This window comes from Oncorhynchus tshawytscha, linkage group LG09 (genome assembly GCF_018296145.1).
Source record: "Oncorhynchus tshawytscha isolate Ot180627B linkage group LG09, Otsh_v2.0, whole genome shotgun sequence".
NCBI lineage: Eukaryota > Metazoa > Chordata > Actinopteri > Salmoniformes > Salmonidae > Oncorhynchus > Oncorhynchus tshawytscha.
Window position 1 is genome coordinate 65,861,309 of NC_056437.1, and position 60,948 is coordinate 65,922,256.

General features: G+C 41.1%; 3 protein-coding genes, 1 long non-coding RNA gene and 1 pseudogene across 5 annotated transcripts; 4 read left to right on the forward strand and 1 right to left on the reverse strand.

Annotated features, from left to right (window-relative positions):
* The first annotated feature begins 7,668 nt into the window (after window positions 1–7,668).
* LOC112217749 (ferritin, middle subunit-like) lies at window positions 7,669–9,709 on the forward strand. The gene is made up of 4 exons (XM_042327256.1): window positions 7,669–8,012; window positions 8,396–8,542; window positions 8,776–8,901; window positions 9,365–9,709. The coding sequence occupies exons 1-4, from the start codon at window positions 7,911–7,913 to the stop codon at window positions 9,518–9,520; spliced, it is 531 nt and encodes a 176-aa protein (XP_042183190.1). The 5' UTR covers window positions 7,669–7,910; the 3' UTR covers window positions 9,521–9,709.
* A 12,702-nt stretch (window positions 9,710–22,411) lies between these two features.
* On the reverse strand, window positions 22,412–36,002 carry LOC121847196. Its single transcript, XR_006084139.1, has 3 exons — window positions 35,324–36,002; window positions 23,112–23,115; window positions 22,412–22,422 (listed from the first exon to the last, which is right to left on the reverse strand). It is a non-coding gene; the product is annotated as an uncharacterized LOC121847196 (long non-coding RNA).
* On the forward strand, window positions 32,298–34,761 carry LOC112258417 (ferritin, middle subunit). The gene is made up of 4 exons (XM_024432775.2): window positions 32,298–32,651; window positions 33,035–33,181; window positions 33,952–34,077; window positions 34,335–34,761. The coding sequence occupies exons 1-4, from the start codon at window positions 32,550–32,552 to the stop codon at window positions 34,488–34,490; spliced, it is 531 nt and encodes a 176-aa protein (XP_024288543.2). The 5' UTR covers window positions 32,298–32,549; the 3' UTR covers window positions 34,491–34,761.
* An 8,576-nt stretch (window positions 36,003–44,578) lies between the features above and the next one.
* Window positions 44,579–45,196, forward strand: LOC112258419 (annotated as a pseudogene).
* Window positions 45,197–46,073: 877 nt separating this feature from the next.
* syt5a (synaptotagmin Va) lies at window positions 46,074–59,374 on the forward strand. 2 transcript variants are annotated; one of them, XM_024432776.2, is made up of 10 exons: window positions 46,079–46,292; window positions 54,459–54,622; window positions 54,842–54,856; window positions 55,781–55,959; window positions 56,159–56,248; window positions 56,821–56,988; window positions 57,151–57,318; window positions 57,666–57,783; window positions 58,429–58,562; window positions 58,710–59,374. In XM_024432776.2, the coding sequence occupies exons 2-10, from the start codon at window positions 54,469–54,471 to the stop codon at window positions 58,917–58,919; spliced, it is 1,236 nt and encodes a 411-aa protein (XP_024288544.2). In that variant the 5' UTR covers window positions 46,079–46,292; window positions 54,459–54,468; the 3' UTR covers window positions 58,920–59,374. The 2 variants fall into 2 exon arrangements, with proteins under 2 accessions (XP_024288545.2, XP_024288544.2); XM_024432777.2 differs by lacking the exon at window positions 54,842–54,856 and having other exon boundaries at window positions 46,074–46,292.
* Window positions 59,375–60,948: the final 1,574 nt, after the last annotated feature.

Sequence of the window (60,948 nt, forward strand, 5' to 3'; positions counted from 1 at the left end):
TATACAGTATATAAGAATATATCACTATGTTTCCAAAAACATTCAAGACTATTATTATTTCCCTTCAATAAAATACATTCAAAACGACTTTCTGCACATTTCTGCTACTTTCTTAGGCTATACAAGTGCTATCTCTTGCAAAAAAATGTACACCTACGCAGTACCTTTAGCAATAATGATAATAATAATAATAATAATACTCTACTTTATTAAAGAAAACAATTATGACAGTTGTGGTGTAATAAGAACAAGTGGTGTCAACTAATTAAATGCAGTCTTTCTGCTGTGTGAGAGGGAAACACCAGATATTCACAAAGTTTGTGACACATGATAGGTTGTTACTTCATGCAAAATAGATTTGGGGTTTAAAATACAATTAGCCTGCTTTATTTTAGGGGTTTAGTGAAGGCAGGGCATTGTTTACCCTTAGGACTAGGGGAGTATACAGAATGTTAAGACTACACAAGGGTTAAGTGTATTTAAAACAAAATACTTTTTGACTTTTACTCAAGTAGGATTTTACTGGGTGAGTTTCACTTTTACTTGAGTCATTTTCTATTACGGTATGTTTACTTTTACTAAAGTATAACAATTGGGTACTTTTTCAACCACTGGTATTCAAAGCCTTTACTTAATACTTTGTTGAAGCACCTTTGGCAGCGATTACAGTCTCAAGTCTTCTTGGATGTAACGCTACAAGCTTTGCAAACCTGTATTTGGGGAAGTTTGCTTAGGTTCGTTGTCCTGTTGGAAGGTGAACCATCGCCCAATCTGAGGTCTTGAGCAGGTTTTCATCAAGGATCTCTCTGTAATTCTGCTCTGTTCAGCTTTCCCTCGACCCTGACTAGTGTCCCAATCCCTGCCACTGAAAACCATCCCCACAGCATGATGCTGCCACCACCATGCTTCTCCGTAGGGATGGTGCCAGGTTTCCTCCAGATGTGACGCTTGGCATTCAGGCCAGAGTTCATTCTTGGTTTCATCAGACCAGATAATCTTGCCTCTCATGGTCTAAGAGTCCTTGAGGTGCCTTTTGGCAAACTCAAGTGGGCTGTCAAGTGCCTTTTACTTAGATAGCTGATACTTTCGTCTGTCAAAATATAAACTTCACATTTTGTTAATATTAAGACAAATATTTGTAGAAAAAAAGTTGATTGTCCCATCTTTTAAGAATCACTGAGCTCTAAAACAGCAACATTTTTCTATCTGCCCCATGGCAAAAAACATCCATAGATTTTAGCTACACTAAATATGATATGATCAAAGAATGTTGTTATCCATCATTTCTGGATATTACAGGCTTTGCCTAATCAAAACACTGCAATAGATTCTACAACTAACCTGGTATTGGCTGTACTCTCTTCGTTCCCAATTCTGGAAACCAGTTATCTTATACATGTCGAGTTGCAGGTGGTTCTAGAAATACCAGAGAAAATGCAGGTAGATAGCAAATAAAAAAACATTTTTTAGTTTTCTCTAGTGTTTGTGCATTTGCCTGTTGCCTTTTCTTTGCAGGTTTTGCCTTACACAATCTAATGCAGGACTATTCAATTTACCCTACGAGATCCGGAGTCTGCTGGTTTTCTGTTCTATCTGATAATTAATTGCACACACCTGGTGTCCCAGGTCTAAATCAGTCCCTGACAAGAGGGGAACAATGGAACTGGCTTCTAGGTCCAGAGTTGAGTTTGAGGGGTATAGTGCATTTTAGAGTTGAAGAGCACCAACCACAAATACACATGCTCGCTAGACCATCTCGAAGACTAATTTCAATATAGAATCAGTGTGACGAGTTGACAAAGAGATTGTTTTACTATTGTAACATGCAGTGAATATAATTCTGTTGTCCTCTGGTTTAGAAATCAAACTCTGGTTCTCTTATTGCAGACCAAATTGTATACAAATTGTATTTTTCCCAGTTGTTTTACAGAGGACATTGTAATGCAAGGTATGCTACAGTATATGTGTAGGATATGCTGTGTTGGCTAATTTGCATATTCAGCTTTGTTTTTAAACCTCCATTCTAGCATACATGACACACACATCTTTCAATCTACACGCCTTTATTTGACTTTCTAATGGCAGAATGGCAGAATATGAAGAAACTGTGCAGTATGTGATTGAATGTTTCTTTAAGCCTGCAGCTAGGCCAAAACATGATTTTTTTTAAATGTCACATTTTCTTATTTCAGTCTTTGGGAGTTCATCAAACACCTACAGCAAGCAATTTGAGTTTTCAAACCTCGTTTGAGGCTGTGTTTACAATGTAGATAGAAGCAGTGTTAAACTACACCTTTTATGAGAAAATGTGCAAGAATTGAAGGTGCCAACAAATGTTATAGTTATTATAAGAATGTTTTACTGTCATATACAAAAAAATCTGCTCCTCCCTCGATGGGGATCGATCAACTTCACGTTTTCCCGGCTTCCGCCCACAACCTATAGTTGCATATTTGCATTTTTGAATTAATACTTGAGAGAGTAGCCCACCATTCACATTCTATTCCATATTCTGAGCCATAGGCCTATCCAAGCCTTTACACTTAATGTAGTTGGTCATTGGCATTGCATCACTCACTTTAATTGGATTGATAATGTATTTCTATCCCAGTTCATTTTAACTACAACAAAGTAATCAGCCTCTCTGTTTTCAGCTAGACTAACACAATACTTGTTTAATTTGATTCATTATAGAATCTTCAGCTTATTAGGACTGGACATGATTTCCTTTACAACCATGTATGTATGTATTTACGTATGTATGTATGTATGAATACTTTTAAATTAATTGATAGTGCAATTAAAGTGTGTAATCAAGTCAGCAGCTTCTTGACATTGAGTGCCTCGACTCCTATTAAGTTAATTGAATATTAGACATTAGACATTTTGTGACATATTCTGTTCTAGTGGTAATGCTGCTGACTCTGGACCACACATGTCCCTTTGCAGCATGGATTCAAACCCTGCCTACGCTTCCTATCTGTATTCTTCTACCTTTCTGTCACCCCCTCTCATTCATAACTTGATATCTCAATAAAGAGAGAGAAAATACTGATATATATAAAGAAATTAGTAATCTCCAGACCATGTACGACCCAAACGTGGTGAAGGGAACATATATATAATAATGGGTTTTGACATTGGTGGTGACTTTCTGAACTGTTATATAGTTAGACCAACAGTTTAAAGTAATACAGAAATATATTGCTATTTGAGTTCTGATTGACTTAATTGACAACATTTTCTGGAAATTTGTTGTATTTTCCCTTAATTTCACCAAAAACAACCATTCACGGCTATTTGTTTTAAAATGCCTTAGTACGTTACAAAGTATATGTAAATTGCATAGTATAGTGTTTGTTCATGCTGTTCTCTCCTTCTTCCCTTTTTCCTTTTCTTCAAATCTGGTATCAGTCGGTCTTCGCCCATTCATCACCCCTCATGTCTGTTTCTACAGTCACAAAACTACGCCTTCTTCCACCATTGTCACTGTGATAACAGAACACCTCGAGACCAATGATGGTTGATAAATGAAGATAGTTAAACTCAGGTCATTTACCACTGTCTGCTTTAGGAAGTGGCTCCTTAAGCAGACAACAATGCAATAGTGGTCTGCTTAGTTAATTGACTTCCATTGGGGGAAAAGAAGGAGTGGGCTGTCTTGCTTCCCCGTCCATCTCTGCTTGAGACTCCAGAATGCTGAGTCACAATGACAAGGCAGAAATACATTCAGGGCAGAGCCTGAGTCAGTCCATACTGTAGTAGAACCAAAAGGAGGTTATGCCAGGAATAAGAAGTGGCGCACATTTCCCTGGGGACAGAGGGGACATGCATTTTTGTCCCCTCCCCAGTTTTATCATTGGAATGTGATACAAAACGAGGCAACGGTGTGCTTTTGGACCATGCGGATCTCTCCGAGCAGTCGGGAAGGCTGTTTGCAGTGTTTATTCAACCCATCCAAAATATAAATATATATATGTCCCCCCCACAACTAAAACCAATGTTGCGCCCCTGGTAAAAAATAGTGGGAGGGAGAGAGGGTGAGGGGGAAAGAATACAGACTGAAAACACTGTGTCACCCTTCAGAACTTCAATAGAAATAGTTATGTAATGGTTAACCATTTACGGTATAACTTACTGTTTATAACTTTGTGTGGCTGGTCACATGATGGACCCGGTCATGACTTTAACAACTTAACAAAGGTTCTCGGGGTTGAACATTACAGAAGAGATTTGCATAGAGAAATTAAGACAATTATTTGACTATTTCAATTTTAATCCTGTTTGCTCTTCTGCTAAAATTTGGTCACTTAGAACAAACTGGAAGAGTAGACGTAACAAAGTAAAAGTACATTCGGGAATACTCCAATTAGTATGATATGTTTTGTATGGTATGTATTAATTTGTGGATGTCCCATCATCAAATTGGTATTATAATAAACTAATGGTAATTCGTACAATATGTTACGAATTGCAATTTTTATAATATGTTACGATTTGCTAAACATATGATATGTTACGAATTTCAATTTGTTGTGGCTAACTTTAGCTCGGTGGCTAGGTGCTAACGTTAGCTAGGTGGCTAAAGTTAGTTAGGCTAGGGGATAAGGTTACTTTAGGGTTAAGATAAGGTTAGGCGTTAGGTTAAAGGGTTACGGTTAGGGTCAGGGGAAGGGTTAGCTAACATGCTAAGTAGTTGTAAAGTAGCTAAAAAGTAGTAAATAGTTGCAAAGTTGATAATTAGCTAAAAAGCTGCAGTTGTCCGTGACGAGTTGCAAGCAACTTTTGGGATGCTAGACGTTCACGTTATATGCTCACCCAAACTTATACTTTAGGCATGACACATAATTTAGTCAAAAAGTGATGTCCCTTTTCGCAAAAAAAAAGAAGGAATGCCAAGTATGACACAGCCCTTCTTGTAACACCGGTTTAAGCATGAGTCTACTGCCACTTCCAACAGTCTGAAGAGGCTTCGTCTCATTGTCTCCAAAACTTTGTTTGCACTCATAATGAACGCATTACGCTATAAAGTGAGGTTCAGCCTAGAACAGTTGATCAAAGTAGCAGAAAGCAGGGCACATACTTCAAGGATTATCTATGTTGAAGACCCTTACCCACATTTGAAGCAGCTTCATAATTTTTCAACAAACAATGAACCTAGATAGTAGCTATGACAAACTTATTGATAGAGCCTGTTTTGGCTTACATTTTAGGAAAAAGGGGTCCCTGTTCTAAAACAATTGGAGTAGAGGCACTACCTTACATACTAGGCCAGGAAAGACCAGGGTCTGTATAAATCAGTGGAGGCGGGGGGGAGGAGCTTCCCCATCCATGTAATGTTATTCAATGTGATCTAAAAGGCAAAACTGATCCTAAATCGGCACTCTTGCTCTGAGAGGCTTGATGCAAACTGCCCCAGAAGACCTCAGCTGTGTTCGAATACCCATACTAACATGCTGTATACTACATACTTAATGAGTACATACTGCATACTGTATACTATTAGTTCACAGGGCTCTCGAATGGCTCAGCGGTCTAAGGCACTGCATCTCAGTGCAAGCGGCGTCACTATAGTACTGCTGTAATTGAGGTATGATTGGGCCCAGTGTCGTCCTGGTTTGGCTGGAGTAGGCCGTCATTGAAAATAAGAATTTGTTCTTAAATGACTTGCCTAGTTAAATAAAGGTTACATTTGAATATACTGTAAAAGAACTGTAAACTTTTAGTTGAGCGTACTAGCGCTTCGACGGTCTACCGGAAGCTGATGCTGTTGCTATGCAACCTCTTGTTAGCTTGTTAGCATAACTAATTACTAGCTAGACATCATACGATTTCGGATGTGTCTGTAAATTTTATCTGGAGTGCCAGAGTACGCTCTGGGACTTCTTAATTTCATAGCGTTGTCAGATTGTCCGTTCGTAAATTCAAAGCGTTTTGCTCTCTGACCGAGGAGTTGGGTTGACTCGAGCGTTCTGACCTCACAACGGCAGTCAAGCACCCAAGCTAACTGGTTAACTTTGGCTAGCTTGCTAGCTACTTCCAGACACAAATGAGAGAACACCTCACTCTGACCATTTTACTCGCCCTAGCAGAGCTGGTTAGGCTGTTTTCATGTTATCCAGAGCATTGGTGACTGTAACTGTGGTGCTGGCAACAATTTAATTACAATTCAATTTCATTTAATTATTATTTTCCGCCATTTTCTTAAAATCTGAAAACATTGTGTGGCCATGCCCGTTTTCTGAAGAATTGAATTATGGGCCCTGAATGCTAAAGAATTGAACGTAACTTATTTGAAAATTCATTACATTGCACAGAAATAATGTCCAAAGCTTATATACTTTGTATTTTGGCTAATTTAGTATGACATCCGGGAACTTTTGGCATACTAACTATATCCATACTATGACCAATAACCATACTACATACTCCACTTCCATCACAAATAGTATGGTTAGTGCAGTTAGTATAGTATTCGAAACACAGCTCTAGTTCTTATGAATACCAATGACGTTTCAACTACATGGCTGTATTGAGCAATAACCCAGCACCCTGAAAGCACCCTGTCAACAGTTGTGGAAGATCAGGTCATGTGAACTGAAGTTGTTAGGAAGGTTACTTTATTACTGTCGTCTTTGATTTTCATTGGCTGGAAAAAGATTTCCACTTCACAGTTTTAGCTTAATAACCTATGTATGTTTAGATGTATGTAGCTACTGATTTTGTGTAGTTATTTCTAGGCTAATGTAATCAACTGACATACCATTTGTCAACCTCATTATGTAATTTAAACCGAAAGGTGTATCATCAAATACCTTTTCTACAAAAGCCAGCCTTTCTTTGTCTGTCCACTACTATATTCCCATACCTCATACTGAAAATTGAGCTGATATTAAAAAGTGTGATAAACCATACAGTTTTTCTTTTGGCTCTATTCTGGAAAAGGTAAACAATTAAGCTAGGTATGCTATTGAAACATGTGCTCTTAGAGAATGAAACAGAAGTTTACAGAACTGCGTCTCAAAGTTCAATTCCTTTTATATCCTAAATCAAATGTAGACGTAGACTATTTCTAAATTAGCCTAATATTAGAATTCTTTCTATTTTCTTCTAAGGATATAACACACACACATTTTTCAACAATAACTTCTGTAGTTAGACCTGCACTGTAGCATTGCTTTTGGCTGATACTACTGCTTTAGATGTTTCCAATAGAATGTTACTTTGTAATAAACAAAGTTTAAAAAAAAATAATAACAGTCCGAGATGAAGGGGTCAAGGCTAGAGCATTTACTCTGCCCAAAATCTTTCTTTCAAATTACTTGAGGATTATGATCGAATAGACGTTTCGTAATGTTTAAGCTTTTACAAATGTACTGATATATGTGGATGCATGTGGTATTCCGGAAACTTTGAGAAAAATTCTGTTTATTTGTGCGTGGTGTTCACACGCGTACCTGCCCTCTCATTGGCTAGAATGGTCCCACCTGATCTTGCCTGTCTTCATTCGTTGAGCACATGTATTTCCATTGATAGAGTGGTCACTCGGCTCTCTTGTCAATATTATAAATTATCTTCGCTTTAGGTCATGTGTATGAGTGGGCTCGTCTTTAAATGACCCGCCTAGTTCCTGTTGAAATTCTAAATGTGATTGGCTACGCTCTGTGAGGGTGGATTTTTTGGAACAATAAATAGAGCGAACAAGGCTCCTTCCAGTTCACAAGTCTGAGAAGACGCATGAAGAAGTTCTTGCTTCAACAGTGATTGAACGGAACTCCTCTGCCTTCGTCCCGCATTACAGAACATTACGGATTGATGACCGAACACTTTCTTGAATTGTAAATGCAAAATAGTATAAGAACTATATTTTTGTACTTTTCATTTTGATATAAAATAAAAAATCTGCCAAGATGGAGTCTCAGATCCGCCAGAACTATCACCACGATTGCGAAGCTGCCATCAACCGGATGATCAACTTGGAGATGTTTGCCTCCTACACCTACACCTCAATGGTATCAATGATGACCGTTTTGTTGATCTACCTGTGTATTATTATGCCTGGGCCTAAATGGCGTTTTTTCACTTGACTTTTTTGTTGTCCTAGACAATTAATAGCCAAGGATGTCAACTCCGTGAAGTACATTTGAGTTTTACTTGGCAAGGCTATTAAGACCCTCCAGTTAGATATAGCATTCAAATGAAGCCGTGAATCTATCCTACCTTGGACAGAGCCCATAACTCCTTGACAGGGTAATTGTCAGGTTACCAAGTAGACTACAGACTAGACTGATTCATCCCTATTATCAAGCTTAGTTGCCACAACATGAACAGAATGCCGAGTCATGTTTGGCATTTTTTTTCTTCTAACTACAATGTTTTATGTTTATCCACCCAGGCTTTCTATTTCTCCCGTGACGATGTGGCTCTGCCTGGCTTCGCGCATTTCTTCAAGGAGAACAGCGACGAGGAGCGGGAGCACGCGGAGAAGCTACTCTCCTTCCAGAACAAGAGAGGTGGACGCATTTTACTCCAGGACATCAAGGTGAGCCCCTGAGCATCAAACACATTTAGATTGTAGACTGATAGAATGTCTTTACTCCATGGAGGATAGTGTCTCCAGCATTAAGTTGATATAGAGAACTTGGAGTAGTCCAAAACATACTGCCTCTAACCACTGAACTGAAACTGTGAGGGGTGTAACTTTGTTCACTTTATCCTGACCTTAACATCTGCTAGTAGTCATTAACATTTCTGTGTTCACTCTGTCCTGTGTAGAAGCCAGAACGTGATGAGTGGGGCAATGGGCTGGAGGCCATGCAGTGTGCTCTGCAGCTGGAGAAGAATGTGAACCAGGCCCTGCTGGACCTGCACAAGATTGCCTCTGACAAGGTTGACCCCCATGTAAGTTATGGTGGAACCACATGTATGTATCACATAGAATACAGGTACTGTCCCAGGAGATGATCAGGTTGTATCTCTGCTAATTAATGACATGATTGTGACCTGCTTAACATGCACACAATAGTCCACAGATGCACACTATGCCGTTAATGCATACGTTTGCAAAAGGTGCAGCAGGTTGTCTAGTGGTTAGAGCTTTGGGCCAGTAACTAAGGTTGCTGGTTTGAATCCCGGAGCTGAGAAGGTAAAAATATGTTCCGCCCCTGAACAAGGCAGTTTGACCCACTGTTCCACATTAGGATGGAAATAAGGAGGTATTCTTAACTGACTTGCCTAGTTAAATAATAAACTGCAGACACCTCATTATCTTCCCTTAGTCCATTACCACCAGGCTGTTGTGTGTTACTGTATCTACAATGGTCTGTATTCATTCTCTTGTCTGACCTGTGTTTTCCCTCTTTAGCTGTGTGACTTCCTGGAGACCCATTACCTGAATGAGCAGGTGGAGGCCATTAAGAAGCTGGGAGACTACATCACCAACCTCACCAAGATGGATGCTGTCAAAAACAAGATGGCAGAGTACCTGTTTGACAAGCACACCCTGGGAGGCCAGAGCTAAACCACTTCCATCCCCAGGCTACGGCCTCCAGCCTCAGACCAGGAGTCCTGGCTTCTGTGATAGATGGCTTTGCATTTATAGGGAGGGGAGTGTTAAAATGGTGCAGTGCAACACAGCTGTAACATTGATGTTTCTGTTGACAACACTACTGTATTTTGGAGGCAAGGCTTCTTGTAAAACAATTTTTAAAGATTTCACTTTGTTTTTGTTTTCTAAGTGTTGACCTGTAGTAATGGATGTTGTATCAGTCTATTGAGGTTCTTTGCTCTTTTACTGAGCATCTTCATACCAGTGAATACTGACAATTGTAGACCTACTAGTGGCTGAGGGTCATAACAATAGAAAGTTGAACATGAGTTTTATAAAGGATGTTACCTCTGACCACAGAGGGTGTCCTTTACTGTATCTTGTAATAGTGCCATGTCAATTTAGGGACCAACTGTCAACTCTAGGTCCATAGGATTGAAATGGTTAACTACAGTTGATGTAGACCTTTACTCTGTGCATCACAAGTTTATTAGACAGCCTAGAGGTCAATCAAACCTGTTAGCCAGCTGTTATGGTGCATTTCGCTAGTGATGTGAAGTTCGGCTTTTACTGACACCTAATAAATCTGTACTCATTTTATTTCAGTTGATAATGCCCAATTGTTCCCCTACAAATTATGAACTGTATGCTCCAAATAGTAAATCTTCAAGCCTCTTGTTCACCATAAGGGGCTTATTGGAGCTGTCATATGGTTGCAAAGCTACTGGTCATTTACTGAAGTCGTTCATTTTGGTAATTGACAGGCAAGCTTAACTTTAATACTTTTAACTGAAAATATTGCTAGACAATTTTAAGGTGTCCATATATTAAATGAGTTTCTAGCGGGTAGACCATTTCGTTCAAGGGGAAAATGGCCTAATGAGAAGTGTCTAATCAGCAATGGCATTTTGAATAACTTAACTATGTCCTTTTCACAACTGCCGCCAACATTAACAACCTAGAAGTATTGACATGGTAAAATAGAGTACATTTAATTAAAATATGGTAATGAGTTGGTTTATATTTAGGTCAATCTATTTGAAAATATATTTCACATGTGAAATCCACACAGGGCCAGATATTTGTGATAATCTGACGTACCCAAGAAGGCTACTAGATGCCATCTGATTCATTTGCATTTTCCAACATTTGAATTTATGGATCCCTATTAGCTGCTGTCAGGGTAGCAGTTACTCTTTATGGGGTCTAGCAAAATAAAGGCAGTTCTATACAACAACACTAACATTACATTGGATTTCACAACACATTAAGGGCTTGCCCTCAGGCCGCTACTCTTCTACAACACAAAATCCATGTGTGTGTGTCTATAGTGCATATGTTATCGTGTCTCTTCTCAGTCCCTGCTGTCCCATAAGTTGTATTTTTTATCTATTTAAAAATCTTAGTTCACTGCTTGCATGATTTACTTGATGTGGAATAGTAGACATGTCATGGCTCTCTGTAGTACTGTGCACCTCCCATAGTCTGTCCTGGACTTGGGGACTGTGAAGAGACCTGGTGGCATGTCTTGTGGGGTATGCATTGGTGTCTGAGTTGTGTTCTAGTAGTTTAAACTGACAGCTCGGTGCATTCAATATGTCAATACTTCTCACAAATACAAGTAGTGATGAAGTAAATCTCTCCTCTACTTTGAGCCATGAGAGATTGACATGCATAATATTGTTAGCTTTCTGTGTACACTTAAGGGTGAACCGTGCTGCCCAGTTCTGGGCCAATTGTAAAAAAAAAAAAAAAAAAGTCCCTTTTTTGTGGCACCTGACCACATGACTGGACAGTAGTCTAGGTGCGACAAAACAAGGGCCTGTAGGACCTAACTTGTTGATAGCGTTGTTAAGAAGGCAGAGCAGTGCTTTATTATGGACAGATCTATCCCCATCTTAGCTACTGTTGTATCAATATGTTTAGTTTAGTCTCGACTTGATACTTATCCACATTATTCATTACAAGTTCATTAAAATAAAATATAGGACAAAACACACATCAAGACAAGAGAGACAACACTACATAAAGAGAGACCTAAGACAACAACATAGCATGGTAAGCAGTAACAGGAGTCCGTTGTAACAGATAGGCCTACATTATTCAGTGTATATACATCCTTGGCTGAGTACCAGTGGAACGTTTGGGACAGTCAAGTCAGCAATAGTCTATGTTGCTAGCAACAAGATAATGTTTTGAGTTTATGATCTATCTTATTGCTAAATCACACACCTGTCTGATAATATGAACCGATATGGTATTGGGCTCATTTCTTAGAATGGAACATTTTATTTTTGTTGGTGTCAGCATGATTTTATATTAATTCAGTTTGGAGAATTAAATCAGTCTGAAAAGTCCAAAGTAATTATTCTCTCTGCTTCCAGCTAGACCAACGCAATACTTTTATTCTGGGGCAGAGCTGAAGCTGAAGCGCAGCTTGGTCATGCAGCAAGACAATGATCCAAAACACACAATCAAGTCTACATAAAAATGGTTAAAAAAAACAATACATTTTACGTTTTTGGAATGGCCCAGTCAAAGTCCAGACCTAATCCCAATTTAGATGGAGTGGCCGGACTTGGAATGAGCTTGAAATCCAAACAAATTGAGTTAAAGAAGTTCTGCATGCAAGAGTGGGACAGAATTCCTCCACAGCAATGTGAGAAACTGATCAATAACTACAGGAAGCATTTGGTTGCAGTCATTGCAGCTGAAGGTGGCAATACCAATTATTTAGTGTAAGAGGGCAATTACTTTTTCACACAGAGGAATTGGGCGTTGTGTAACTTGGCTAATTAAATAAATAAATTAGTATCCATTTTTTGTTATTTGTAAACTCATGTTCCCTTTATCTAATATTAGGTTTTGGTTGAAGATCTGATCAAATTCAGTTACAAAACATGGAAAAATAGAGAAAATCAGAAAACTTTATTTTTACTTTTTTAACGGTACTGTATATATACACTGAGTGTATAAAACATTAAGAACAACTTCCTAATATTGAATTGCAAACTCCCCTTTTTCCCTCAGAACAGCCTCAATTCGTTGGGGCAAGGACTCTACGGGGATGCTGGTTCATGTTGACTCCAATGCTCCCCACAGTTGTTTTAAATTGGCTGGATGTCCCTATATGAGGTGGATCATTCTTGATACACACAGGAAATTATTGAGTGTGAAAAACCAAGGGGTTTGGTGGTGATATTCTAAACTGTTAGGTAGACCTACAGTTTAAAGTAATATTGGAAAATATTGTTACTTGAGTTGTGATTGGGGTATATTGGCCAAATGATCAGGAAAGTTGTTGGTGTATTTTCACTCCAACATTAATCAGAAACAACCATATTACAGCTATTTGTTTAAAATGCCTTAGTAAGTTACATAGTATGTTACTGCTGTTCTCTCCTTCTTCCCTTTTTTCTAGTCTCAGGACGTTTTCGCCCACTCATCACCGCTCAAGTCTGTTTCCATGGTCATGAGACCTAGTCTCCTTCCACCATTGTCACGGTGATAGTGGGGTTCTCCATAGACACCAATACGATAGCGGTCTGTTTAGTCCTTGACTTTCATTGAAACAGAACCATTGAGGGAGTGGAACATTTCACTTCCTCTTCCGTCTTTCGCTTCCTCTTCCGTTTTTGCTGCCTAACCAATGCCGTGCTGTGTAGGCCTACAGTGGCAGGAGGAGAGTCAAATAATTCCTCAGAAAATTATTTTTGATTAGGCATTGTCCAAAAATTGCAATATCTTGCCCGTAGACTAGCCTATGTTCTGTTCAGTTTGAGAAGGAGAGCGTGAAGTGGAGGACTGGAGGTAAACTTTGATAGCTTGCTACTACTATAAATGATTTTAAGAAAAACAATATGTTTCTTGCCCGTTATGTATTTATCCAAGTTATTGACATCACATTAAGTCAGATTTGAGTTACTTACATTGTGGTGCTGAAACTTGAAGCAGCAGTCACGGCACAATCAATTGGAAATGGACAGCTGATAGTGCTGCAAATAGGCAAATTAGAGAAGGAATAATCCATTTCAACCGTCTTCATTTTAATTAGACTTTACTAACAACAAGAGGGCTTTGTGTTGGAGCCTATTTCTTCCTTTTTAAGAAATAAGAGGTAGCTCTACCCATTTGACAGACATAGTTACACTGCTATATCCAAAGATTTGTGGTTTGTTGAGGTAGGTTCCTTATCAATCATATGCTTATTTGCGAAATCAGCAATCAGACAATATCTTTAAGTTAATCAATCATTCATTTATTAATACAATTGCAGACAGAAGTTGACAACGGGAACATGTATCCGAGGAAGTTCTGCAAAATAGGAAAGGGTCTAAGTTGCTTTAATATGCTTGCAGTCAACCCCTACTGATGTAACTGCCTACATCAACACCTTCTACTCACGAGACCAATCCCATGCATCAGGAGAGACATAGTTCCAGTGTTTTCTAAGGGCTCAGCAGTAATTTTCCACTTCCCAAGTTGCTTTATAGTGGTATGTCTGACTAGTCTCTTATCTCTTTCACTTCCCTGCAGGGTTCTGTGTCTACGAATCTCTTTTAGCCTTGAGGCGCTTTCTCACAGACACCCTGTTTTTACTGCAATAACTCACACATCTCTCAGACTGTTTCTTATAAGAAGCAGAGACTAGAAAAATACTGTGGAACAATATTAAACCTTATATATATATAATATATATATATATATATATATATATATATATACAGTGGGGAGAACAAGTATTTGATACACTGCCGATTTTGCAGGTTTTCCTACTGACAAAGCATGTAGAGCTCTGTAATTTTTATCATAGGTACACTTCAACTGTGAGAGACGGAATCTAAAACAAAAATCCAGAAATCACATTGTATAATTAGCAAGTAATTAATTAGCATTTTATTGCATGACATAAGTATTTGATACATCAGAAAAGCAGAACTTAATATTTGGTACAGAAACCTTTGTTTGCAATTACAGAGATCATACGTTTCCTGTAGTTCTTGACCAGGTTTGCACACACTGCAGCAGGGATTTTGGCCCACTCCTCCATACAGACCTTCTCCAGATCCTTCAGGTTTCGGGGCTGTCGCTGGGCAATACGGACTTTCAGCTCCCTCCAAAGATTTTCTATTGGGTTCAGGTCTGGAGACTGGGTAGGCTACTCCAGGACCTTGAGATGCTTCTTAACTTGAGCCACTCCTTAGTTGCCCTGATTGTGTGTTTCGGGTCGTTGTCATGCTGGAAGACCCAGCCACGACCCATCTTCAATGCTCTTACTGAGGGAAGGAGGTTATTGGCCAAGATCTCGCAATACATGGCCCCATCCATCCTCCCCTCAAAACGGTGCAGTCGTCCTGTCCCCTTTGCAGAAAAGCATCCCCAATGAATGATGTTTCCACCTCCATGCTTCACGGTTGGGATGGTGTTCTTGGGGTTGTACTCATCCTTCTTCTTTCTCCAAACACGGCGAGTGGAGTTTAGACCAAAAAGCTCTATTTTTGTTTCATCAGACCACATGACCTTCTCCCATGCTTCCTCTGGATCATCCAGATGGTCATTGGCAAACTTCAGACGGGCCTGAACATGCTCTGGCTTGAGCAGGGGGACCTTGCGTTCACTGCAGGATTTTAATCCATGATGGCGTAGTGGGTTACTAATGGTTTTCTTTGAGACTGTGGTCCCAGCTCTCTTCAGGTCATTGACCAGGTCCTGTCGTGTAGTTCTGGGCTGATCCCTCACCTTCCTCATGATCATTGATGCCCCACGAGGTGAGATCTTGCATGGAGCCCCAGACCGAGGTTGATTGACCGTCATCTTGAACTTCTTCCATTTTCTAATAATTGCGCCAACAGTTGTTGCCTTCTCACCAAGCTACTTGTCTATTGTCCTGTAGCCCATCCCAGCCTTTTATCCCTGATGTCCTTACACAGCTCTCTAGTCTTGGCCATTGTGGAGAAGTTGGAGTCTGTTTGATTGAGTGTGTGGACAGGTGTCTTTTATACAGGTAACGAGTTCAGACAGGTGCAGTTAATACAGGTAAGGAGTGGAGAACAGGAGAGCTTCTTAAAGAAAAACTAACAGGTCTGTGAGAGCCGGAATTCTTACTGTTTGGTAGGTGATCAAATACTAATGTCATGCAATAAAATGCAAATTAATTACTTAAAAATCATACAATGTGATTTGCTGGATTGTTGTTTTAGATTCCGTCTCTCACAGTTGGAGTGTACCTATGATAAAAATTACAGACCTCTACATGCTTTGTAAGTAGGAAAACCTGCAAAATTGGTAGTGTATCAAATACTTGTTCTCACCACTGTGTATATATATATATATATATGTATATATTTATATATAGCTAATCTGTAGTCCAGGACCCTATAAATGTAGTTGGGTAGGGGTCTTATAGCCCTTCCCCTTCTTTTAATACAACATAAACGTAATCAATTATTATAATACATCAATCATTTGGTGCAGCCCTTATCATGACCCCAAGGTGAACCCCATCAGGTTCAATTCATTCACTTACCATGCACAACAGGCTGAAAATAACCTGGAGAGACATGACTTTCGATGCATATGGGAATATCATCGTTTAGTTTCTTTGACATTCAGAGTCTGAGCTACAATCTTCTATAGTGGAGAAGGCAAAACATGGTATTTGCTTTGGAAGTAATCTAATTCTGTCACTTTCCATTGATTAAACTATTCACTTTCTGTACAAAGATGTTTAAACCTAGACAGCTTTTAGGGAAACCCTTGTGACCTTCTGTTGTTAAAGAAGAATAGAAATCTGTTAAATCTTACATTTTGTCTGCGTCGGTAGGCCTACTGTCTGGGGTGGAAAGGTAGGCCTAACTTTTGAAAGTACCATGCTTAGATTCCTAACAGGGACAGTTTCGCTGTAAACAAGACTCACTGATTTGGCATTATGATAAGAAATATGAAATATGATAAGATCAGTGGCGATTTTAGCATGTAAATCTTGGTTTGGGCAAACTCACCCCCAAAAATGTAGATGCATGCCAGCAAAGCACTAAACAATACATCAATTGCACTATAACGGTGCCCAAACTGTTAGGGCCTACATAAAGCTGCTCCAACAACGGTCCCAACATCCTTATGTAATACATGTATCACTAGCCACTTTAACTATGCCACTTGGTTTACATACTTATCTCATATGTATATACTGTACTCGATATCATCTACTGTATCTTGCCTATGCTGCTCTGTACCATCACTCATTCATATATCCTTATGTACATATTCTTTATCCCCTTACACTGTGTATAAGACAGTAGTTTTTTTGGAATTGTTAGTTAGATTACTTGCTCGTTATTACTGCACTGTCGGAACTAGAAGCACAAGCATTTCGCTACACTCGCATTAACATCTGCTAACCATGTGTATGTGACAAATAAAATTTGATTTGATTTGATTTGATTTGAACATCTTACCACTACTACACCTGGCAGCAATACAGTTCATTCAGCCTCAATTACTGCCTTTAAAAAAACACATATTTGATATGGCTGACTTGCCATATCAGCCGTTTCTACTGACAATTGAGAAGTACAAATTATGGCATAAGGGGATGACGAGCGGATAAGAGGCAATCCGTAATTTCGATTAAGACATTAATGTGTGAGGTAGGACGAACGTAGTTAATGTAACTTTTTGTTCAGCACTTTTGAAATGTACAGCAACAGAATTCAGAACATGGGCCGTTCTTACAGTATTCTCCCTGTGCACCAAGTTAGAACCGTAGGATAAATAAAGTGGGCATATAACCAGACAATGAAAGCTCTGACAATATTTGATGATGACATTTCTCTAAAACAGGCAATAGGCTACATGTGCAACACCAAGTCAGAATAGTAGGCCAAGTTATGAGGGGGAAAAGGATCCAATTATTAGCGTAAGGGACATGGGCTTCTAACAGCTTACTACACAACATACACTTGGTTTTACTTTCTTAGCTACAGTATGCATATCTTCCTGGCATATTACATCATTTAAGCAGCAGCATAAAAGGCCTTTCTGGACTCACATGTTTGTGCTGTGTTCACATGAACAGGAAGGTGGTGCGTCAGTCCTTCGTGGGCAAATTTTGTCATCAAAGTCTGGCATCCTCTGGATTTATGGTGCTTTCAAGACAACTGGGAACTACAAAAAAACAAGGTCAAATCATGAAGTCAGTGATCTTCAGGTTGGAGCTCTAGAAAGAAGCCTGAGTTCCCGACTTGGAATTCCAAGTTGGATGACCGTTCAAAACGTATTTTCCCAGTCTGAGCTTATTGAGTTCCTAGTTGCCTTGAACGCTAACTAAGATTTTGATAGTTTGATGTTGACATGATCAGTCCAATCAAAGCTACGGTAGATATGTGATTTTACGTCATTTTATCTGTGGCCAATGACCTTGAGCCTTCTTAGATGGGCACTTCTAATGTAACTATATGGCAGCACCCAAGGGGCTTAAATTTCCAAGCTATCTCCGTAGATTTTACTGTGACATAGAGTCCACATGAGAAACAGAACACTAAGCCAATCACAGCGTAAGTAGAGAACACTACCAATCCCTACACTTTGTATTTCCTGGCTGCCCCACCACCACCACCACCACCACCACAGAAAGCACTGAATTAGGCTGAAACACCTGCGTTTTGGAGCTGCCTTTCTCAAGAAAGCAAAAAAGAGACCATGTTTGTATGCGGCTTTATTAACTTAACGATTTTTCTTTTTTGTACATTGTTTGCAAACTGATTTGTCACAGTATTAATGCCAAAATAACATGCAAAACAGGTGAGGCTCAGACAAAGCTAAACCTGAAAAACAAAGCTGCTCAGAATGACAGGTCATCACTGGATATGATGAACACATTGGCCTATCTCGATGTCCATTCTTAGCCTGTAATTTTAGTCATTTGTGTAGTATTAAAAAATATACTGCTAATATGTAAACATAGAGTTGCATGATATGTTTATAAAGGCACATTTTTCTCTGACCTGCAAATACGATGATAGATTCATGCCATGCTTTTACTAGAAATGCGCTATCAAAATTCCTGCGTTGCCATGTAATGCTGACAGGATGAAGGACAGTTTCTAAAACAACATGTCTAAAGCTCTGGTGTCTCCAAGAGGTGACGGTAACCTGTAAGGATGTTCTCTGGTATCCACTTTGTTTTAATCATTTTTGGGGGGTATATTGGAGTGTCACTTGTTTTTTTTCTCAAGCGTTCAGGGAAGGTTTAGGTCAAATATAATTTGTTGAAGGTAGACATCCATTTTCATTTCAGAGATGTCCGATTTTCTCTGTGTGTAACCCTTATTATAAATAACGTTTACTCCTGAAGTTGACCCTTCTGCTAAAACAAGGTCACGTTGAATGAGTGAGGGTTGCAGCTGACTAACAACAGTTGAGATGACAGCAATTACTGGAACATTTGTCCTTTTGTGATAATATGAAAATGACTCAAAATCTCAATCCTCCTGATCTGAATCATGGAATATATCTCTCCTAAGCATGACGCATACTTTAGTCAAAAAGTGATGTCACTTATCACAAAGAAAAGGAACGCTAGGTATGTCACAGGCCTTTTGCAACACCGGTTTAAGCATACAGTAAGACTGTCACTCCCAAAAGTTTGAAGGGGCTTCGTCTCATTGTCGCCAAAACTTTGTTTGCACTCATAATGAAAACATTAGTCAAAGTAACAGAGAGAAGAGCACACACTTCAATGGCTTTCTATGTTCAAAAACCCTTTCCCCCATTTGAAGCATCACTATCATTTTTTTAACAAACAATAAACCTAGTTAGTAGCTATGACTTATAGAGACGGTTTTGGGTTACATACTTGAAAAAAGGGGATTGTGTTCTCAAACAACTGGATTACCATACTAGGCTATGACAAACTAGGGGTCGTTTAAATGTTTCAAGTCTGTTGTCAGAATAGGAATGCTGATATAGGATCAGGTCCTCCCGGTCTATGTAATCGTATATATTATAGGTATTTATTTTTTGAATAAAAAAACATATACAAAAAACTTAACATTTACATACTGTCATGTATATGCAGGGAGTCAGGAAGCAGGTGCAGAAGGAGAGTTTAATAACAATGATGCAAGGCAAATTAACAAAACAGGGGATGCGTACTGAACATGAAGACAAACCAATACTGCCTAATGACTGAGGCTACTGAGGGCTAAATAAAGGGAAGGTAATCAAGGTGATGATGAAGTCCAGGTATGCGTAATGATGGGGAGAAAGTGTGCGTAATGATGGGAAATAGGTGTGCACAATAATGGTTGCCAGGGCTCATGGTTAGTAGACCAGCAAAGTTGAGCGGAGGAGAGAGGGAGCAGGAGTAGGTGTGACAATAACCCCTCCCGACAGTACCGGCCAGGAGGGCGGCCCTAGGACAAAGAGCGGGCCGGTCCAGACGGCGGAGATGGAAATCCTGGACAATGTTGGGGTCCAAGATGTCGGCCCCCCGGAGGACCGTGACAGGCCCCACAATCTCAGGGCTCAGCTTCCGGGAGGGAAGGCGGAGCGCGAAGTTCCTTGTGGAGAGCCAGATGGGATCACCAGGATGGAACACAGGAGCCACACACTGCAGTGGCGGTCTGCCTGATCCTTCTGACAGCGGACTGCGTGCCGGAACCACTCGTCAACTGCAGGGGCCTCGGTCTGGCTCAGAGTCCACGGAGTCAGGGCCGACTGGTTTCTCAGGATGCAATCGAAGGGAGTCAGCCTAGTGTAGGAGTGACAAAGTGAGTTCTGGCTGTACTCCTCCTAGGGAAAGAACCGGACCCACTCCCCCTGTTGGTCCTGGCAGTAACTCCCTAGGAACCACCCGAGCTCCTGGTTGGTCCTTTCCACCTGCCCGTTGGACTGAGGCTGGTACCCGGATGTGAGATTGGCTGTGGCCCCCAGCTTCTCCATGAAGGTTCTCCATACCCTCTACATTAATTGGGGGCCACGGTCAGAGACAATGTCCTCTGGAAGGCCATAGTGCCAAAAGACCTGCTTGAACAGTGCCTCAGCGACCTGGAGATGGTAGGGAGACCAGAGAGATGGATAAAATGGCAGGATTTGGAGAATCTGTACACAACAACCATAACATTGAGTGGCTGCTGCCAACACAGTGACTCAACTCCAGCCACTTGAATAATGGGAATTGATGGAAATGTATGTAAAATATATCACTAGCCACTTTAAACAATGCTACTTAATATAATGTTTACATACCCTATCCCAAATCACACTATTAATCTCATATGTATATGTATATACAGTACTCTATCTACTGCATCTTTATGTAATACATGTATCACTAGCCACTTTAAACTATGCCACTTTGTTTACATACCCTACATTACTCATCTCATATGTATATACTGTACACGATACCATCTGCTGCATCTTGCCTATGCCGTTCTGTACCATCACTCATTCATATATCTTTATGTACATATTCTTTATCCCTTTACGCTTGTGTGTATAAGGTAGTAGTTTTGGAATTGTTAGGTTAGATTACTCGTTGGTTATTACTGCATTGTTGGAACTAGAAGCACAAGCATTTCGCGAACACTCGCATTAACATCTGCTAACCATGTGTATGTGACAAAGAAATTTGATTTGATAACAGTGGTGAAACCATCAGACTGGGGGATATCTGTAACAAAGTCTATGGACAGATGGGACAAAGGCCGCTGAGGCACGGGAAGGGGAAGTAGTTTCCCTGCTGGAGCGTGCCCGGGGGATTTGGATCGGGCACATATGGAGCAGGAGTTGACATAGCAGGCAACGTCCTGCACTAAGCTGAGCCACCAGTACTTTTCAGAGAAGGATTGGATAGCATGGGTGATACCTGGGTTTCCAGCGGCGAAGAATGTGTGTGCCCAGGTCAACAGCCGATCTCTTACCCCCGTGGTGACGTAGATGCGTTCTAGAGTGCAGGTAGCAAAAGCGGGTTTCTTCTCCAGAGCCTGGCGGATGTCCACATCTACGTCCCAAATCACAGGGCCAATGATACGGGAGGACCGACTGATGGGCTGGAGGGCACTTTCAGGACTCTCAACTGGTGTGGAACCACAGGTTACAGGAAAGAAGGTCTTCCGGCATGCTGGTACCCAGGCATTGATTTTTATCCTCGACCAGGAGATGGTGGGGTTATGACATTGGAGCCTCGGGGGGTGGCAAGGATGACTTTGTGATGATGACTTTGTGCAGTGCTGATAAGGAAGGGAAGGCTTTCCTGGTGCATGGGTCCTATGGTGAAGGTAAGTAGTGCTCTAATGTGTGTGATTGTGCCAGATCCCAATGGTTACTTTTCCAGGGCTTGGACGGGAAAAGGAGAGGAGATCGGGTGCGAAGTTATGGTCAGGGAGGAAGCGAGGGCCTGGTCAATGAAGTTCCCTGCGGCCCTGGAGTCCATTAGAGCTGTAGACAACACCAGAGGGAGAGCCAGACAGTAAAATGGAAACCAGAAAAGGTTTGGTGGAAAACGATGATGATGGAATACTGCTGTTCTGCCGTGGAGAGGTGTGTGGCCCGTACCTCCATGGGTTCAGGCTCTCTGGAAAAGAATGGAGAGCCATGCTAGTGGTATCGAGGTGGTGGAGAATGTGGAGGGCCTCCTCCATGGCCGTACCCAGTTGCGCCAGCTGGTCGTGGTGTTCCAGTGGAGTAGATGACCCGGTTCTTGGACCGTCTGGATGATGGTTTTCTCTGCTGCTTCCATATTGAGAGGCAGTATCCTGCCACGAATACGCAGCGAGTCAAGAAGCAGGTGCAGAAAGAGAGTGCAAGGCAAAAATAACAAAACAGGGGATATGTACTGAACAGGAAAACAAACTAATACTGCCTGAAGTCTGGGGCTACTGATGGCTAAATGAAGGAAAGGTGATCAAGGTGATGATGAAGTCCCGGTGTGCGTAACGATGGAGGTGTGACGTACATATATTTCCCCAAAAATATATGACATCATACTTCCTCAGACCCAATGTATCCACACCCAATGTTGTTTCTAAATCTTATGAAACTCTACCCCATATGACTTCAAATTGTGTTATGTTGTTTCTGTTTATAGTCAACACACTCTCCATCTTGTGCCAATATCAGTTAATTTTAAGTCTTAGTTCCAATAGTTCATATTTTTTTCTCCTTAGATTGTGAGTCGGATAGGCTCTCTGCAAGGTTTTGTAAATCTTACGTATCACTTGCGTATCTTTTTCTGACTCAAATAGGATTCCCTCAACATTGCTTTGATGTCCAAAAGCTTTTAGGTTGCATATAGTGTATTCAGATCCCTTGACTTTTTCCACTTTTACGTTACAGCGTTATTCTAAAATGTATTAAATTGTTTTTTTTTTCCCTCACCAATCTACACACAATGTCCCATAATGACAAAGAAAAAACAGGTTTAGAAATGTTAGCAAATGTATTAAAAATGTAAAAACTAAAATATGACATTTACATAAGTATTCAGCAGTGATGTAAAGTACTTAAGCATAAATACTTGAAAGTATGACTTAAGTAGTTTTTTGGAGGGTATCTGTACTTTACTTTATTATTTATTTTTTGGACAACTTTATACTTTTACTTCACTACAGTCCTTTACCCGTACTTTTTACTCCATACATGTTCCCTGACACCCAAAAGTACTTGTTACATTTTGAATGCTTAGCAGGACAGGAAAATGGTTTAATTCACACAATTATCAAGATAACATCACTGGTCATCCCTGCTTCCTCTGATCTGATGACGCACTAAATACATGCTTCGTTTGTAAATTATGTCTGAGGGTTGCAGCATCCATAAATTAAAAAAAACAAGAAAATGGTGCCATCTGGTTTGCTTTATATAAGGAATGTATATATACTTTTACTTTTGATACTTAAGTATATTTTAGCAATGACATTTACTTTTGATACTTAAGCCTTGTGTTGTCTTAAGGGTATAACTGACCCGCCACTATGATTAAGAGCAGAGAAAACCCCCTAAATGCTATTTTTTCAACTTTAAATTTGAGGACTTTTCCTAGAGTGACCCCAACATTAGATAAAGTGAAACATTGCCTTTGTTCATATTTCCATGACGCTGTACACCACCAGGGTACAAAGATTGTCTTAGGGTCATTTTTGACCCGGCAGTTTTAAAATCATTTACACACCACATAAACCACAAAGACACACACACAATGAGAAATTGAGATTGTGTGCTACTGACTGAACTCAAGACAAAACTAAAACTTTCTTGTGCATGTGCAGCATCTCTCCTCCACGACCCCACACATGACTCAAGTTCACAGACAAAATAAACATTTCTTGACAGCATTGTTTACTAATGGGGAACACAGCCAGAGGCTATAAAGGTGCTGCAGATGACAGTCCTTCCAGGTCTCTCTTTGCTGAAGCCACGAGTGCACGTTTCAGCGCCCAACAGGTTGTAGATCAGATTTTTTCCGATGTCCAGGAGGAACAAGAGAACAATGATTTAGAAGAGGAGGAGGTATCTGAAGAAGAAGATGGGGGAAGAATTACAACCCAGAGAATGATGCATCATCTTCAGATGAAGAAGAAATCCCCCAAGCTGAAAGAGACATTTTTATCAAAGAACAGCAAAATAACATGGTCCTTGTCACCATATGACAACCAGGGCAGGATGGCAGCACAAAATGTCATAAGGACGACCCCAGGGCCCACTAGACATGCAGTTGCCCATGCCCAGGACATCGCCTCAACATTCTACATGTTCATCACACAAGCCATCGAAAAAAATCATCCTGGAAATGACAAATTTGCAGGGTTTCCGTAAATACAACTGGAAAAGGATGGATGAGATTGACCTGCGTGCCTAAATAGGGCTGCTAGTCTTAGCTGGTGTGTATAGGTCCCGAGATGAAGCTACATATAGTCTCTGGGATGCAGAGAGTGGAAGGGCGATTGTCAATGCCACGAAGAATGCTACGATTTGATATCCGCGAGAAAAGACCAGCAAAACGTGTGAGAGACAAACTGGCGGCCATTACAGAGGTCTTGGAGAAGTGGGTGGAGTGTCTGCCATACCTCTACAACCCTGGGCCTGAAGTAACAGTGGATGAACAACTGGATCCATTCAGTAGTAATTATTCTCATATCTGTAATGTAAATGGTTTTCACTGTCAATTTTATTTTATATTGCTGTAATATCATTGATTTATGTGATTGTTTTCTATGACACTGATACTAATTACTGATAGTAATCTCTTTTGTCACAAGGTTGCTGTCATTTCTTGCAGTATATGCCCAGCAAGCCAGCAAAGTATGGCATCAAGACATGGGTGGCCTGTGACACACAATCCAGCTACGCTTGGAAGATGCAAGTCTACACAGGAAGCCGACCGGTGGAGGCCCAGAGAAGAACTAGGGGATGGGGGTTGTGCTTGATGTGACATATCGACTGATGGGACACAATGTCACGTGTGACAATTTCTTCACCTCTTATGAACTCCTCCAGCAGCTCCTGAAAAGGAAGAGCACCATGGTTGGCACAGTTATAAAGAACAAGCCTGAGCTCCCCCCTGCATTCCTCGCTACAAGGGGGAGAGAGGCCTTCTCATCAAAGTTTGCCTTCACCCCCACCACCACTCTAGTTTCTTACCTACCAAGGAGGAACAAGAATGTGGTCCTCCTGGGCACACTGCACAAAATGGCTGAGATCAGTGATAGTAAGGACAGGAAGCCAGCCAACATCCTGGACTACAACCACAACAAAGGAGGCGTTGACAAACTGAACAAGGTAATTGGAACTTACAGCTGCAGGAGGATGACTGCCTGCTGGCCCCTGGTCATCTTACACAACATCATTGATGTGTCCTCATACAATGCCTTAGTGATATGGAACAAGATAAGCCCTACCTGGATGCCTGATAAGCAGAGCAGCTGGGAAAGGCACTTGTAACCCCACACATTCAAAGAAGGGAGCGCTTGTGAAAGCTGTTCAGGGGGCTGAATCCACCTGAGGCTAAAGCTGGGCCAGGCAAGAGGAGGAGATGCCAATTATGCCCCCCAAAGAAGGACTGTAAAACAAATACTATATGCGGCACATGTGAGAAATACATCAGCAAAGTCCATGCACACACACTTGCATACTGTCCCACATGTGCTAATTAGTGATGATTGATTTATGTTCTTCACATTTGTTTTGTATCTATTATCTTATTTTTTTTGTATTAATTGTTGTTGTTTATACACCTTGTGGGTGGGGGAAAAAGTTTTTAAAAAATGGTAGAAGACTAGTATTTTGTAGTTGAATTCCTAATTGTACAGTATATAAGAATGTATCACTATGTTACCAAAAACGTTCAAGACTATTATTCTTTCCCTTCAATAAAATGCATTCAAAACTACTTTATGCAAATTTCTGCTACTTTCTTAGGCTATACAAGTGCTATCTCTTTCAAAAATATATATGTTAACACCTATGTAGTTCCTTTAGCAACAATAATAATAATACACCTCAACTTTAGTAAAGAAAACAATTATGACAGCTATGTTGTAATAAAACGAGTGGTGTCCACTGAATAAATGCAGTCTTTCTGCATTGTGAAGAGGGAAAACCCAGATATTCAAAGTTTGTGATGCATGACAGGTTGTTTCTTCATGCAAAACAGATTTGGGGTTTAAAATACAATTAACCTGCTTTATTTTAGGGGTTTAGTGAAGCTGAACCTTCACCCAGTCTGAGGTCTTGAGCGCTCTAGAGCAGGTTTTCAACAAGGATCTCTCTGTACGTTGCTTCGTTCAACTTTCCCTCAATCCTGACTAGTGTCCCAATCCCTACCTCTGAAAAACACCCCCACAGCATGATGCTGCCACCACCATGCTTCACCGTAGGGATGATGCCAGGTTTCCTCCAGATGTGACGCTTGGCATTCAGGCCAAAGAGTTCAATCTTAGTTTCATCAGACCAGATGATCTTGCTTCTCGTGGTCTAAGAGTCCATTAGGTGCCTTTTGGCAAACGCCAAGCGGGTTGTCATGTGCCTTTTACTGAGAAGTGGCTTCCGTCTGGCCACTCTACCATAAATGCCTGATTGGTGCTGCAGAGATGGTTGTCCTTCTGGAAGGTTCTCCCATCTCTACAGAGGAACTAACCCCCTTAAGATTGATTTTGGTGTTGTTGTCAATATTCTGAACAAATAATGTAATCACTGTTCTGCAACATATGCTTCAACAATTAATGTATTTGCTGTGCTAGACCTAATGGATAATGTTAGCTTTATAATTGTTATTTTATGTTCAAAATCTAGAAAACCATGCCAGGTTGTAGCTAAATTAGCCCTGGAGCATTTAATATAGCTTTAAAACAAACAAACATGTTTGGAGATTTGTATAACACTTTTATGAGTAATCTAATGTTAGCATTAAACAATCAAGGCCTTAAACACTTGTTGGACAATAATTGTACAAATGAAATGCCTTTTATGGTGTCTGACAGAGTTGACATGAATCCACTTGCATTTAATGAAAACATTGGTTGTTCCTTTACATGGTGTTAATAGCTGATACTTTGGTCTGTCAAAATATAAACGTCACATTTTGTTAATATTAAGACAAAAAATTTGTGGAAGAAAGTTGATTGTCCCATCTTTTACGAATCCCTGAGCTCTAAAACTGCAACATTTTTCTCTCTGCCCCATGGCAAAAAAAATCCATAGATTGTAGCTACACTAGATATGATATAACCAAAGAATGTTGTTATCCAGCATTTCTGGACATTACAGGTTTGCCTAATCAAAACACTGGAATAGATTCTACATCTTAACCTGGTATTGGCTATACTCTCTTTGTTCCCAAATCTGGAAACCAGTTATCTTATACATGCCGGTGTCCTGTTGCAGGTGGTTCTAGAAATACCAGAGAAAATGCAGGTAGATAGCAAATAAAAAAATATTTTTTAGTTTTCTCTAGTGTTTGTGCATTTGCCTGTTGCCTTTCTTTGCAGGTTTTGCCTTACACAATCTAATGCAGGAGTATTCAATTTACCCTACGAGATCCGGAGTCTGCTGGTTTTCTGTTCTATCTGATAATTAATTGCACACACCTGGTGTCCCAGGTCTAAATCAGTCCCTGACAAGAGGGGAACAATGGAACTGGATTCTTGGTCCAGAGTTGAGTTTGAGGGGTATAATGCATTTTAGAGTTGAAGAGCACCAACCACAGATACATGTGCTCGCTAGACCATCTCGAAGATTAAATTCAATATAGAATCAGTGTGACGAGGTGACAAAGATATTGTTTTACTATTGTAACGTGCAGTGAATAGAATTCTGTTGTCATCTGGTTTAGAAATCAAACTCTAGTTATGTTATTGCAGACCAAATTTTATACATTTCTCCCAGTTGTTTTTTAGAGAACATTGTATTGCAAGGTGTGCTACAGTATATGTGTAGAATATGCTGTGTTGGATAATTTGCATATGCATCTTAGATTTTGAACCTCCATTCTAGCATACGGCAGGGTAGCCTAGTGGTTAGTGTTGTACTAGTAACCGGAAGGTTGCAAGTTCAAACCCCCAAGCTGACAAGGTACAAATCTGTTGTTCTGCCCCTGAACAGGCAGTTAACCCACTGTTCCTAGGCCATCATTGAAAATAAGAATGAGTTCCTAACTGACTAGTAAAATAAAAAAATAAAATACATGACACACACATCTTTCTATCTATATGCTTTTATTTGGCTTTCTCATCAAAGTATATGATTGAATGTTTCTTTAAACCTGCAGCTTCTTAATTGAAAAGAGACATATAATCAGGCCAAAACGTGATTTAAAAAATGACAGATAGCTAATGAAACACTAGCCTCATGAGCAGGCAAATTGACAGTTACAGTAGCAGGCTAAGCTAGTCAAACTAACATTGGCTAGCTTTAAAAAATAATTTGGTCTAAATGCTCAACGGAGTTACCTCTTCATGGGACAATTTGTATTGCATGATGAATATTTCAAGTGCACTCAAAAACAGATGTTTATCTTATTTCAGTCTTTGGGAGTTCATCAAACACATACAGCAAACAGTTTGAGTTTTCAGATCTCACCTGAGGCTGTGTTTACATCCTAGATAGAAGCAGTCTTAAACTATACTTTTATGAGAAAATGTGCAAGAATTGAAGGTGCCAACAAATGTTATAGTTATTATAATAATGTTTTACTGTCATATACAAAAAATCTGCTCCTCCCTCAATGGGGATCGATCAACTTCACATTTTTTTGGCTTCTGCCCACAACCTACAGGCTACTGCATATTTTAATTAATACTTGAGTGAGTAGCCCACTATTCACATTATATTCCATATTCTGAGCCATAGGCCTATCCAAGCCTTTACACTTAATGTAGTTGGTCCAAAGGTGGCATCGCGACACTCACTTTAATTGGATTGATAATGTATTTCTATCCCAGTTCACTTTCACTACAACAAAGTAATCAGCCTCTGTTTTCAGCTAGACTAACACAATACTCGTTTAATTTGATTCATTATAGAATCTTCAGCTCATTAGGACTGGACATGATTTCCTTTACAACCATGTATGTATGTATGTATGTATGTACGTATGTATGTATACTTTTTAATGAATTCATACTGCAATTAAAGTGTGTAATCAAGTCAGCAGTTTCTTGACATTGAGTGCCTCGACTCCTATTAAGTTAATTGAGTATTAGACATTAGACATTTTGTGCCATATTCTGGTCTAGTGGTAATGCTGCTGACTCTGGACCACACATGGCCCTTTGCGACATGGATTCATATCTGTATTCCTCTACCTTTCTGTCCCCCCCTCTCATTCATAACTTGATATCTCAATAAAGAGAGAGAAAATACTAATATATATAAAGAAATTAGTAATCTCCAGACCATGTACGACCCAAACGTGGTGAAGGGAACATATATAGAATAATGGGTTTTGACATTGGTGGTGACTTTCTGAACTGTTATAGTTAGACCAACAGTTTACAGAAATATATTGCATTTGAGTTCTGATTGACGACATTGACAACATTTTCAGGAAAGTTGTTGTATTTGACCTTAATTCACCAGAAACAGCTATTTGTTTAAAAATGCCTAAGTATGTTACACAGTACATGTAAGGTGCATATAGTATATAGTACATATAGTATATGTTCCTGCTGTTCTCTCCTTCTTCCCTTTTTCCTGTTCTTCAAATCTGGTATCAGCCGGTCTTCGCCTATCCATCACCCCTCATGTCTGTTTCTGCAGTCACAAAACTGCGCCTCCTTCCACATTGTCACAGTGATAACAGAACAGAACTACCTCGAGACCAATGATGGTGGATAAATGAAGATAGTTCAACTCAGGCCATTTACCACTGTCTGCTTTAGGAAGTGGCTCCTTAAGCAGACAACAATGTGACAGTGGTCTGCTTAGTTACTTGACTTCCATTGGGGGAAAATTAAGGAGTGGGCTGTCTCGCTTCCTCTTCCATCTCTGCTTGAGACTCCAGAATGCTGAGTCACAATGACAAGGCAGAAATACAGCCAGGGCAGAGCCTGAGTCATTCCATACTGTAGTAGAACCAACAGGAGGTTATGACAGGAATAAACAGGGATGCAAATTTCACTGGGGACAGGGGGGACATGCATTTTTGTCCCCTCCACAGTTTTATCATTGGAATGTGATACAAAACGAGGCAAAAGTGTGCTTTAGGACCATGTAGATGCCTCCGAACCGTCGGGTAGGCTGTTTGGACTGTTTATTAGACAAAAAAATATGTATACACTACCGGTCAAAAGTTTAAGAACACCTACTCCTACATCAAAACTATGAAATAACACATTTGGAATCATGCAGTATCCAAAAAAGCATATTTTATACTTGAGATTCTTCAAAAGACACCCTTTGCCTTGATGACAGCTTTGCACACTCTTGGCTTTCTCTCAACCAGCTTCATGAGGTAGTCACCTGGAATGCATTTCAATTAACAGGTGTGCCTTCTTATTAAAAGTTAATTTGGGGAATTTCCTTCCTTCTTAATGCGTTTCAGCCAATCAGTTGTGTTGTGACAAGATATACAGAAGATAGCATTATTTGGTAAAACACTATATTATGGTAAGAACAGCTCATATAAAAAAAGAGAAATGACAGTCCATCATTACTTTAAGACATGAAGGTCAGTCAATCCGGAAAATTTAAAGAACTTTGAAAGTTTCTTCAAGTGCAGACACAGAAAACATAATGTGCTATGATGAAACTGGCTCTCATGAGGACCTCCACAGGAATGGAAGACCCAGAGTTACCTCTGCTGCAGAGGATGAGTTCATTAGTTACCAGCCTCAAAAATTGCAGCCCAAGTAAATTGCTTCAGAGTTCACGTACCAGACACATCTCAACATCAACTGTTCAGAGGATACTGTGTGAATCAGGCCTTCATGGTTGAATTGTTGCAAAGAAACCACTACTAAAAGACACCAATAATAATAATAAGAGATTTGCTTGGGCCAAGAATCATGAGCAATGGACATTGGACCGGTGGAAATTTGTCCTTTGGTCTGGTGAGTCGAAATTTGAGATGTTTGGTTCCAGCAGCCGTATCTTTGTGAGACGGGGTGTGAGTGAACAGATCTCTGCATGTGTATTTCCCACCATAAAGCATGCAGGAGGAGGTGTTATGGTGTGGGGGTACTTTGCTGGTGACACTTAACCAGAATGGCTACCACAGCATTATGCAGCAATACACCATCCCATCTGGTTTGGGCTTAGTGGGTTGATCATTTGTTTTTCAAAAGGACAATTACCCAACACACCTCCAGGCTGTGTAAGGCCTATTTTACCAAGAAGGAGTGATGGAGTGCTGCATCAGATGACCTGGCTTCTACAATCCCCCGACCTCAACAAAATTGAGATGGTTTGGAATGAGTCGGACCGCAGAGTGAAGGAAAAGCAGCCAACAAGTGCTCAGCATATATGAAAACTCCTTCAAGATGTTTGGAAAAGCATTCCAGGTGAAGGTGGTTGAGAGAATGCCAAGCGTTTGCAAAGCTGTCATCAAGGCAAATGGTGGTTATTTGAAGAATCTCAAAATTAAAATAGATTAGCTAGGTGGCTAAAGTTAGCTAGGCTAGGGGTTAAGAGTTAAGGTTAGGTCTAAGGTTAAGGTCAGGAGTTAGGTTAAAGGGTTATGGTTAGGGGAAGGTTTAGCTAACATGCTAAGTAGTGGCAAAGTAACAGAAAAGTTGCAAAGTTGCTAATTAGCAAAAATGCAAAAGTTGTCTGTGACAAGTTTCAAACAAGCAACCTTTGGAACGCTAGAAGATCGAGTTACATGCTCACCCAAACGTATCCTTTAAGCATGACACTTCATTTAGTCAAAAATAAATGCCAAGCATGTCATGGAACAAAGTACATTTTTTTAAACAAGATGAACTCGGCCAAAATCTGTCCACGTGAGTACTTGAGGATGCACGTGTGGATACACGTGGCACGTGTGGCAACTTGGAGCAAAACGACGTTTCGTTCTGTGTGTTGTTCACACGCGTACCTGCACTCTCATTGGCTAGAATGGTCCCACCTGATCTTGCCTGGCTTCAATCGTTGAGCACATGTATTTCCATTGTTAGAGTGGTTACTCGGCTCTCTTGTCAATATAATAAATAATCTTTGCTTCAGGTCATGTGTTTGAGTGGGATTGTCATCAAATGAGCTGCCTAGTTCCTGTTGCTATTCTAAAGGTGATTGGCTACGCTCTGTGAGCGTGGATTTCACTGACGCATTCCGTTTGGAACAATAAATAGAGCGAACAAGGCTCCTTCCAGTTCACAAGTCTGAGAAGACGCATGAAGAAGTTCTTGCTTCAACAGTGATTGAACGGAACTCCTCTGCATTCGTCCCGCATTATTGAACATTCCGGATAGATAACGTAACACTTACTTGAACTGTAATAGCCAAATAGTCGAAGAAACTCTATTTTTGTACCGTTAATTTTGATATAAAAGAATCTGCCAAGATGGAGTCTCAGATCCGCCAGAACTATCACCACGATTGCGAAGCTGCCATCAACCGGATGATCAACTTGGAGATGTTTGCCTCCTACACCTACACCTCAATGGTAAGGAGTCTACCAAGATGACCGTTTTGTTGATTTACCTGTGTTATTATTCCTCGGCCTAAATGGCTTTTTTTCACCAGACCTTTTTTTCTGTTGGCCTAGACAATTAATAGCCAAAACTCCGTGAAGTACATATTAGAGTTATACTTGGCTTGGCTATTAATTGCCTTCAGGTAGGTATAACATCCAAATGAAGCCGGGAATCTATCCTACCTTGGACAGAGCACGTAACAATTCATTGACAGGTTACCAAGTCGATTACGGACTAGACTGATTCATGCCTATGTCATCAAGTTTTTGTTCCCACAACAAGAACAGAGTGCCGAGTCACGTTTGGCATGCCCCTTTTTTTCTTCTAACCACAGGTTTGTTTGTCCACCCAGGCTTTCTATTTCTCCCGTGACGATGTGGCTCTGCGTGGCTTCGCGCATTTCTTCAAGGAGAACAGCGACGAGGAGCGGGAGCACGCCGACAAGCTACTCTCCTTCCAGAACAAGCGAGGTGGACGCATTTTCCTCCAGGACATCAAGGTGAGCCCCTGAGCGTCAAACACATTTGCATTGTAGACTGATAGCAAAAAGGTATTGTCTACATAGACCAGAGTTCTCAGTTAAAGGTTCTTCATGGTCCCAAATGGTTCGTCTATAGGGACAAATGAATAACGCTTTATGGTTCTAGGTGGGTTCTTTCATCTCTAAACTGGTTACTTCAAGTATAGGAGTTATTTTGAATGAGTAGTCATTAATGCTGAGTTCATTGAGGCGTGCCTTAAGTGACTGCCCTGGTATTAGAGCAAGGTGGCTAAAGATGTGGCCTGACTGCTTACGGTAGGCCTATGAGTACAGGTTTTTGAAGTAACTGGAATGGCGGCCTAAGCATTTCTTTTCAAAGGAAGGCCAAACAGTAGGGGGAAGTGTCTTTATTTTAAAATGTCTATTTCTAGGATGGCAAAGCCCTTAGTTTATACTACAACTACATTGTGTCTGTGCTGCATGGCAAAATTGACTTGGCCATGTGTGCATACATTTTATGTATAGGTGTCCCCAGCAGGAAGTGAACCATGCCCATTGGCGTTGCAAACGTCATGCTCTACCGCCACACAACCGGTGTGCTTCATAAACTAAAGCATGTGGTTGTTTGTAGTGTCACATTGACCCCATCTTTCTGTTAACTTGTTTCCAGTTCGTAGATCCCTTTATGTGCCAGATATACTGGCTAACTGTGGTGGCTGTTGGTAGGTATGCATTGAAACATCTGCTAGTAGTCCCTAACCCTCCGGTGATCTCTCTGTCCTGTGTAGAAGCCAGAACGTGATGAGTGGGGCAATGGGCTGGAGGCCATGCAGTGTGCTCTGCAGCTGGAGAAGAATGTGAACCAGGCCCTGCTGGACCTGCACAAGATTGCCTCTGACAAGGTTGACCCCCATGTAAGTAATATCATTACATAGAATACAGGTACTGTCTCAGGAGATGATCAGGTTGTTTTAGCGCTGCTAACTAATGACAAAGGATTGTGACCTGCCACTTCACACGCACAATACACACACAATGCAGTAGACATCTGCGAACACCTCATTGAGTTGTCTGTCTGCCCTTATGCCATTACCACCAGGCTCTTGTGTGTTACTGTATTTACAGTAGTATGTAGTCATTCTCTTGTCTGACCTGTGTTTACCTCCTTTAGCTGTGTGACTTCCTGGAGACCCATTATCTGAATGAGCAGGTGGAGGCCATTAAGAAGCTGGGAGACTACATCACCAACCTCACCAAGATGGGTGCTGTCAAAAACAAGATGGCAGAGTACCTGTTTGACAAGCACACCCTGGGAGGCCAGAGCTAAACCACTTCCATCCCCAGGCTACGGCCTCCAGCCTCAGACCAGGACTCCTGGTCTTTCTGCTCTATTCTACTGGCTTTGCATTTATAAGGAGGGGAGACCATAACTGCTGAAATGTTGACAAATTTGTTATTGGAAGGGAGGTGTATTGTAAAAGTTTATACTATTCCGTTGCGCTGTCTTACTGAGCATTTCAATACTTAAAAACATGATATTTTTCACTAGGTGTGACTTCTCATATTCAAGCTGAGGAATAAACCTTTTTTGAGCTGGATTGTTCGTTACTGTGTATGAATGGGACTGACGATACTTGTTGCATAATATATTTTGTCCAATTACCATGAGCCCAGTCTACCATCTGGGCATTCATTTCTCTATAGAAATTATTAATACTGATAATTGTATTCCTACCACAGTGAATGAGGGTCATATTAGGTTGACAAGGGCTATTACATAACTTGTGCTGCCATGGTCTATTCAGGTACCATAAAACAGCTAGGTCATTAACTGGGATATGGTAACTGAATTCACTACAATCGTTATCGCCTTTAACCTGAGCATTTTAAAAGTCAGGTCATTCGACCCTGTGCGCAAAGCTACTAGCACTCTGTAATAACCCACATGTCGTCCCAGGGTTTAGGGTTGAAGGACAGCATTTGCAATCAGTATATTAGCTTTGACACATACTGCTCATTCAAATGAATACTTGAGTAGCCTTCAATTCACTTCCATATTTTGAGCTATAAGGCACTTGGACTGTAGAGGGAAACCTGGGAAAATTTGACACCCTTACTCAAATTCACCCAACTTAATGCGTGACGTGTGTAGATAGCTACCTGAAGTTAAACAATTAAAAGGCATTGCTACAAAATACTATTTGTGTATGAACTTCAGACCAACGGAATGAGCTGAAATCACTATTCTGACATTTCACATTAAAATAGTGGTGACCTAAGACCGGTAATTTTTACTTGGATTAAATGGCAGGAATTGGGAAACTGATTAAAAGTATTTAGCTAAAATGTAGGTAAACTTCTGACTTGTATATATTTTTTTGTTGTTGGATAAAGTCTAAACATGTTCCTATATCTCTCCCTCCTTCCCACTTATTCCTGTCATAACCTCAAGTTTGTTCTATGTGGACCGACTCAGGCTATGCACTGGCTGTATTTCTGGCTTGTCGTTGTGACTCAGCAATCTGGAGTCTCAAGCAGAGACGGAAGAGGAAGTGAAACATCCCACCCGCTAATGTTTTCTGGCTCAATGGAAGTCAAGAACAACGGATTACCTATGGGACAGGCTGTATCACAACCGGCCGTGATTGGGAGTCCCATAGACCGTCGCACAATTAGCCCAGTGTCGTCCGGGTTTGGCAGTCATTGTAAAATTAGTGTTTGTTCTTAACTGACTTGCGTAGTTAAATAAAGGTTCAACAAAACATTTAAAAAATGGCCTGAGTGAACTACCTTCATTTTCCAACATATTTGGTCTCAAGGACATTCTATTCTGTTATCACAGTGATAATGGTGGAAGGAGGCGGGGTCTCGTGACTGTGGTGGTGGTGAGGGTGAAGACCGGCTGAGACCAGATTTGAAGAAAGGGAAAAAGGGAAGGAGAGAACAGCAGGAACATATACAATGTAACTTACTAAGGCATTTTTAAACTAATAGCTCTTAAATGATTGTTTCTGTTTAATTTTGGAGGGGAAACACAACTTTACTGATAATTTGGTCAATATACTGCAATCACAACTCAAATACCAATATTTTCTGTATTTTAAACTGTTGATCTAAATATAACAGTTCAGAAAGTCACCACCAAACCTCTCATATAACATTTAAATGTAAAAACCCATTATTCTATTTGTGTCCCCGTCACCACATATACATATACCTAGTACATAGTCTTGAAATGAAATGTTTTTAAAAATATATATTTATTAGTATTTTCTCTCTTTATTGAAATAGCAAGTTATAAATGAGTGGGGGAGACAGAAAGGTGGAGAAATGTTTGGTGTTTCAGCCTAGCTCAGTGCTTTCTGTGGTGGTGGGGCATCCACGAAGGATCGCTACGCCACCTTCCTGTTCAAGTGAGCACAACGAATCCAAAAATGTCTTGTATGCTGCTGCATTAATGATGTAATATGCCGGGGAGATACAGTTAAAGTCAGAAGTTTACATACACCTTAGCCAAATACATTTAAACTCAGTTTTTCACCATTCCTGACATTTAATCCTAGAAAGAAATTCCTTGTTTTAGGTCAGTTAGGATCACCACTTTATTTTAAGAATTGGAAATGTCAGAATATTAATAGAGAGAATGATTTATTTCAGCTTTTATTTCTTTCATCACATTCCCAGTGGGGCAGAAGTTACCATACACTCTATTAGTTTTTGGTAGCATTGCCTTTAAACTGTTGAACTTTGGTCAAACATTTTGTCCCATTCCTCCTGACAGAGCTGGTGTAACTGAGTCAGGTTTGTAGGCCTCCATGCTTGCACACGCTTCTTCAGTTCTGCCCACAAATTTTCTATGGGATTGAGGTCAGGGCTTTGTGATGGCCACTCTAATACCTTGACTTTGTTGTCCTTAAGCCATTTTGCCACAACTTTGGAAGTATGCATGGGGTCATTGTCCATTTGGAAGGCCCATTTGCGACCAAGCTTTAACTTGCTGACTGATGTTTTGAGAAGTTGCTTCAATATATCCACATAATTTCCCTCCCTCATGATGCCATCTATTTTGTGAAGTGCACCAGTCCCTCCTGCAGCAAAGCACCTCCACAACATGTTGTTGCCACCCCCGTGCTTCATGGTTGGGATGGTGTTCTTCAGCTTGCAAGCTTCCCCTTTTCCTCCAAACATAACAATGGTCATTGTGGCCAAACAGTTACATTTTTGTTTCATCAGACCAGAGGACATTTCTCCAAAAAAGTATGATCTTTGTCCCAATGTGCACTTGCAAACCGTAGTCTGGCTTTTTTTATGGCGGTTTTGGAGCAGTGGCTTCTTCCTTGCATGAGTGGCCTTTCGGGTTACGTCAATATAGGACTCGTTTTACTGTGGATATCGATACTTTTGTACCTGTTTCCCCCAGCATCTTCACAAGGTCCTTTGCTGTTGTTCTGGGATTGGTTTGCACTTTTTGCACCAAAGTATGTTAATCTCTAGGAGACAGAATGTGTCTCTTTCCTCAGTGGTATGATACCTGCGTGGTCCCATGGTGTTTATACTTGCATACTATGATGTCAAGCAAAGAGGCACTGAGTTTGAAGGTAGGCCTTGAAATACATCCACAGGCACACCTCCAATTGACTCAAATAATGTCAATTAGCCTACCAGAAGCTTCTAAAGCCATTACATAATTTTCTCGAAATTTCCAAGCTGTTTAAAGGCACACTCAACTTAGTGTATGTAAAATTTTGACACACTGGAATTGTGATACAGTGAATTCTAAGTTAAAAAGATCTGTCTGTAAAAAATTGTTGGAAAAATTACTTGTGTCATGCACAAAGTAGATGTCCTAACCAACTTGCCAAAACTATAGTTTGTTAACAAGAAATTTGTGGAGTGGTTGAAAAACAAGTTTTAATGATTCCAACCTAAGTGTATGTAAACTTCTGACTTTAACTGTATATGTCTCCACCACTTCTAAAACCAAAGTTTAACCCCTGGGAATAATAGTGGGAGAGAGGGAGCAATAGGAATAGAGGGGAGGGGGAAAAGTACAGACTAAAAACGCTGTCTCACCCTTCAGAACTTCAATAGAAAGAGTTTTGTAATGGTTAACCATTTACTGTATCAGTATCACTTCTGTTTATAACTTTGTGTGGCTGGTCACGATGGACCCGGTCATGACTTTAACAATTAAACACAGGTCACCAGGGTTTTAATGCTATGTTTGGCCTTCTGCTAAAACAAAGGTAACTTAAGTGAGGGTTGCTGTTGACAAACAACAGTTCATAAGGGTTGCTGTTGACAAACAACAGTTCATACCTGTTGCTGTTGACAAACAACAGTTCATAAGGGTTGCTGTTGACAAACAACAGTTCATAAGGGTTGCTGTTGACAAACAACAGTTCATAAGGGTTGTTACTGACTAACAACAGTTCATAAGGGTTGCTGCTGACTAACAACAGTTCATAAGGGTTGCTGCTTACTAACAACAGTTCATAAGGGTTGTTACTGACTAACAACAGTTCATAAGGGTTGTTACTGACTAACAACAGTTCATAAGGGTTGTTACTGACTAACAACAGTTCATAAGGGTTGCTGCTGACTAACAACAGTTCATAAGGGTTGCTGCTGACTAACAACAGTTCATAAGGGTCGTTACTGACTAACAACAGTTCATAAGGGTTGCTGCTTACTAACAACAGTTCATAAGGGTTGTTACTGACCAACAACAGTTCATAAGGGTTGTTACTGACTAACAAGAGCTCATAAGGGTTGTTACTGACTAACAACAGTTCATAAGGGTTGTTACTGACTAACAACAGTTCATAAGGGTTGCTGCTGACTAACAACAGTTCATAAGGGTTGCTGCTGACTAGCAACAGCTGAGTTGACAGAAATGACAGGGACATTTGTCCTTTTGTGATACTATGAAAATGATTCAATCTCAATCCCATGACCTGAACCATGGATTACAATCTCTCCTGGCCCATAGACTAGGGCCTACTGTCAGGGTAAGGATTTATAACTAGGCCTATATGCTTGACTTTTCACAACAATAAAAAAGGAATGCCAAGTATGTCCACAGCCCTTTTGTAACACTGTCACTCCCAACAGTCTGAAGAGGCTTTGACTCATTGTCTCCAAAACCTTGTTTGCACTAATAATTAAAACATGACGCTATGAAGTGAGGTTCAGCCTAGAAGAGTGGGTCAAACGGAGAGCACACATTTCAAGGGCTATCTATGTTCAAAGACCCTAACTTTTTCAACAAACAATAAACCTAGATAGTAGCGCCTGATAGATGGAGCCTGTTTTGGGTTACATGTTAGGAAAAAGGCAGTTCTGTTCTCAAACAATTGGAGTAGAAGTTCTACCATACATATTAGGCCAGGACAGACTAGGGGCCGTATAAATGTATCAAGCCTCTTGTCAGAGTAGGAGTGATGATCTAGGATCAGGTCCTCCCTGTCCATGTACTCTTGGGTACATTACCTGTAAAAACAATATAAGGCCATGTTTATATGATGCCATTTCAAACAGCCCCTTATTTACCATTTTCTTGCAGGTATAGACTTTTTATACACGTCAGTGGGTAACTGGCAAATTGGGAGGGGGGGAGCAGGGGGGTGTTGTTATCACGCCCTGACCATAGAGAGCCCTTGGTTCTCTATGTTGTTGTAGGTCAGGGCATGACTAGGGGGGTGTTCTAGTTTTCCTATTTCTGTGTTGGTGTACTTGGTATGGTTCCCAGTTAGAGGCAGCTGATTATCGTTGTCTCTAATTGGGGATCATACTTAAGTTCTCCATTGTTCCCTCCTGGGTTGTGGGATATTGTTTGTGTTTGTGCTGGTTGTACCACATAAGTCACGTTTTGTTGCTTGTTTATTGTTTTGTTTGACAGTTTCACTTAAATAAAAGATGTGGAACTCAACACACGCTGCCCCTTGATCCGACCTTTTCAACATCCGTGACAGTTGTTAAACCATGTGATGTTTGCATCAAATTAGGGATGTGTTACACAATGGACATCTTAATGACTTTACCTACAAATAATCAGAACCATTCACACAGACCTGATACCTGTATTTTGGTTACAGGGTCTGTATAAATACAGGAATCATGACTAGGTCTTTAGGTGGGTTTTATTCTTCTTTGTTTTTTTAACCACCTACCCCTTTCACAAAAAAAATCTGGCAAAAAGAAGCAGGCATGGTCAGTGGGATTCGGTCTATGTATGAAAGGGATATTATTCTTTAAGATCAAAAAGGCAAAACTGATCCAGAATCAGCAATCTTACTCTGAGACGCTTCATACATACTGCCCCAGAAGACCTAGTTCTTATGATTACCAATGATGTTGCAACTACATGGCTGTATTGAGCAATAACCCAGCACCCTGAAAGCACCCTGTCAACAGTTGTAGAAGATCAGGTCTTGTGAACTGAAGTTGTTAGGACGGTACTTTATTACTGACGTCTTTGATTTATTTTTATTAGCTGTAAAAAGGTTTCCACTTCACAGTTTTAGCTTAATAACATATGTGTAGTTAGACGTATGTAGCTACTGATTTTGTGTAGTTATTTCTAGGCTAATGTAATCAACTTTGATATACCATTTGTCAACTACAATACGTCATTTGAAACCGAAAGGTGTTATTGTGAAATAAAATAAAACAAAAGCCAACCTTTCTCTGTCCACTACTGTATTCCCATACCTCATACTGCAAATTGAGTTTATATGAAAAAGTGTGTTAAACCCTACAGTTTTTCTTTTGACTGCCTTCTGATAAAGGTAAATAATTAAGCTACATATGCTATTGCAACATGTGCTCTTAGAGAATGAAACACAAAGTTCACAGAACTGCGTCTCAAAGTTCAATTCCTTTAATAGCCGAAATAAAATGTAGACCTCGGCTATTTCTCAATTAGCCTATTATCCAAAATAATTGTCAAATTAGCACTATTTTCTTCTAAGGACATAATACACACATTTTGCAACAATAACTGCTGTATTTAAACTGTAGCACTGCTTTTGGTTGATACTGTTTTAGATGTTGCCAATAAAATGTTACTTTGTAACAAACATTGATTTCTTCAGGTCATGTGTATGAGCGAGATCATCATCAAATGATCCGCCTATTTCCTGTTTATATTCTAAACGTGAGGGTGGATTTCACTGACGCATTCCGTTTGGAACTATAAATGCAGCGAACAAGGCTCCTTACATTTCACAACTAGTGATGGGCATCCCGGCTCTTTTGGCTCCCAAACGGCTCTTTAAAAAAAACAGTTTTGTGATAGTTTGACTATGATTGGTGTTAAAACAATTCTAATTAAATTATGAAATGAAATGATACTCTACCTTAACCACAATGTATTTAAAAATGCATTGGTTTGTTATGAAAAAGAATGCTGTTAAACATTTGCATTTAAAGTTTAACTTTTTTAATGTATATAAACAAAGTGCATATAAATGTAACCATTCAAAATGAATACAATCTGAACACTCACTTTTGAGGGGCTGATGCGGTTTCTTCTCTCAGTAATTATTCGTCCCATTTTCGAGAAGACCCTCTCAGAGGGAACGGACATGGCCACTATACAGTCTCCCTGTCAGGACTTTAGTAATCCGTGGGTAGACAGAGGCCTTGTTCTTCCACCAGCTCAGAGGATCTGCAGATCTCCTCCAAATAGGATCGGCCCTCCATTATGGCTGAGGGACTCCTTCGTGCTGCATCCCCAGTTGCTCTCTCGTCAAACAGCATCCAAACAGCAGACGTTTGTGGCGCTTCTGCTCCATCTGATCCCTCTTCTTCCTGTTGCCCTGGTGCCTGAGCCAGCTGACTGCTGGGGCTGTCCCTCCCTGCCGCTGAGGTTATTCTTTGAAGAGCCTCATCAATCACTCTGGCATCACTGAAGGCTAACTTCTTAAACCTGGTGTCAAGTGCAGCGGTTTCTGATAGCATATGATCATATTCCATTCTGTGGAACATTCTGTCTATTTTTGAACATAGGGTGTCCATCAACTCTGTCACATGTCCTGTGGTTACATTTGCTTCTCTCTGGCAGCTGGCTGTGATTTGCTGCAGACCCTTAACCAGGAGTATCATTTTTGAGGCTGTCACATAGCTGAAAAGAGAGAACAGTAACTTATTAGTTCGGGTTCATGTTTTGTCTACTGATACTACACTCTCATCTACAGCTCAAATACATATATAATGCTGGATTCAATAATGATGTAGTAATAACTGCTTACTGTACCTCTCGCCACTGATCTCCACAGTGACCTGCTCAAAGGGTTCCAGGACTCTGCACACCACCTCCACCACCACCTCCCATTCCTCTTGGGTCAGAGCATCAACAGATGCATTGACAATGGCCAGGGTAGAGATGATGGCGTCCTTTGACTCAAGAAACTGCTTCAACATTTAAATGTTGAATTCTACCCTGTAGTGCAGTCTTGTTTAGGCCTCATCCCCATCTGGCGTTGTGTAGACTTGGGTTTTTCAGCACCTATTGTGCACCTGGGGAAGTATTCCACAGCTGCTTTCACTTTGTCCACAGTGGGCTTCATCACCTTCAGAGCATCTCTTACAATCAGGTTGATTGTGTGGGCAAGACATGGATGATGGGTCCATTTTAACATTTTCAAGGCTTTGGTTATGTTAGCTCCATTGTCGCTAATACAACAGACCACTTTTCCATCTACTTGCCATTCTTTGGCCACTCAACAGATCCTCTGCCAAGTTCTCTGAGGTGTGTCTGTCTCTGAACTCAAAGCAGTCCAGAAGACAGCTAGACATCGAAAAATCTTCAATGAAGTGACATGTAACCAACGTGTAAGAAGTGGTTACCCTTGATGTCCAGCAGTCAGTGGTAAGGCAAACTGCAGTAGCTTTTTGGACTCTTTCCCACACTGAAGCCTGTGTGTTCTTGTACAGTTGTGGAATAAGTGATTTTGAAAGTGTTTTGTACATTGGATTTATACTATTAATATAATTTCTAAAACCTCTGTCCTCAACGATCGAAAATGGCAGGAAATCAGTGGCAATCATTTTAGCCAAAGCAATATCAATTTGGCCTTGTTTTGCTACAGACATGGACTTTGGTATAAACTGATCCATAGAAGAATGTGTTGCTGTGGGTCGAGGAGTAGGCCTACTTGACTGAGTGGATACATCTCCATGTGTGGAGGTGCTGGCTCTACCACTATCACTAGCAGGCCGCTAGTTTCTCGAAGCTCCGCTACAGCTAGCTTCACAGTTGGGTGCACAGTTCGCATATGCCAGTGTAGCGGCTTTATATGAGATTTTGTTTTGGTAAATTCTACACTATGCTCTAACATTGTCTACATTATTAGAATGCATCCAAATGCTACTGTGCTTCTGACTCATTTTCCAGCTGTTATTTTCACAGCTGTCCTTCTACTCTCTCCTCGGCTGCTAAGTGTGTGACTGTGAGGGAGTTGGCTCTGCCCTCCCTCACGCATCTTTGCACATCTTTGTTCCTTGTTCCTGCATTTTGCATCTTTGTTCCTGTCTGATTGACAGGAACAACAGATGAGGCTGTTGGTGTAACGGCTGTGTCAGGTGAAGTCAGGTGCAGGGAAGTCAGGTGCAGGAGAGCAGAGTAGAGTAAACAGGCACACTTTTATTCCGGTCAAGAAATAGGCACAAAATGACATCAAAGTGCCCAGAACATGATACAAAAGTTTAGAGTGTGAACATACTCACATAACAATAAACAATTACACACAAAGACATGGAGGGGAACAGAGGACTAAATACATGCAGTGTGATTATTGAATGAAGACCAGGTGTGTATGGAACAAGACATATGAGAAATGGAGCTGCGATGGCTAGAAACCGGTGACGTCGATCACTGAACGCCGCCCGAACAAGGAGAGGAGCCGACTTCGGTGGAAGTCGAGACAGTTGGTCTGAGCAGACAGTCAGAACGATGGTATGTGCACTTGAGCATTTAGGCCTATATTATATTATTTATTATTTTGTTCTTTGAATTAGTTATTAATTTAAATCTTTTGATTATTCATGTCTTTATTTTTTATTTTATGTTTTAAATAGTGCGTTAACCTACAAGAGCTGACTCGTTTGCGAACGATCCATCACTATTCACATCTGTGGGTAGACGCATCTAGAAGTTCTTGCTTCAACAGTGATTGAACGGAACTCCTCTGCCTTCGTCCCGCATTATATAACATTATGGATTTATAACTTAACACGTACTTGAACTGTAATAGTAAAATAGTCTAAGAAACTCTATTTTTTGTACCGTTCTGTTTGATATAAAAATAAATAAAAAATCTGCCAAAATGCAGTCTCAGATCTGCCAGAACTACCACAGCGACTGCGAAACTGCCATCGACCTGATGATCAACATGTTGATGTTTTCCTCTTATGCAGCTGGGGAAGAATGTGAAACAGGCCCTGCTGAACATGCACAAGATTGCCTCCGACCAGGTTGACCCCCATGTAAGTTATGTCCCCGGCATTATGGTGGAACCACATGTCACATGTATATATCACATAGAATCCAGCTACTGTATTGTCCCAGAAGAGGATCAGGTTGTTGTAGCTCTGATAACTAATGACACAGGATTGTCTGACCTGCCTCTTCACACAAACACAATAGTCCACAGACGCACGGATGCACACTATACACACAATGCTGCTCATTCATGAGTTGGACAGCCGCAAACACCTCATTGAGTTAGTTGCCCTTTAGCCATTACCATCAGGCTCTTGTGTGTTGATGCATCTACAGTAGTGTCTGTAGTCACTCGTCTCGATCTGTGTTTTCCCTGTTTAGCCGTGTGACTTCCTGGAGACCCATTACCTGAATGAGCAGGTGGAGGCCATTAAAGAAGCTGGGTGACCACATCACCAACCTCACCAAGATGGATGCTGTCAACAACAAGATGGCAGAGTACCTGTTTGACAAGCACACCCTGGGAGGCCAGAGCTAAACCACTTCCATCCCCAGGCTACGGCCTCCGGCCTCTGACCAGGACTCCTGGCATCTCTGCTCTATCCTGCTGCCTTTGCATCTTTGAGGAGGGCGAGTGATGAACTGGTACAGAGCAATGCATCTGTTTCAGTTTTTTGGGATTTGGGAGGCATCTTGTGAAACAATTAAGTAAAAAGATCACAAAAGTTGTTGCTTTTGAGTAATGGATGTATCAGTTTATTCTGGTGAGTAGTGAGTAGCTCAATACCAAACAAGAATACCAAACAAGGATCCTTTTCACTAAGTGTATAACTGGTCATTTATAATCTGCACTGAATCTGAAGAATGAAACATTTTGAGCTGGATTCACTTTGTTTAACTCAAATGCTGGTTGCCCAAAGTCTACATCAGTGTGCATGTATTTATATATCATTGAAATTATAATACTGACAATTGTAGGCCAATAGTGACTTCGAGGGTCATAAAATGGGGAAAGGCTGACTTGAGGTTTAACGGACACTACCTCTGATGAACACAGAGTGGCGCCATTACCGTATCTTGTCACGGTGCCTTAATGCGTGGCCCATAAAACAACCGTCAACTCTAGGGCCATAACGGAGTGAAATGAGAGCCACATTTTCTCGATCAAATGGTGGTCTGTGGAAACGTATGTTACATGCATAATACAATTTAAATATATACATGATAGCAGACATCCTTTGAAATTGTGTATCAATAAGTTGGCTTTTTACGGTATTCACTGGCTCCCCTCCCACAGTCTGAAGATGAACCATAACACAGGATGACAATAGACCAAGGTGGAAAAAAAGCCCAGGCTGACAAATGGCCTTCAAAGTAGTTTTCTCTTTCACAGCAATGGATAGTTTTTTACAGGCATTGCACGAGAGAAATGATAGCCAAACAGATGGGGATGGAAAGATTAATTTGAGTGATGTCGGGTTTTGGTGTTTCACATGCGTTTCGAGAGCGAGTGACCAATGGCTTATAAAGTGGATGATAAGTATTTGGCACAGCGATATTACGGAAGATTAACGGACAGGGGGAGGGGGTGGTGCGCAGCGCAACAGTTCTTTCAACACGGAGTCCATAATTCATCGTTAACAAAAGGAAGACGTTTGGGTTTAAATTGGGGATTGCAATCGGGTGAGTTCTGTTGGTGTATGTTCATGGGGTAGCCTATACTCCACACTGCATTTTAAAAGTGTATAATTAGACGGCCTAGAGGTCATTCTAACCCTTGTGCTATGCTCGGTAAATCTGCTAGCGAGCGGTTATGGTGAATGGGACGTCCAGTGTTACCGGTTGATGGGCACAATATTTGCCATATCTGATTAACATATTTGTTAACTGACAAACGCTATTGCTGCTTTGAATTAATACTTGAGAGAGTAGCCCACCATTCACATTCTATTCCATATTCTGAGCCATCGCCTATCCAAGATTTTACCCATAAGGTGCTTAGCCGTTTTCGCTGGTCCAAAGTTGGCGACACTTATTTAATTGGATTGATAATGTATTTTTATCCGTTTACTTTCATTAGGTGAAAAACAACTATTTTACTGTAGCTACCTCACCTCTGATTTTCTGTGTGTGCATATGTCTAATGTCCACCCCTCCCCTCCCCTCCAAAGCTCCCTGCGTGCGTGACAACCAGCACATATGCAATATCGAAGTTGGCGCTTATTTGGGGTTTTAACAATTTTGGACGGGTACATTTGTGTCTTGTGCCATGTTTGCTTGGTAAACCGTTAAATCCCGTAGTTGTATCTGTTAGTGGAGTAAAAAGTATCAAATTGGAGGAGATGTACATCTTTGATGTTGGCTACAGTGTGCACCATGCATGCGCATTGCACAAGGCAGGCTTGACGACGATTACAATGGTGATGATGAAGATGAGACAGTGCACTCCAGTCTCAGATGGTCAACTTCCTTTTTTTTACTGACTCGCACAATAGAGAGGGCCATAAGCACCACATAGCTACTAAGCCTTGAACCCTCTCAAAATCCCCCTGCCAGCTGTTCACCTCTCCTGTCATCTCTTTACCACCGCTAGTGCGCTACTCTGTCCTCAGTTCCCATATGAGCCAAATCACCAATCCCAAAACTAGTCCCTCCCCCTACAGTTTTGGGGCGGCAGGTAGCCTAGTGGTTAGGACGTTGGGCCAGTATAACCGAGAGGTTGCCGGATCGAATCCCCGCGCGGACGAGATAAAAAAAATCTGTCGGTCTTCCCCTCAAGTTAACCCACTGTTCCTCAGTAGGCTCTCATTGTAAGTAAGAATTTGTTCTCAACTGACTTGCGTGGTAAAATATGTGTATTTTTTTAAAGACAGGTGGATGGGTGTAAACAATAGCAGCTTTCAGTAGTTTGGGGACCAGGTTACCTGAGGGCTAACCATATCCCTGATAGCCATCCAATTCTTTCAGGTCTGCAGAATGGTGTCAATATGTGCCTATTATTTGGGGTGAAGAATCAGTTTGGGATTGTTTTTTAGGATATTACTACCTGTAACAGATGGCCCAGCATAGGCCTTCTGAAGTGTTTCCCAATCGTGGTCCTGGGGACCCCAAGGGGTGCACATTTGTGTTTTTGTCCTAACACCTGGTTCATATAATCAACTCATAATTAAGTTTTGATTATTTGAATCAGGTCACTGTGTAGTGCTAGGGCAAAAACTAAAATGTGTACCGCTTAGGATCCCCAGGACCAGGATTGGGAAACACTGGCCTACATGGTCTTCCTGGTGTCTAACCCACAAAACAGACAGGTGTGATGATGATGTGTGCCATGATTGTTTCCTACATACTCTTGTTGTTCAGGATATAAACATAGAAGGCAGATAAATGGTTCTTGGCAATCTGGTTACCTGACATCTTTTCCAGAGGAAGTCAGAAACATTTCAGATGGTCAAGGTCTCATTTTGTGATGGACACTCTAGAATTTGGGTTGATAAACTCATGTTGGAAAGTTCCGGCCTGGATTCAGTTGTAATCTTTTCTCCTTGTCAAATCGTTTAACACCTGCTTTACTTGAAGTCCTACTCCAATCTCCTTTTCAGCTAATTTACCACTTCATTTACCTAACAAAAGGCATATCTCAATAGATGGTTCAGGTAAGTCATGACATGGCACAAGTTGGGGGGTGGGCCTTTCCTCTTTTGTTCTCTTTTGCTCCTCTATTGTTCCTCAAGCAAGGGGGAGGACGATGACATCACAACTTCCCATCAAACCAAATCAAACCTTGAATGCCCGTACTCCTTGAAGTTTTCAGTTGTGTCTAAGAAACACTATTTTGCTCAAAACATGTTTTTTTTTTTTTTTTACCTTTAGTGTGTGTACTTTTCAAAAAAAAAAAAAAAAAATCAATGGAGGACGTCTTTAAGGCTAGGATCGATTGGGGATGGAATACTGATGTTGGGACAAATAAGGAGGGAACTGTCACAGGTATTGGTCACAGGAAATGCACAATTATTGTATATATACAGAACCAAAATATAAACGCAACATGCAACAGTTTCAAAGATTTTACTGAGTTAAAGTTCATGTAAGGAAATCAGTCAATTGAAATAAATTCATTAGGCCATAATCTATGGATTTCACATGACTGGGAATACAGATATGCATCTGTTGGTCACAGATACCTTAAAAATAGTTAGGGGTGTGGATCAGAACACCAAACAGTATCTGGTGTGACCAACATTTGCCTCATGCAGCGCGACACGTTTCCTTCGCATAGAGTTGATCAGGCTGTTGATTGTGGCCTGTGGAATGTTGTCCCCACTCCTCTTCAATAGCTGTGCGAAGTTGCTGGATATTGGCGGGAACTGGAACAAGCTGTCGTACACAGCGATCCAGAGCATCCCAAACATGCTCAACGGGTGACATGTCTGGTGAGTATGCAGGACATTTTCAGCTTCCAGGAATTGTATACAGATCCTTGCGACATTGTCATGCTGAAACGTGAGGTGATGGCGGCGGATGAATGGCACAACAATGGGCCTCAGGATTTCATCACGGTATCTCTCTGCATTCAAATTGCCATCAATAAAATGCAGTTGTGTTCATTGTCTGTAACTTATGCCTGCCCATACAATTAAACCCACTGTTACCATGGGGCACTCTGTTCACAATGTTGACGTCAGAAAACCATTTGTCTTTCACAATGCCATCCATGGAGTGTGCGGTTGTGAGGCAGGTAGGACGTACTGCAAAATTCTCTAAAGCAATGTTAGAGGTGACCTATGGTATAGAAATTAACATTCAATTCCAATTCAGTGCCAATTGCACACTCCCTTAAAGCTTGAGACATCTGTGGCATCATGTTGTGTGACAAACTCCACATTTTAGAGTGGCCTTTTATTGTCCCCCCAGCACAAGGTGCACCTGTGTAATGATCATGCTGTTTAATCAGCTTCTTGATATGCCACAGGTGGTTGGGTTATCTTTGCAAAGGAGAAATGTCTTCTAACAGGGATGTAAACAAATTTGTGCACAAAATTTGAGAGAAAAGCTTTTTGTGCGTATGGAACATTTCTGGGATATTTTATTTCAGCTCATGAAACATGGGATCAACACTGTCCATGTTGCGTTTATATTTTTGTTCTGTTATTTGATCGATTTTTATGTTATTCCAAGGGTTTTATACAGTACCAGTCAAAAGTTTGGACACACCTACCCATTCAAGGGTTTTTCTTTATTTTTACTATTATCTACACAGTAGAATAATAGTGAAGACATCAAAACTATGAAATAACACGTATTGATTCATGTAGTAACTAAAAAATTCTTAAACAAATAAAATAAAGAAGCCACCCTTTGCCTTGATGACAGCTTTGCTCACTCTTGGCATTCTGTCAACCAGCTTCACCTGGAATGCTTTTCCAACACTTGAAGGAGTTCCCACATATGCTGAGCATATGCTTTTCCTTTACTCTGCGGTCCAACTCATCCCAAGCCCTCTCAATCGGGTTGAGGTCAGGTGAGTGTGGAGGCCAGGTCATCTGATGCAGCACTCTCCTTCTTGGTCAAATAGCCCTTACACAGCCTGGAGGTGTGTTGGGTCATTGTCCTGTTGAAAAACAAATTATCGTCCCACTAAGCACAAACCAGATGGGATGGAGTATCGCTGCAGAATGCTGTGGTAGCCATGCTGGTTAGTGTACCTTGAATTCTGAATAAATCACCAACAGTGTTACCATCACACCTCCTCCTCCATGCTTCACGGTGGGAACCACACCTACGGAGATCCGTTCACCTGGCTGTATCACAACCAGCTGTGATTGAGAGTCCCATGGGGGGTCGCACAATTGGCCCAGCATCATTTGGGTTTGGCCGGGGTAGGCAGTCATTGTAAATAAGAATTTGTTCTTAACTGACTTGCCTAGTTATTTTAAAAGTCCTTGCATCCCTGACATTTGCGAACGGCACCTTTATAACTGAATCTAGATAGGCACTTTCCAACATGAGTTCATCCATCCAAATTCTTAAGGAGATTATTTTATCTGGACTTCATTGCAGAATAACTTTAACTTCCAATGGCCCAATAGAATCAACCAGTAGCATGTTTAGCTAGGCCTATTCCAATGACCTTGGCCAGCACAAACCAATCCAAAGGCTTATACTATTATGTGACCATAAAACCCTTGGAATAACAGTGAATATATCCAAGACCGGAAGCGAAAAATGAACCCTAGAACAGAGTGATCAGTCAGGCATGAAAACCCTAATCACTGACACAGTGATCTACCTGTTAACCAGTATCTAATCAGTAAGGCCCTGCCCTGAAACCCTGCATTCAGCCACCATGACCAGCCTAAGGGAACGTACCATGAGTGAGAAGTGGTGGCCGACCCTATGCTACTCAACCAAGCTAGCCTCTGTCTCACCCGCACTGTGCGTGTGCTTGTGTGTGTGTGTGATCTTGACTGATGAAGTCACATGCCTATTAGCCAGCAGTCTATAAACTCTTATGTTTGCCTCCCCTCACTCACCATCACATAGCTGTGCTTACTAATCCTGTGCCGTTCACTCTATCTGTTGGGATTTAACGGGTTGATTTGACAAGCCACAAATCAGATATTGTTATGGAAATGTGATTATTGGTATGGATAACTAGGTGGGATCTGTCTGTGTGACAGCAGGTAATGTTGTGGGGGTTAATGGTAGTGGCTTAGGGTGGATAAGGGATAGTAGGGGATAGGACAGGAACGGGAGCAGAGAGCGAACTGACCTGTCCCTAATTTAGTTAAGCTCTGGGATTTGGGGATTACCTTTGGCAATTAATCCTGTTACGTGTCTGTGCACAGTGAGAGGAGGACAGCAGATGTTGGAGGGTCGGAGTGTGTGTGTGTGGCATAATGCAGCCTTGCAGGGAGGTATTCATATGCATATGTAACAGAGCTGGTCTTGTTTGCATGTTAGTATGTGTGTGTGTGTGCGTGTATGTGCATGTGCATGCATGTGTGTGTCAACAGCCAGCCTGTGATGGAGTCAGGGGGATTAGTGATGGACACTATGAAACAAGAGAGGAAGGAGGGAGGGAGAACGACATAGGGGGATATGGAAGGGAGGAGAGAGATAGAGAAAGGGTTGGGGAGCGGGAGGCAGCGGGTGAGGAGGGAGGGGATACCGGACACAGACGGGATGAGAGCGATGCGGTAGATAGAGAGATTAACTGATGAGAGGAAGGGGTGGAGTGAGAGGGAGGCAGGGGGTGATGATGGGGGAAGAAAGTCTCAAGAGGAGAGTGGGATTGAGAAGAGTCAGGGAGAGAGGGATGAGTAGGAAGTTTAGTATCGGAGGGGGGGAGAGAGTGTCTAGGAAGTAAATGGAGAGCGATTGTGAGGAAACAGAGGAAAAATAGACATATAGAGAGAGACATATTGATTAACTGGATAATGGGTGCGAGAAAGGGGAAAGCAGACTAAAAACATCAGAGAGACAGACAGAGAGACAGACAGATTTTATTTACGATCTCCATTAGCTGAAGCCAATGGCGAAAGCTGGTCTTACTGGGGTCTGACACAATGAAAAACAAAGACATTGCAGACAAAAATACTTTACAATCTACATACATTTAAAACCATTAATATGCAGACATTCCAGATGTGTGTGTGCGCGTGTGTATCTATCAGTTGCACAGACATGTCAGTACATATGCACACAAAGTAGGAGAGAGAGATAGAAAGATAGCTAGAGGGAGACAGATTGGAAGCCGAGGCAAAGCCTTATCCCTTGAAGCTTTGTTTTAAATGAAGGGACAAACACAAGAGCCGGTTGCCTTCCAGTTGTATGTAGAATCAACGTCATTGCCATTTTGTTGAGCAATCTCACAATCCTATTGCAGCTGGTTGCCTTACAATTTGACATTGATTCAAACCTCAATGCTGACTTGCAAAGTGATGTGTAATTCCTATTGGAATCCAGAGTGAGGATATCCAGCAATTGGAACTTTTATTCACCTGCAGCCTGCATTGAGAATGACTGTAAGGAAGATTGAGTAGTGAGACTACCTAAATCATATACACTGGAACAGACAGCTCAGTAACGGGTGCAAAACGTCCAACTACTAACAGATTGAATTAGATTAGAAAATGTATCTTATTTATGTTTGTGTAATCAACCAATTAATGTACATGCAAAAAAACAAACAATTAAAACAATTCTGAAAATCAACCTGCAATAGAGCATGCTGGGGAATATAACGATGGCCGTGGTTTTGAGCAAAAATTTGTAATCTTACCTAACAAGCTTGTTCAAATTCAGGTCACTTCGAGCAGTTTGTTGATACAACGTATAATAAGGAGCCCAGCTGCAGTAGGATTGTGAGTGCACAAACTTTGGGCATAAATTTACCCAAGCCTTTTCAAATTCAGCTCACATCGAGAAACGTTTGTAGAGTGAACAACTTTCACACATTAGCTACATTTCTTGTCCTTCTGAAGTCCACCCAAATCACAGAATAATTCTGGTTAAGCTAAATTGGCTTTTTTTTTTTTACAGTGAAGACAAACATGAATTTGTATTTTGACTCAACAAGTTTTTATACATTCAGCTTACTGTGAGCAAAGTTTGTTGAGTGAACACATTAGCTCAATTTATTGTCTTTCTTATGTCTACCAAACTCACAGAATAATGCTGATTAAGCCATTGGTTAAGTTGGCGCTATTCTGTCACAGGGCTTTACCTACCAATTTGTCTCTTTAAAGCTGAGTGTCAAGCAAAGGTGCATTGACTCACTTAACTTACTTACCATGTTTCGGGGAAAATGGTATGACTCAGCAGGGTATATTCTTTAAAATAAAGGTGCAAGTTGGAACCAAATAAAGTTATTGAGAGCAATTTCATAGGGTAACCATTCTAGGATCTCTAGAGAACCACGAATGGGATGGTTTTTTGAAGAATCATACAAAAATCCTAAACCAGAAATGTTTTGAACCCCCAGGACCGCAATTTAATAGCCCTGCTGTAGGGCTTAAGCCTTATTTGCATATTTCCCAGGGTGCCTTTCCAGTTAATTTTAGTTTTATAGTACCACCTATAACTTTGTTTGCTGGTGACAGAAACATGGTTGTTGCATTCATTCATTTTCAATCTTGTGGCAAAGTGAGAGTATGGACATCCAACATTTAGTGAAAAAAAATCACCTGCATTCAGAATGACTGCCACGGTTGGGAGACGAAGATATGAGGCGAGCTTAAACATCTAAACTGGAACAATCCTTTCAGGAACGAGTGAAATAAATCCAAGTAACAGATTGGAATAATTTTGAAAAATGTATGTTATTAATATTTGAGTAGCATGAGATTAATTAATGAATCAATGTTCATGCAAGAATTTACCTGCAATAGAGCATGCTGGGAAATATGTTAATAATACCAACACTGAGGTTCCTTTATACCAGTGTGTGCTAATTTAACTCTTGGAATCAACACTAGAAATGTTACATTGGGAAAAAAACAGTTAGCACTGGCCAATTTCCTGTGAATGGGACACATCTGCAGGCTTCCACACATTTCAAGAACCTTTTAGAATTTTGAAGAACCGTAGATGCCAGGTCAAGGACCCCAACACTTAACTCAAAGGTTCTCTAACGGGCAAAGGTTCTCCAAGGAACCTTAAGAGCTGAGGAAGAACCATTTAAGAACTTCCAGTCTCAGGTCCGACACTCGAACCACAAGGCCACTGAGTTGGTTAAGCCGCAACCCTATCTAGTCGACTTACCTACCAGGATGTTTCAAATTCACGGCATATTAAAATATTTCTTACACAGCTCTTAATGATTGCTCTTTTGTCTCCTCTGCTATTTAGTTGAGCTGCGATGCGATTGGCCAGTGTGCAAGCGCGGGCTCGTCGGGCGGCTGAGGAGAGAGAAGAGCCGCCCCCAGGCCCCGCCCCTCCCTCCACCCACCACTCTGATCACCAGTTCAAGAACATGAAGAGCAAGTTCTTCAACGAACTCACCCACATGCCAAGTGAGCCCTGAACACAATGAGCACACACACACACACACACACACACACACACACACACACACACACACACACACACACACACACACACACACACACACACACACACACACACACACACACTCATTGCTAGTTCTGTGTGTGTAATTTTGTTTCACATAATGTCCTCTCATCATCTCTTCTCTTTCATTCCATCCCCTACTTTTCCTCCACTTATCCCAGATCATAAACTCAAAAGTAAGTTACTATTGTTTTGCCATCGCTTGTGCTCTCCTTTTCCCTCCCTCCTCACAATAACATGTCAGATGTTATTACTCCATGGCATAAGGCGACACGAGGCCTATGTATGTCGTGTTATACACTATGTGTACAAAACATTAAGGACACTTTCCATGACATACACCGACCAGGTGAATCCAGGTGACAGCTAGGATCCCTTAGAATGTTTGTTTTAGAAAGTCTTTATATAATGTATAGTCTGTATTCCCCTGACTGTTGTTTGTAATGTTTGGAGAGAGAAAAAAAAAAGCCACGATCCCTTATTAATGTAACTTGTTAAATCCACTTCAACCAGTGTAGATTAAGGGGAGGAGACAAAGTTAGAAAATATATTTTTTTAAAGCTTTCAGACAATTGAGACATTGGATTGTGTATGTGTGTCAATCAGAGGGTGAATGGGCAAGACAAAATATTTAAGTGCCTTTGAACAGGGTATGGTAGTAGATGCCAGGTGCAACAGTTTGTGTCAAGAACTGCAATTCTGCTGGATTTTTCCACACTTAACAGTTTCCCGTGTGTATCGACAATAGTCCACCACCCAAAAGACATCTGGCCAATTTGACACAACTGTGGGAAGCATTGGAGTCAACATGGGCCAGCATCCCTGTGGAACGCTGTCGACGCCTTGTAGAGTCCATGCCCCTGACGTATTGAAGCTGTTCTGAGGGCAAAAGGGGGTGGGTGCAACTCAATATTAGGAAGGTGTCCTTAATGTTTTGTACACTCATTGTATATGTCATAACCCTACTACATAAGGCCTATGTACAGTATGTTGTATAATAGATGTCATAAAGGCTACATAAGTATTTTATGTATGTTATATGTATGTTGTATTATATATGTCATAAGGCTACATAAGGCCTATGTTTGTCTCTCCTCCAGTGCCCATGTGGGCAATAGGAGCCATAGTGGTGGTGGTGCTGGCTCTGGTGGCCTGTCTTTGTTTCTGTATCTGGAAGAAGTGCATCAACAAGGGCAAGAAGCCCAAGAAAGTGCGGGAGAGGAAAGGAGGCCGAGGCAGAAGAAAGAAGGAGGGAGCCGGAGAAGGAGAGGAGGGCAAGGTGAGAGGAGACGGAGGGAGGGAGGGCAATATAGTGGGTGGTGTAATGGGTTCAAGTACCTCATTTGCAACTGGTTTTGAAATGATCTGAAGTGATTTCCAGATGTAGCGTCAGTAACTGTGTGAAGGGAGAGACTAATGCAGTGACTGTGTAATGATACCTGTGATAAATGATTGATATGATGTTCTCTGTCATTAAGGAAGGAGAGGGTAAGGAAGGAGAGGAGGAGGAAAAAGAGAATTTCGGAAAACTGGAGTTCACCCTGGACTACAACTTCACTGACAACCAGGTGTGTGTGTGTCCGTGTGTGTGTTTGTGTGCATGTGTGTCTTGTCCTCCCTGACATTTGACCTCCTTGATGTGAAGTGTCTGACTAATGACACGTCTAAAGAGTCTCTGACCTCTGCTCAGATCTCAGCTTCAACCTCTGACCTCTTATTTGTGTCTTCAGTGACTTATGACCTTTTCCTCTTCACGGCTCAGCATTAAGCTGTGGCCTTTAGAGGGGACATTTTCTATCCGCTAAGCCAACTCTTACATTTAAAAGTCAGTTTAAGTGCACTGCGCTATTATGCGGCTTGAATTGAATCCCGGGTAACATTGCATATATGTGACAAATGAGATGTGTACTGCAGAAGCACTCCAAAATCATTTTTGGGATGAAGTGCTGTGCCATTGTTTTGAAGTGTTACGTTTGTGTTTGGTCAAATCTCAGGTATGTTATCGCAATAGCCCTATATGGATTGAATCCCGGCATAAATCCGCCTAAATCATCACCGCGTTCTTATAGACGTTGTTAAAAATATTTTGACGGCCATTGCTTACCTCTGACCTTTTCCTCCTCTCTGCCCCCTCTTCCAGCTGATCGTGGGCATCCTGCAGGCTGAAAACCTGGCAGCCATGGACATGGGCGGCACCTCAGACCCCTATGTCAAGGTATACATGCTGCCAGACAAGAAGAAGAAGTTTGAGACCAAAGTCCAGCGCAAGAACCTATGCCCCGTGTTCAATGAGACCTTCATCTTCAAGGTCAGTCTGTGGTGCTGGAGAACAGATGGCGATAGAGAGATGTGGTACTCATTCATGTGTACAGGTATAACCCTTAGAAAAGCTCTTACAGTACTGAGGTTTCTGTAGTCGAGAACGCTCGGTCCTGACCGTCTCCTCCCTGTTCTGTGCGTCCCTCCACAGATCCCCTACCAGGAGCTGGGCGGTCAGACTCTGGTCCTGCAGGTCTTTGACTTTGATCGCTTTGGTAAACACGACGTGATTGGGCAGATCTCCATCCCCATGAACAGTGTGGACCTGGCTCAGCCACTCCACGAATGGAGGGATCTGGTTGGAGGAGAGAAAGAGGAGGTGAGGAAGGACGTATACAGTCTGTCTGGGTTTTGGATGCATGTTTTCTCTACGTCTACCTGTATGTGTCTGTCTGTCTGTCTGTCTGTCTGTCTGTCTGTCTGTCTGTCTGTCTGTCTGTCTGTCTGTCTGTCTGTCTGTCTGTCTGTCTGTCTGTCTCTGTCTGTCTGTCTGTCTGTCTGTCTGTCTGTCTGTCTGTCTGTCTGTCTGTCTGTCTGTCTGTCTGTCTGTCTGTCTGTCTGTCTGTCTGTCTGTCTGTCTGTCTGTGCACATCAAACTGTATCGAACTGCCTGTTTTAATACATCTTTCTGTCTTCGTGCCTGTGTGTGTTTGTCTGGTCACACAGGTAGAGAAGCTAGGGGACATCTGTATCTCTCTGCGCTACGTCCCCACGGCCGGTAAATTGACCATCAACATCATGGAGGCCAAGCACCTGAAGGCGATGGACTGTGGAGGCTTGTCAGGTGACCTTCTATTAGTCCTTACACTCTCCTACCCAATACCAGCCATGCTGTGGCTTTACACTCAACTAGTTAATACCAGCCATGCTGTGGCTTTACACTCAACTAGTTAATACCAGCCATGCTGTGGCTTTACACTCAACTAGTTAATACCAGCCATGCTGTGGCTTTACACTCAACTAGTTAATACCAGCCATGCTGTGGCTTTACACTCAACTAGTTAATACCAGCCATGCTGTGACTTTACACTCAACTAGTTAATACCAGCCATGCTGTGACTTTACACTCAACTAGTTAATACCAGCCATGCTGTGACTTTACACTCAACTAGTTAATACCAGCCATGCTGTGACTTTACACTCAACTAGTTAATACCAGCCATGCTGTGACTTTACACTCAACTAGTTAATACCAGCCATGCTGTGACTTTACACTCTTTACACCAATATTAGCCAGTTGTGACCTGTTAATGACATCTGGTTGCCGAAATGTTGTTGAAGTAACTCAACATGAACCACTGGGCAACATTACAGAGTTGCAGACACCACACATTAATCTACTGCACAATCATGTGTCCTCAGGTGTTCTTCATTCCGGCTCACCCTCTGTTTGACCTCTGTTTGAACTCTGTACCTAACATTCCTCCAGATCCCTTCGTTAAAGTGGTGCTGCAGCACCAAGGCAAGCGGCTGAAGAAGAAGAAGACGACGGTCAAACAGAACACTCTGAACCCCTACTTCAACGAAAGCTTCAGCTTCGAGATCCCCTTTGGCCAAATACAGGTCTGTACACCAAACGTCCCGCAAGGAAGACATCTTGGGGTCGTTATGAACACAGTACATGTGGTGGTATTTTGATTTCACCTGACTTTTTTTGTATTTTATTTTTTTAACTTGCCGCTTTTTCCACTCTTCCCTTTCCTCTTTCAGAAAGTCCAAGTGTTGATCACGGTGTACGATTACGACAAGCTGGGCAGCAACGACGCCATCGGGAAGGTTTGGATCGGCTTCGGCGCCTCAGGTGTGGGCCTCCGCCATTGGTCAGACATGCTGGCCAATCCAAGACGTCCCGTGGCCCAGTGGCACGCCCTGTGTCCTGAGGAGGAGGTGGATGAGGCCCTGAAGAAACCCCTCCGCTAAACACACACACACGTACACTGAGCATTCCTGTGCACGTTCAAAGAAAACAGCATAAGACCTGAAAATTACACAACAGCGAATAAGCTCAGTAGTGCTGATCATGACACAACGGCACTACTCAAATAGAAACTTCCAAGAAAACCAACTTGAGCTACCACTCAAACACTACAAGCCACCTGTGCATCGATGCAGTGCTGCATTGCCATTTCGGATCATTTTGTGTACTCTTTCCTTACTTATTATTCTTTCGTAACTTTTTTTTGTTTGTTGGCGTATTAACTCATTGTGCTGTATGATGCTAAGTTATTATCGTGTGTACGAGCGCGTGTGTCTGTGTGTGTTCGTGTTAAACCGTAGTACATGAAAGCTTTCTCTGGTTTTTTTCCCGAATGTAATGTGAGTGGTTGTAAATAACGAAATAAATCATTCCCAAAATGACCAGAGGGATAGTCCGATAGATTTGCCAGCTTGAGTATTTATTTATTGAACCTTTATTACAGATGAGCCCTGAGTTACATCATTTACAGGAAGTAGGCACATCAAAATATCAAATCAAAATGCAAGCAGGAAGAGAAACAGTATGAGTATGAACACACGCTCCTTACGGGAAAACCACGTGGATTTCACATGTGATCTTGAGTGACAACATGCAAGCACATGCTAAAAAGATGATCTCATGTGAAATAAATGTAACAACATGGGGACGCAACATTTGAGCATAGGTGAAAACCCAGATGTAAAATATTCTTAATGATATTTGACATTAAAAGGCATAATTTACATTCATTCAATCAGTCATGGTCCCCCATCATATTTTGTCTCACATTCTGTTCCAGGGCTAGAGGCATCACTACAGACCCTGGTTTGATTCCAGTCTGTATCACAACTGGCTGTGATTGGGAGTCTCATAAGATGGCGCACAATTGACCCAGCGTCATCCGGGTTTGGCCGGGGTAGGCTGTCATTGTAATATGTTTTTAACTGACATGCCTAGTTAAATAAAGGTATAAAATAACATTGTGTCATGGTCCCCTAGATTACGTAGGACAATACCTCATTTGGGATTTGAAATCAGAAGCTTTTGGTTACTAGATATGTGAAGTTCCTGCTGCACCACCAGGTCTATGGAAATAACAGTGATTGGCTATACATATATTGCCAAGAATATATTTTTACACTTTGCCAAAAGTATATACAGCTTGAAGGTGTTACTGTATGCTTTTCGTAACAAATAACCATCTAGAGGCACTGCTGAGACATTAATGCCTGGACCAAAAGGTTACAAGTTCAGATCCCGAGAGTATTTCTGCACAGTTAATATCAAGTCTCCCTGAACACTGCTACACTTTTGTTGGTGTTGTCAGATAATCGCACAATTATTGTCTTGATTCTGGGCATCTTTTAGAAGTGTAGAAATGTATTCTTGCCAATAAATATGTGGACAATCTCACATGATTTCACAAATTACACATGTGAAATCTTATGAAAATGTGGTTTTGGAAAACTTCACATGTGAAATTTCATATGTGAAAACGTGTTTTTGGAATACATCACGTGACATTTCACATGTGACGTGATTATGTAAAGTTCATGTAGCTTTTCCGTAAGGATTAGGAACATGTTACGATGATTGATTTACCAGTCGTCAGGATCTTTCTGCTACGCCACAAATTCTGTAGCATTCCCATACACATACATTACCTTAGGTAATTGACCTATAATACATCTCAGCGTTTTGCAAACGAGTGCCACCTGCACTGCTATTTTAGTTATCAATTAATCTGACTCTCTCAAAATTTAATTTACTTTTTATTTCAGCAATTTGAGAGTTTTCTGTATTATCTAAAGTCAGTGGGGCATATTATTTTGTTTAAATGGTACTCCTGAATCAGTCTGATAATTATATTCGTTTTTCTTGAGTTTATGAGCTGAGATTCACTTTGAAGCCCAACATATAGGAATAAAGGTGTAATCAGTTATTAGCACGGCGTTGTGGTTTAGCAGAAAGATGGGAATGTTTGGAGATCAA

What these genes read in the sequence shown, in the direction of transcription:
- LOC112217749 (XM_042327256.1), top strand. Translation starts at nt 7,911, where the DNA reads ATGGAGTCTCAGATCCGCCAGAACTATCACCACGATTGCGAAGCTGCC. An exon ending in CCTACACCTACACCTCAATG is followed by an intron (nt 8,013 to 8,395) that starts GTATCAATGATG and finishes TTATCCACCCAG; the next exon opens with GCTTTCTATTTCTCCCGTGA. An exon ending in TTTTACTCCAGGACATCAAG is followed by an intron (nt 8,543 to 8,775) that starts GTGAGCCCCTGA and finishes TGTCCTGTGTAG; the next exon opens with AAGCCAGAACGTGATGAGTG.
- LOC112258417 (XM_024432775.2), top strand. Translation starts at nt 32,550, where the DNA reads ATGGAGTCTCAGATCCGCCAGAACTATCACCACGATTGCGAAGCTGCC. An exon ending in CCTACACCTACACCTCAATG is followed by an intron (nt 32,652 to 33,034) that starts GTAAGGAGTCTA and finishes TTGTCCACCCAG; the next exon opens with GCTTTCTATTTCTCCCGTGA. An exon ending in CTGACAAGGTTGACCCCCAT is followed by an intron (nt 34,078 to 34,334) that starts GTAAGTAATATC and finishes TACCTCCTTTAG; the next exon opens with CTGTGTGACTTCCTGGAGAC.
- syt5a (XM_024432776.2), top strand. Translation starts at nt 54,469, where the DNA reads ATGCGATTGGCCAGTGTGCAAGCGCGGGCTCGTCGGGCGGCTGAGGAG. An exon ending in ATGAGACCTTCATCTTCAAG is followed by an intron (nt 56,989 to 57,150) that starts GTCAGTCTGTGG and finishes GTCCCTCCACAG; the next exon opens with ATCCCCTACCAGGAGCTGGG. An exon ending in TCCCCTTTGGCCAAATACAG is followed by an intron (nt 58,563 to 58,709) that starts GTCTGTACACCA and finishes TTCCTCTTTCAG; the next exon opens with AAAGTCCAAGTGTTGATCAC.